Raw genomic sequence first — 56,642 nt, forward strand, 5'->3', positions numbered from 1 at the left:
ATTCTATAGGATTGAGGTCAGGGCATTGTGATGGCCACTCCACTACCTTGACTTTGTTGTCCTTAAGCCATTTTGCCGCAACTTTGGAAGTATGCTTGGGATCATTGTCCATTTGGAAGACCCATTTGCGACCAAGCTTTAACTTCCTGACTGATGTCTTGAGATGTTGCTTCAAAATATCCACATAATTTTCTTTCCTCATGATGGCATCTATTTTGTGAAGCGCACCAGTCCCTCCTGCAGCAAAGCACCCCCACAACATGATGCTGCCACCCCCGTGCTTCACGGTTGGGATGGTGTTCTTCGGCTTGCCAGCCTCCTCCTTTTTCCTCCAAACATAACGATYGTCATTATGGTCAAACAGTTCGATTTTTGTTTCATCAGACCAGAGGACATTTCTCCAAAAAGTACAATCTTTGTCCCCATGTGCAGTTGCAAACAGTAGTCTGACTTTTTTATGGCGGTTTTGGAGCAGTGGCTTCTTCCATGCTGAGCGGCCTTTCAGGTTATGGTGATAGAGGACTCGTTTTACTGTGGATATAGATACTTTTGTACCTGTTTCCTCCAGGATCTTCACAAGGTCCTTTGCTGTTGTTCTGGGATTTAATTGCACTTTTCGCACCAAAGTACGTTAATCTCTAGGAGACAGAATGCGTCTCCTTCCTGAGCGGTATGACGGCTGCGTGGTCCCATGGTGTTTATACTTGCGTACTATTGTTTGTACAGATGAACGTGGTACTTTCAAGCGTTTGGAAATTGCGCCCAAGGATGAACCAGACTTGTGGAGGTCTACATTTTTTTTCTGAGGTCTTGGCTGATATCTTTTGATTTTCCCATGATGTCAAGCAAAGAGGCACTGAGTTTGAAGGTAGGTCTTGAAATACATCCACAGGTACACCTCCAATTGACTCAAATTATGTCAATTAGCCTATCAGAAGCTTCTAAAGCCGTGACATCATTTTCTGGAATTTACCAAGCTGTTAAAAGGCACAGTCAATTTAGTGTATTTAAACTTCTGACCCACTGGAATTGTGAATAAGTTAATTATAAGTGAAATAATCTGTCTGTAAACAATTGTTGGAAAAATTACTTGTGTCATGCAGAAAGTAGATGTCCTAACCGACTTGCCAAAAGTATAGTTTTGTTGAAAATAAATTTGTGGAGTGGTTGAAAAACAAGTTTTAATGACTCCAACATAAGTGTATGTAAACTTCCTTCTTCAACTGTATGTATGTATGTATGTATGTATGTATGTATGTACGTATGTGCGTGCGGCGACTCCGGGATGCTGGCCTTCTAAAACAAGGACATTTCTAAGTGACCCCAAACTTTTGAACGGTGTGTGTGTGTGTGTGGAAATGCAGAAAATTACATTAATTGTCACCCTTTAATATTAAAGCTGATCTACCCCCACCCCACCTGCTGTGTGTGTGTGTGTGTGTGTGTGCAATATTGCACACGCACACACACAGCGTGGGGGGCGGGGGGGGATAGATCAGCTTTAATATTGCAGGTTGACAATTAATGTAATTTTCTGCATAATTTCCACACACACATACACACACACCTTTCAAAAGTTTGGGGTCACTTAGAAATGTCGTCGGCCGGGCCGTCAATGTAAATAAGAATATGTTCTTAAACTGGCTTGCCTAGTTAAATAAACGTTACACACACACCAAAAAGTTATTTTGTTGGCATTTACGTATGTGCCCATTACCAGTAAAACATAATCAAAACCTATTTCTTTCACTTACTTCCTGTGCTGTTTCATTGTTCAGTCATTTCATTCTCAACCAGGATTTCTATGGAACGCAGTTTGGGTCTTCGCGTGTCAAAATAAGCTTGTTGACCAATCAGGACCTGAATATGACTGCACATCACATAATAATTTAACGCCTTCATTATTTTTTAAAGTAGTTATTAGACAATCACTTGTATTTCATATGTCACAACGATTCATCGATACGTATACTATGATGCCGGTAAAGTTGTCTCGCACACCTACAGTGCTGGTCATTAAAAAAGCTAGCTAGCTCATGGATGCAAACAATGTTCTTCCCCAAAAACATAGCAAAACAACAATCTAGATGTCATCATCTAAAATAACCCTATTTTATAAGACAGTTCATATTTGATTAATGGTGGTCGGACCCATCTATGTGAAGCTAACCACAATAAGAATTAGCCACAATAGTAGACTTTGCAGTTAACCTTCAAAATAAAAGTATGGCATGATTCTAATATTTGTATTCATTTGCATCACTGTCAATGACATACTACATTTTGAAGGCAAACRGCAAATTKCACTATTGTGCCTACTCCTTATTGTGGCTAGCTTCACTAGCCAGGTGAAGCTAGCTGGCTGCTTATAACGTTAGCTTTGGGCAACAGGGTTAAGTAGCTGGCTAGCCATTTATTTTCATGAACTGAAGTTCAATTTCAATAGGCAAACAAGTGGCAACCTAACTAATACTTACAAGGATTCCTAAATCATTGCTTAGAATAATGAAAATGACTGCAGTTTCTACTGGTCATTGTTTTCAGGCTGGTTATATTGGTGCTAGCTTGGTACCAAGCTAAAGCTAGCTACCACAGAAGTTGTGGTCGAACAAATTATGCTTTATTACCAACGCGGTATTGTAAACACATCGTTCGTGGCCGATGTTTGCAGACTTTTTTGTACAGTTTTGACAGTGCTACTATATATTTTTTGACACACAAAGACCCAAATTGCATTCCATAGTATGCATGTTGTGATGCTATTACTGTGCAACTCCGGTAAAGAAGCATCTGAAAAATAGCTAACTTGGTAGTGTGTACCGGTGCTCGAACAGTCAGTGAAAGCCAACATCACCCAGGACAGAGAAAGGTTGATTGTCAAGGGCAATGAATTCCGTTATCTTGGCTTTAATGGATTTCGCCTTTGAGTTGTCTCGCTGAAATGTTCTTACTCTTTCAAATGACTGCTCGACTTGACTGCTCGATCCACACAGCAGACATTGTGGGCTAGGTTAGGAATGCTGTGTTGCACATGTAGCGCAAAATTTTACGTTGGGTCATTACGCTATGTACCTAGGTTATCTTTTTAGGGATAGGGGGAAGCATTTTCATGAATGAATGCTTGGATGAATAGCGTGCCCAGAGTAAACTGCCTCCTACTCTGTCCCAGATGCTAATATATGCATATTATTATTACTATTGGATGGTAAACACTCTGAAGTTTCRAAAACTGTTTGAATGATGTCTGTGAGTATAATAGAACTCATATGGCAGGCGAAAACCTGAGAAAAATCCAACCAGGAAGTGGGATATCTGAGGTTGGTCGATTTTCAACTCATCGCTTATTGAATTCCCAGTGGGATATGGATCTGTATGCACTTCCTACGGCTTCCACTAGATGTCAACAGTCTGTATAACCTTGAATGAAGCCTCTACGGTGATGCGGAGCTGAATAAGAGGGGAATGAGTCAGTGGTCTGGCAGAGAGCCAGGTCCTGGTCACGTGCATTCCACATGATATCGACTTGCGTTCCATTACTTCTATAGACACAAAGGAATTCTCTGGTTGGAACGTTATTGAATATTTATGATAACAACATCCTAAAGATTGATTCTATACTTAGTTTGACAAGTTTATTCGACCTGTAATATATATTTTTGAAGTTTTCGTCCGACGTTCGCCTGGACCTGCACGAGCGTTTGGATATGTGTACTAAACGTGCTAACAAAAGTAGCTACTTGGACATAAAMAATGGACATTATCGAACAAAACAACAATTTATTGTGGAACTAGGATTCCTGGGAGTGCATTCTGATGAAGATCATCAAAGGTAAGAGAATATTTATAATGTAATTTCGTATTTCTTTTGACTCCAACATGGCGAAGAAATGTTGTTTCTATCTGAGCGCCGTCTCAGATTATTGCATGGTTTGCTTTTTCCGTAAAGTTTAAAAGAAAATCTGACACAACTTGTACTTGATGACAAGCCCTGCTGTATCTTTAATTATCTAGTAAACATGTATCTTCTTCAAAGTTATGATGAGTATTTCTGTATTTGAGGTGACTCTCTGCAATTTCTCCGGATATTTGGAGGCATTCTGAACAGTGGCCCAATGTAAACTGAGATTTTTGGATATAAATATGCACATTATTGAACAAAACATACATGTATTGTGTAACATGATGTCTATGAGTGTCATCTGAGAAGAATATCAAGGTTAGTGATTAATTTTATCTCCATTTCTGCTTTTTGTGACTCCTATCTTTGGCTGGGAAAATGGCTGTGTGTTTTTTGGACTTGGCGGTGATCTAACATAATCATATGTTGTGTTTTCGCTGTAAAGCATWAAAAAAAAAATGTTTTTATCGGACACGGTGGGTAGATTAACAAGATGTTTATCTTTCATTTGCTGTATTGGACTTGTTAATGTGTGAAAGTTACATATTTCCCCAAAATATTTTTGAATTTCCCGCGCTGCCTTTTTCAGCGGAATGTTGTCGAGGGGTTCCGCTAGCGGAACGTGTGTCCTAGAAAGGTTATATAGGTATGCACGGTAGCTTTGACATCGGTTTTTAACATCGGTGTTAAACTAGACATCTGGCCGATACCGATGTTGGCATTTTTAYCTAATATCGGCCGATTCCGATATGCTCACCGATATATCGTGCATCCCTAGTCTGAATACTTTCCGAAAATACTGTATGTGTGTGAAACATTGATGCATTTAAAGTGGAACTGACAGCATTTTAGCAACATGAAATCTTATTAAAATCTGTTCATATACACCCCCAGGAAGAATTACACTTTTTCTTTTAAATGTTCTGACAAGCAACCACTTAGATATGGACATTTTCATAAATTCTTACAATGTTTAGGAATTACATATACTAAGGAATTTGTGAAAACCCTATAGCAATATAGAGTGGGAAAGTGGCCATGCGTTTGGACCATTAATAGACACTGCAGCAAATAAAACCGAATAAAAACATCAGTCTTGAACAACCATGAAACAACCATGAAAAAGGTAGGCTCTCTCTTCTTCAGTTATGCACATCAACAACAACAAGATCAACAACTAATGCTAGCCAGAGCAAGAAGAGCTAAAATCTAACGAAGGAACATTAGATAAACACTCTCAAACTTTTGAATCTAGTTGGCCGTCAAAATTGCACTGATAAACGATGGGGAATTGTAGCCTCCTCATCCTTCTGCATCTTGCCTGCCAATGCATGCTTGTCCCAGCCAAGCACCCAAGCTAACTAGCTAAAGTTGGCTAGCTTGCTACTTCCAGACACAAATGAGAGAACATCTCAGTCCGACCATTTTACTCACTGTAGCAYAGCTGGTTAGGCTGTTTACATGTTATCTAGAGCGTTTTTGACTAATTATGATTTTTTTTTGCCTACGTTTACTGACACCGGTCATATTCAGTTGGTGTTGRGCGTTCGTAAATTCATCAGTTGTTCTGCGCTCTGGTACACTCAAACGAGAGTGCTCTTAAATCGGAGTACACAGCCAGAGTGTATTTGCGAACGCAATAGATATGCTAACTGGATAACAGCCTATCAAGTTCTTGCTAGCTAACCAAATGACACCCAAATCTCTACCTGTGTATAGCCACCGAAAAACGATATGAGGGGGAAAAGTCAGTCATTCACCCACTCCTCCAATGGCATAACATGACATCTTCCTAGCTAGCTAACGTTAGGCTCCGTGTTTTTAGCTTACTATATAAATAGATACGCTAGTCTATTAGCCAGGTTATGACTGACTTTTGATCATACATTTGTCTGTTTTTGTCCAGAATATTAAAACGCTGTCAGTTCCACTTTAAACTTTAGGTTACCGGTTACTGTGTGCTAAAAATGAAATGTTTTTTTGCAATGGGAAGTAATACTTCTACATTTTGACTGGGAAATGCTTAATGGTTGCGTTTTTGTATTRTTATGATTGGGACCTACTGGCTTATTATGTCAGAGTTTATGGACTGCTTATCCTTTAACATCATACTGTGTGTGACTGCTGTCTTTCCATCAGCCCTATGCAGTGGTGCCTGGAGAAGTGGGTATACTCTAATTTTGCCAAAAAGTTCCCAAACGTCCCATCTAGCGAAGGAAAGGCACCCTGTGAAAAACCCTATGTTTTTATGAGTTTTCCAATAGATTTTTGGGATTTTCACTCTCAAAAATCAACACTTTTTATAAAAAATATAAAAAATGTTAAGGTCTAAATCCACGACAATGCTTATACCACATCAATCTGATTGGGTGGGCCTGTCAGGGCCTGGCTCCACAGTGGGTGGGCCTCTGTCCACCCAGGCCCATCCATGTCTACGCCCCTGATGCAAACAGTTTATGATGACAATTGCGCATCACAAATAGCCTACTAACACTTCGGGTTACTTTTTAAATACCTGGTTTGCATACCGATTGTTGCGTTTMTCAGCATTTACTGGTAGATATCTTAAATTTAAACGTCTTTCCTACCCTACCGGCTACCAATGTCATTCTTCTGTGAGCTGCTCCATGCCAAAACCAGTTGAGAGCTGCACACTTGCTGCCTGCAGATAATATTCTGTTGAAACTAGGGTGTGTGCGGCACGCATGTGAATTTATTTCACGTGCTTTGCGGTTGTGTTGGCTACTTTGTGCAGGATTCCTCCATTACACTACTTTGATACGCATCAGTAGGGGTTAAAACGTGATTATAAGCAATGCKCACTGAAAAAAAAGTAAGCAATACCTGCGTATACCCCTCCACTACATCATGGCCCTTTGTGTTTTCCAAAAAAATGCACTACTACATGAGTGCGCTGGTATTACGGTTGTTGTCCTTTCAGAATCATGAACCTGTCACACACACGGAAGGTTTATATGTTTGCCACTGCGCAAACATGTCGATATTAGATATTAAGGCTGTAAAGATATTCATGTTTCAAGAAAGAAGTGAATATCTTTGGCCTGGCGAAGCGGTTTTAAGTGATGACTGAATGGAAGCTGATCATTTGTTTTTTAATCCGCTGGTTTCACTGTCCAAAACAAGACCGAGTACAGATGTATCCAACACCGCGACAAATCGTGTACTACAACATTGATCTCTACCATCTCAATTTACATTTGTTGTTTGTTTTGCTTTTTATGCGCTTTGAGATGATTTTCTGTAATGAAAAGCGCTATCAGTGAAATAAATTATTATTATTATTGCCACAAAGGAAGATTCCACAGTCTTCATTTAAATTTAGCGGTAAGCATAAGGTTAGCAGTATGGTTAAGGTTAGGTTCAAAATCTAATTTGTAGAAATGGGCAGGGTTTATGACTTCAGGTTATAGATGTGATAACCTGTCACTACATTAACTTTACCGCCCTTGTTTGTTGTTAATGAATGGCAAAGAAACACCCACAAAACATCCACATCGAACCACACCCCCAACACAACTCTTGTTTCGCTTCTGTCATGGCCGCTAGCATTTCTAATGAGCAAAGCCCCAAAATAAGGCCAAATCAGGAAGTTCAGCCCCCCTTTAACTTACAATGCCAAGCACAAATAATGTTTTGCAGGTTTTTATTGATATGTCAAAATAATAATAATTCTGGAAGAGGGTTATAAAGTAGGCAACCGACAAACAAAGATGCACAGCAGAACACTGTTGCATGTAGGTAAAAGAGTGAAATGGCTTGAATAATTTAGAAAAGGAACAAATTGTAGCCATTATTAAGCCAGACTTAGTTCATAAGACATCTTTGAGAAGTCTGATGTAGTTTCATGACGAGGAATGGATTGGTAAAGAAAGAAAATGCTACAAAACAATCCTGATGATTTATTAAAATGTAACAGTGCAGTTTCTCAAAAACATTCAACACAAAAAAATGAACAAAATATCAAGGCCCAGAGTATACAATTGCATAATTTGGTCTCACAGCGTAGACAGTAACGTTCAGGCTGTCAAGCCACTGCTTGGATCATTATAGCCACTACCTTGTTACAAACAACGAGCCGCCATGGGATTCCAACACCATCTGAAACACAGGCACAAGAGCTGGTTAATGAAGAATCATTATACTACCAGTTAGATACAGTCCCAGAGACCAGATCCATGTCATCTAACCTGATTTCTAAACGTAAGCATTCAAGATTCTGAAAGTCACAGATCAAGCTAAAAAATGCAAACCATGAAAATATGACAAATTTACAGGCAGGGACTTATCCGTAGGTATTACTGTTCTCAGAGAAACCGAGACTTTAGGGTTTAAACAGAGCTGAGGAAAAGTTCTCTCCAAAATACACTGAGTGTACAAAACAAGAACATTTCCATGACATACAGTGCATTCGGAAAGTATTCAGACCCCTGTAGATTGACCAGGTGAATCCAGGTGAAAGCTATGATCTCTTATTGATGTCACTTGCTAAATCCACTTCAATCATTGTAGATGAAGGGGAGGATACAGGTTAAAGAATGATTTTAAAGCCTTGGATTGTGTATGTGTGCCATTCAGAGGGTGAATTTGCAAGACAAAATATTTAAGTGCCTTTGAACGGGGTATGGTAGTAGCTGACAGGCCCACCGGTTTGTGTCAGGAACTGCAACACTGCTGGGTTTTTCACATTCAACAGTTTCCTGTGTGTATCAAGAATGGTCCACCACCCAAAAGGGCATTCAGCCAACTTGACACAACTGTGGGAAGCATTGGCGTTAACATGGGCCAGCATCCATGTGGAACGCTTTGATAATACAAATAAAACCCTTGGTAGAGTGGGGGGGGGGGGGGGCACTCAATATTAGGAAGGTGTTCTTAAAATGTTTTGTATACTCAGTGTATATGACTTTAAAGCTTGGGGAACTGGTATTAATTCTGTTCTCATTGAGCCCATGTAAACCTCCACCTATGAAGCTAAAATCCTTGCTCGGTTCTAGTCAGACTGTTAAAACAAAACAGACATTGAGTTGAATGAATTGAATACAGCGCTCCAGACAACCAGTTTCCCCTGGTGGCACTAACTTTTTCAGTTGGTGGCACTAGACCATGATTTGGTCGCAACCCAACAAAAATATTTTGATATGCAACCTAATCCAGTGATTGTGATGATTATTAGGTTAACAAATAGGCTATAATTCTTTAGATTTGAAAGTCAAAATTAGGGCACCAGAAGATTCAGAAGATGTTTTTTATTTTCAATTTGCCTTCATCTTTATGTGCACTATTTGGGCTGCAATTTCTGAGGCTGGTAACTCTAATGAACTTATCATCTGCAGCAGAGGTAACTCTGGGTCTTTTCCTGTAGCGGTCCTCATGAGAGCAAGTTTCATCAAATCAAATCACATTTTATTGGTCACATATACATGGTTAGCAGATGTTATTGCGAGTGTAGCGAAATGCTTAGGCTTCTAAATCCGACAGTGCAACAGTATCTAACAGGTAATATCTAACAATTCCACAACAAAACCTAATACACACAATCTAGTAAAGAAATAAGAATATATAAAATATATGGATGAGCAGTGACAGAGCGGGTAAGATTCAATAGATAGTGTGGGATACAGTATATACATATGAGAAGTAATGCAAGATATGTAAACATTCTTAAAGTAGCATTATTAAAGTGACTATTGATCCATTTATTAAAGTGGCCAATTATATCAAGTCTGTATGTAGGCAGCTGCCTCTCTGTGCTAGTGATGGCTGTTTATCAATCTGGCCTTGAGATTGTCCCAGCTTTGATGCACCTGTACTGACCTCACCTTCTGGATGGTGGTGAGGTGAACAGGCAGTGGCTCGTGTGGTTTTTGTCCTTGATGATCTTTTTTGCCTTCCTGTAACATCGGGTGTTCTAGGTGTCCTGGAGGGCAGGTAGTTTGCCCCCAGTGATGCGTTGTGCAGACTGCACCACCCTCTGGAGAACCCTGCGGTTGTGGGCGGTGCAGTTGCCGTACCAGGCAGGGATACAGCCCGACAGGATGCGTTCGATTGTGCACCTGTAAAAGTTAGTGAGGGATTTTGGTGACAAGCCACATTTTTTCAGCCTCCTGAGGTTGAAGAGGTGCGGTTGTGCCTTCTTCACCACACTGTCTTCGGGCTTGGACCATTTCAGTTTGTCGGTGTACACCGAGGAACTTCAAACTGTCAGCCTTCTCCACTGCTGTCCCGTCGATGTGGATGGGGGGGGAGGGGGGTGCTCCCTCTGCTGTTTTGTGAAGTCCACGATCATCTCTTTTGTTTTGGTGACATTGAGTGAGAGGTTATTTTCCTGACACCACACTCCGAGTGTCCTCACCTCCTCCCTGTGGTCTGTCTCGTTGTTGTTGGTAATCAAGCCTACCACTGTTGTGTCATCTGCAAACTTGATGATTGAGTTGGAGGCATGCATGGCCATGCAGTCGTGGGTGAACAGGGAGTACAGGAGGGGGCTGAGAACACACCCTTGTGGGACCCCAGTGTTGAGGATCAGCGGAGTGGAGATGTTGTTTCCTACCTTCACCACCTGGGGGTGGCCGGTCAGAAAGTACAGGAGACAGTTGCACAGGGAGGGGGTCAAGACCCAGGGACTCAAGCTTAATGATGAGTTTGGAGGGTATTATGGTGTTGAATGCTGAGCTGTAGTCAATGAACAGCATTCTTACATAGGTATTGCTCTTGTCCAGATGAGATTGTGCAGTGTGATGGCGATTGCATTGTCTGTGGACCTATTGGGGCGGTAAGCAAATTGAAGTGGGTCTAGGGTGTCAGGTAGGGTGGAGGTGATATGGTCCTTGACTAGTCTATCAAAGAACTTCATGATGACGGAAGTGAGTTCTACAGGGCGATAGTCATTTAGTTCAGTTACCTTGGCTTTCTTGGGAACAGGAACAATGGTGGCCATCTTGAAGCATGTGGGGACAGCAGACTGGGATAGGGATTGATTGAATATGTCCGTAAACACACCAGCCAGCTGGTCTGGGCATGCTCTGAGGATGCGGCTAGGGATGCCCTCTGGGCCGGCAGCCTTGCAAGGGTTACCACGTCCAAATGTTTTACTCATGTCGGCCACGGAGGAGGAGAGCCCACAGTCTTTGGTAGCGGGCCGTATCGGTGTCACTGTATTGTCCTCAAAGAAGTGGTTTAATTTGTCTGGAAGAAAGACGTCGATGTCCGTGACGAGGCTGGTTTTCTTTTTGTAATTCGTGATTGTCTGTAGACCCTGCCACACAGGTCTCGTGTTTGAGCCATTGAATTGCGACTCCACCTTGTCTCTATACTGACACTTTGCTTGTTTGATTGCCTTACGGAGGGAATAACTACACTGTTTGTATTCGGCCATATTGCCAGTTGCCTTGCCATGATTAAATGTGGTGGTACATGCTTTCAGTTTTGTGCGAATGCTGCCATTAATCCATGGCTTCTGGTTAGGGAAGGTTTTAATAGTCACAGTGGGTACAACATCTCCTATACACTTCCTTATAAATTCGTTCACCGAGTCAGCATATACGTCAATGTTGTTCTCTGAGGCTAACCGGAACATACCCCAGTCCATGTGATCGAAGCAATCTTGAAGCGTGGAATCCAATTGGTCAGACCAGTGTTGGATAGACCTAAACTCGGGCGCTTCCTGTTTTAGTTTCTGCCTATGGGAGGGGAGTAATAAGATGGAGTCATGGTCAGATATGCCAAAAGGACGGCGGGGGAGTGCCTTGTATGCATTGCGGAAGTTAGAGTAGCAATGGCTGAGCGTGTTGCTCGCTCGTGTATGGCAATCAATATGCTGATAGAAATTAGGAAGCCTTGTTCTCAAATTAGCTTTGTTAAAATCCCCAATCTACAACAAATGCAGCCTCAGGATATATGGTTTCCAGTTTGCATAAAGTCCAGTGAAGTTCCTTGATGGCCGTCTTGGTATCAGCTTGTGGGGCGATACACACCGATGTGACAATAACGGAGGAGAGTTCTCTTTGGAGATAATATGGTCGGCATTTGATTGTGAGGAATTCTAGGTCAGGTGAACAAAAGGACTTGAGTTCCTGTATATTGTTACAATTACACCATGAGTCGTTAATCATGAAATATACACCCCCGCCCTTCTTCTTACCGGAGAGATGTTTATTCCTGTCGGCGCAATGCACTGAAAATCCCGTTGGCTGTACTCACTCTGACAGCATGTCCCAAGCTAGCCATGTTTCCGTGAAACAGAGTATGTTACAATCCCGGATATCTCTTTGGAAAGCAACTCTTGCCCTGATTTCGTCGGCTTTGTTAACTAAGGACTGGACATTAGCTGGTAAGTTGACATCTCTCTGATATCCAATATTTCTTCCTGGCTGTATGTAATAACACTTCAGGTTTTCTGGGCTAACAATGTAAGAAATAATACATTAAAAAACGAAATACTGCACAGTTTCCTAAGAACTAGAAGTGAAGCTGCCATCTCTATCGGTGCCATCTTCCCATCCTAGTGCTTGATGGCTTTTGTGACTGCACTTAAAGAAACTTTCAAAGTTCTTAACATTTTTCAGATTGACTAACCTTCATGCTTTGAGCTGTTCTTGCCATAATATGGACTTGGTCTTTTACCAAATAGGGCTATGTTCTGTATACCACCCCTACTTTGTCACAACACAACTGATTGGCTCAAAAGGAAATACATTCCACAAATTAACTTTTAATAAGGCACACCTGTTAATTTAAATGCTGGTTGAGAGAATGCCAAAAGTGTGCAAAGCTGTCATCAAGAATCTCAAATATAAAATATATTTTGATTTGTTTAACACTTTTTTGGTTACTACATGTATATACTGTATGTGTTATTTCATTGTTTTGATGTCTTCACTATTATTCTACAATGTAGAAAATAGTAAAAATAAAGAAAAACCCTGGAATTAGTATGCGTGTCCAAACTTTTGACAGGTACTGTAGGCCTAATTAAATTGGCACTAATTCACCACCTCATGAAGTGGGCACTCTAGGGCCCCATAAAAATGGTTCAATTTTTATTCCAAACTAAACTTACTTGGTTTTGTTCCAGGATTTTTATCTCCCTTTTTTGTAGAAAAACAACACAACGTGATGTTTTAAGTTCACAACAATGTTTAAAAACCATATCTGGAGACCCTTTATTAGGTCTGGGGGAAAAATATAAGACATTTTGATTTTGGAGTGTCATTACCCTTTAATTCAAGTGGCAACTAGCAATGGGCTGTTGTTAACCAGTGTTTTGTAGTGCACATGTGATGGTAGAGCTTGCTAAACAAATATCCAATGGATTGATGCAAATAATCAGGCATAAACTACTTTCTAGTAAATTAGAAGGTTTTTGGGAAAGCCTTTCTCCATCTACCAGAAGACGGTTATCAACTGCAACAGTGGTAGACATTTTTTATTTTTTTTTATTTCACCTTTATTTAACCAGGTAGGCTAGTTGAGAACAAGTTCTCATTTGCAACTGCGACCTGGCCAAGATAAAGCATAGCAGTGTGAACAGACAACACAGAGTTACACATGGAGTAAACAATAAACAAGTCAATAACATGGTAGAAAAAAAAGAGAATCTATATACAATGTGTGCAAAAGGCATGAGGTAGCAATAAATCGAATAATTACAATTTAGCAGATTAACACTGAGTGATAAATCATCAGATGATCATGTGCAAGAAGAGATACTGTGTGCAAAAGAGCAGAAATGTAAATAAATTAAAGCAGATTGGGGGGTGAGGTAGGTAAATTGGGTGGGTAGTTTACAGATGGACTATGTACAGCTGCAGCGATCCGTTAGCTGCTCGGATAGCAGATTTTTAAAGTTGTTGAGGGAGATAAAAGTCTCCAACTTCAGAGATTTTTGCAATTCGTTCCAGTCGCAGGCAGCAGAGAACTGGAAGGAAAGGCGTCCAAATGAGTTTTGGCTTTAGGGATGATCAGTGAGATACACCTGCTGGAGCGCGTGCTGCGGGTGGGTGTAGCCATCGGACCAGTGAACTGAGATAAGGCGGCACTTTACCTAGCATAGCCTTGTAGATGACCTGGAGCCAGTGGGTCTGACGACGAACATGTAGCGAGGGCCAGCCGACTAGGGCATACAGGTCGCAGTGGGGTCGTATAAGGTGCTTTAGTAACAAAACGAATGGCACTGTGATAAACTGCATCCAGTTTGCTGAGTAGAGTATTGGAAGCTATTTTGTAGATGACATCGCCGAAGTCGAGGATCGGTAGGATAGTCAGTTTTACTAGGGTAAGTTTGGCGGCGTGAGTGAAGGAGGCTTTGTTGCGGAATAGAAAGCCGATTCTTGATTTGATTTTGGATTGGAGATGTTTGATATGAGTCTGGAAGGAGAGTTTGCAGTCTAGCCAGACACCTAGTATTATAGATGTCCACATATTCTAGTCGGAACCGTCCCAGGTGTGGTGATGCTAGTCGGGCGTGCGGGTGCAGCAGCGACCGGTTGAAAAGCATGCATTTGTTTTACTAGCGTTTAAGAGCAGTTGGAGGCCACGGAAGGAGTGTTGTATGGCATTGAAGCTCGTCTGGAGGAGTAGCACAGTGTCCAAGAAGGGCCGGAAGTATATAGAATGGTGTCGTCTGCGTAGAGGTGGATCAGGAGAATCGCCCGCAGCAAGAGCAACATCATTGATGTATACAGAGAAAAGAGTCGCCCAAGAATTGAACCCTGTGGCTACCCCCATAGAGGACTGCCAGAGGACCGGACAACATGCCCTCCGATTTGACACACTGAACTCTTCTGAAAGTAGTTGGTGAACCAGGCAAGCAGTCATTAGAAAAACCGAGGCTACTGAGTCTGCCGATAAGAATATGGTATTGACAGAGTCGAAAGCCTTGGCCAGGTCGATGAAGACGTGCTGCACAGTAATGTATTTTATCGATGGCGGTTATGATATCGTTTAGTACCTTGAGCGTGGCTGAGGTGCAACCGTGACCGTCGGAACCGATTGCACAGCGGAACGGTACGGTGGGATTCGAATGGGTCATGATCTGTTTGTTACTTGGCTTTCGAAGACCTGAAAGGCAGGGCAGGATGATATAGTCTGTAACAGTTTGGGTCCAGGGGTGTCTCCCTTTGAAGAGGGGATGACCGCGGCAGCTTTCCAATCCTTGGGGATCTCAGATGACGAAGAGAGGTTGAACAGGCTGGTAATAGGGGGTGCACAATGGCGGCGGACATTTAGAAATAAGGGTCCAGATTGTCAGCCCTAGCTGATTTGTAGGGTCAGTGTTTTCCAGCTCTTTCAGAAATCTGCTATCTGGATTGTGTAAGGAGAAGCTGGGGAGGCTTGGCGAGTGCGCGGGGGGCGGCTGTTGGCATAGTGGGTCGCCAGGAGGAAGGCATGGCCAGCCATTAGAAATGTTTTGAAGTTTTCGATTATACGGACTTATCAGTGGTGACCGTGTTACCTAGCCTCAGTGCAGTGGGCAGCTGGAGGAGGTGCTCTTTTTTCCATGACTTACAGATCCCAAAAACTTTTTGGATTGAGCTACAGGATGCAAATTTCTGCTTGAAAAGCTGGCCTTTGCTTTCCTGACTGACTGCGTTGTATTGGTTCCTGAACTTCCCTGAACAGTGCATATCGCGGGGCTTTCATGCTATTGCAGTTCGCCACAGGATGTTTTTGTGCTGGTCGAGGCAGTCAGTCTGGAGTGAACCAAGGGCTATATTGTTCTTGTTCTCAATTTTTGAAGGGCATGCTTTTAAATGGTGAGGAAAGCACTTTTTAAAGAATGACCAGGCATCCTCTGACGGGATGAGGTCAATATCCTTCCAGATACCCGGGCCAGGGATTAGAAAGGCTGCTCGCGAAGTGTTTTAGGGAGCGTTTACAGTGTGAGGGGTGGTCGTTGACCGCGGACCCGTGGCGGATACAGGCAATGAGGCAGTGATCGCTGAGATCTTGTTGAAGACAGCAAGGTGTATTTGAGGGCAGTGGTCAGGATATGTCATATAGGTGCCCTGTTTACGGATGTAGGTTGTAGCCTGGTGGGTTCCTTGATGAATTTGTGTGAGATTGAGGGATCAAGCTTGGATTGTAGGACTGCCGGATGTTAACCTTTCACGAGCCCTCTGACCCGGTTCCGGGAGCACCACCACCCACCGCCCCCACACATCTAATTAGCATGAGCTTAGCTAAGCTTCAAAAGTTAAGATAGTACATCTAAAATATCGATTAAATACAAGTCCAAGGACACCAGATGAAAGATACAGATCTTGTGATTATAAAGGCCACCAATTTCAGATTTTGTTTAAATGTTTTACGGAAGACAAAAATGTAATCTATTAGCTAAACACGTTTAGCAAATACAACACTATTCTAACTCCGATCAGTTTCTACTCCCTTCAGGTGCATCACCAATTCGGCTCACTAAGATATTGATATCCACTAACCAATGAAAAACCTCTTCAGATTGACAGTCTGATAACATAGTCATGTATAGGATAGTTTTTGTTAGAAAAAAGTGGCATATTTCAGGTAGAAATCAACAGTTTACAATTGCCACCCACCATCACAAATCGACTAGAATACTAATAGAGCAACGTGTATGACCAATTTACTCATCATAAAACAGTTTCATAAAATAGACAAGCATAGCAATGGAAAGACCCAGTTCTTGTGATTTCAGACCATATTTCAGATTTTCTAAGCGTTTTTCAGCGAAAACACAATAAATCGATAAGTTAGCATACCACATGTGCAAACGTTACCAGAGCATCGATTCCAGCCAAAGAGCGCTATAACGTAATCACCGCCAAAATTATATTAATTTTTTCACTAACCTTCTCAGAATTCTTCCGATGACACTCCTGTAACATCATTTTACAATATACATATACAGTTTGTTCGAAAAGGTGCATATTTAGCCATACAAAACCGTGGTTACACAATAAAAATACTAGGAAATCAAGCCTCAATATGTCTGACGTCATCTATCAGAGTGATCTAGTTTAATTGAAAGCTAATCATATACTTGACTAAAAAATACAGGGTTGACAGCAATCGAAAGACAAATTAGTTCTTAATGCAACCGCTGATTTACATTTTTAAAATTATCCTTACTTTTCAATACAGGGTTGCCAAGTGAAGCTATACCAAACAAAATGGCGAAATATGCGTTTAAAATATTTCGACAGAAACACGATTTATCATATTAAATATTGCTTACTTTGAGCTGTTCTTCCATCAGATTCTTGGGCAATGTATCCTTTCTATGTTATAAACGTCTTTTGGGTCGATAGATGTCCTCTGTCCTTCGAAATGTCCACCACCAACGACCGACACCCTAAAACGTGTCCAAACTTTCAGAGTGCACAACAAAGAAATTCCTCAAAATCGCACTAAACGGATATAAATTGATATAAAACGTTCAAATTAACTACATTATGATGTTTTTAACAACTATAACGACTGAAAACATGACCGGAGAAATATTGCTGGTTAGAAAACGATTTGGAACGAGGCAGGTCCGATGGCCTTGACGCTTCAGGCGCACGTTGAGAAAGGGGGTCTCTGTACATTTTGGTCTTTTGTAATGGCTGTGAACGTCCCATCGATTTCATGAAAACGTGATGACGTACAGACACCCAGAGGAAGACGTAGGCAGGTTGCGGTTTCTTCATAGCATTCACTGTCGCCTTATAAACAGACCCCAGATCAGAGGTAAAAATTTCTGAAATCTGAACCCTGTCATGAAAATGCTGTAGAAATTGTTCGTTACCACTCAGAGACAAAATTCCAACTTCTATAGAAACTAGAAGGTGTTTTCTATCCAATATAACAATAATATGCATATTGTACGATCAAGAATTTAGCACGAGGCAGTTAATTTGGAGACACAAATATGCTAATGCGGAACAGCACCCCCTATAGTTGCAAGAAGTTAAGCATATCCCAGTTTAGGTCACCTAACAGAACAAACTCTGAAGCTAGATGGGGAGCGATCAATTCACAGATGGTGTCCAGGGCACAGCTGGGAGCTGAGGGGGTCGGTAGCAGGCGGCAACAGTGAGAGACTTATTTCTGGAGAGATTAATTTTTAAAATTAGAAGTTCGAACTGTTTGCATAGACCTGGAAGATATGACAGAAAATTGCAGGCTATCTCTGCAGTAGATTGCAACTCCTCCCCTTTGGCAGTTCTATCTTGACGGAAAGTTGTATAGTTGGGTATGGAAATCCCAGAATTTTTGGTGGCCTTCCTAAGCCAGGATTCGGACACGGCAAGGACATCAGGGTTGGCAGAGTGTGCTAAAGCGGTGAGGAAGGCAAACTTAGGGAGGAGGCTTCTGATGTTGACATGCATGAGGCCAAGGCTTTTTCGATCACAGAAGTCAACAAATGAGGTGACTGGACATGCAGGGCCTGGTTTACCTCCACATCACCGAGGAACAGAGGAGTAGTAGGATGAGGTGCGGCTAAAGGCTATCAAAACTGGGCGCCTAGAGCGTTGGACAAAGATAAAAAGGAGCAGATTTATGGGCGTGTAGAATAGATTCTGGGCATAATGTGCAGACAGGGGTATGGTGGGGCACGGTACAGCGGAGGCAAGCCCAGGCACTGGGTGATGATAAGAGAGTTGTATCTCTGGACATGCTGGTCTCAATGGGTGAGGTCACCGCATGTGTGGGGTGGGACAAAGGAGGTATCAGAGGTACGAGAGTGGAACTACGGGGTCCATTGCAAACCAAAACAATGATAATGAAACTAGCCTGAACAACAGTATGCAAGGCATATTGATATTTGAGAGAGACATACAATAAGGCATAAAGTGATTGCAGGTCTTGATTGGGAAGCTAGCTAAAACAACAGGTAAGATAACAGCAGCTAGTCCATAACACAGCAACAACAGGTAAAAATGGCGACACTAGGCAGAGAGGGTCGGATTAACTACACACAGATCCTGAGTTAAAGCACAGAGCCGACAGATAAAACACAAATAAACAGAATGGAGTACCGTGAATTAATGGACAGTCAAGCAGGCATCAGCTATGTAGCCAAGTATCATAGTGTCCAGGGGGCACCGTAGATGGAGCAGGGAGGCCTCCACTAAGCTAGCACCGGCGTTTAAAGTTAGTAGCCCGGGGGTGGTCTGCTCAGACGGAGGGTCTGCTCAGACGGAGGCCGGTTGAGGCACAGCGGATGGGGTATTCGTCTGCAGACCAGACGTGGTCGTGTCGACAGAGAATCCAAGCCGGATGGCGATGGCGAAAGAGAGGTTGTGAATTGTAGAATTGTGTTTGCTAACTGGTGCTAGCTTCGTGGCAGTGGCGCTAGCTGCGCTAGCTGCAAGCTAGCTGTGAGGATCAGAAGTAGTGGCTCAGGGATTACGGCAGAATCCGGCGTTGTTGTCGGAGACAGTCCGATGCTGGTAAATTGGTGAGTAATATCCAGGCTAATAACAGGGCTGGTGTCTGTGCAGAAGGTAAAAGCTGCTAGCAGCGGCAAAAAATGGCTAAATTAGCTTGTAGCTGATTAGCTGGTTAGCTACTGGGGGTTCTTGAAAGTGTTCCAAAGTAAAAAATAATAGCGATTCCGTATCACATTGGGTGAGGTAGGTTACCGGAAGGTATAATCGAATTAAAAATCGAAAAGAGATAGAAAAAAAATGTTAAAATATATACAAGAAATACGAAAAAATACGAACGTACACGAGAGGACTAAAGAAACACGTCTACACTGCTACGCCATCTTGGAATCATCATATGCGCAGAACACACAGACACACACGAGACAGGGGCATTCCTGTGTTGCATATTTAGAAAGTTGCAGGAAATACGAATCACTGATGCATTCTGTTAATGTCATGTCTCCCGCTCGCCTAGCGTAGTAGTGACTACCGAACGGCTCCCGTTAAATGCTCATTGGACCCTTTGATCACTCGGCTACACAGCTGATGCCCCCCCCCCCGGCCTGTTTCAATAACACGGTACCTAATTTTGTTTATCTGTCGGCCCCAGCCTCGAACTCAGGTCCTGTATGTACCTAACTGACCCGTTCTGCCCATTTATCGCCATTTACCCGCCATTTCCACTGAAGAGCCCTCAATCCCGCTCCACATGCCTTAGATAGCTCTTTTGTCCCACCTCCCACACATACGGAGACCTCACCTGGCTTAACTGGTGCCCCCAGATACGAATCCTCTCTCATCGTCACTCAATGCATAGGTTTACCTCAACTGTACTCACATCCTACCATACCCTGGTCTGTACATTATGCCCTGAATCTATTCTATCACGCTCAGAAATCTGCTCCTTTTATTCTCTACTTCCAACGCACTAGACGACCAGTTTTTATAGCCTTTAGCCGTACCCTTATCCTACTCCTCCTCTGTCTCTGGTGATGTAGAGGTTAACCAAGGCTCTTTAGCCCCCAGTACCATTCCTATTCCCCAGGCGCTATCATTTGTTGACTTCTGTAACCATAAACCATTACCATTTATTCACTGCTTTAGCACACTCCGCCAACCCTGATGTCCTAGCCGTGTCTCAATCCTGGCTTAGGAAGTCACCAAAAGAAATTTCCATCCCCAACTACAACATTTTCCGCCAAGATAGAACTGCCAAAGGGAGCAGAGTTGCAATCTACTGCAGAGATGTTCTGTAGAGTTCTGTCATCCTATCCAGGTCTGTGCCCAAACAGATCAAGCTCCTACTTTTAAAAATCCACCTTTCCAGAAATAAGTCTCTCACTGTTGCCGCTTGTTATAGACCCTCCTCAGCCCTCCGCTGTGCCCTAGACACCATATGTGAATTGATTGCCCCCATCTATCTTCAGAGATCGAACTGTTAGGTGACCTAAACTGGGATATGCTTAACATCCCGGCCGTCCTACAATCTAAGTTAGATGCCCTCAATCTCACACAAATTATCAAGGAACCTACCAGGTACAACTCTACATCCGTAAACACGGGCACCCTCATAGATATCATCCTGACCACCCTGCCCTCTAAATACACCTCTGCTGTCTTCAACCAGGATCTCAGCGATCACTGCCTCATTGCCTGCGTCCGTAATTGGTCCGCGTCAAACGACCACCCCTCAACACTGTAAAACGCTCCCTAAAACACTTCAGCGAGCAGCCCTTTCTAATCAACCTGGCCCGGGTATCCTGGAAGGATATTGACCTCATCCCGTCACAAGAGGATGCCTAGTTATTCTTTAAAAAGTGCTTTCCTCACCATCTTAAATAAGCATGCCCCATTCAAAAAATGTAGAACTAAGAACAAATATAGCCCTTGGTTCACTCCAGACTTGACTGCCCTTGACCAGCACAAAAACATCCTGTAGCGTACAGCATTAGCATTGAATAGCCCCCGCGATATGCTTCCCCTTTTCGGGGAAGTTAGGAACCAATATACACACAGTTAGTTAGGAAAGAAAAGGCTAGCTCTTTCAAACATAAATTTGCTTCCTGTAGCACAAATTCCAAAAAGGTTTGGGACACTAAAGTACATGGAGAATAAGAGCACCCTCTCCCAGCTGCCCACTGCACTGAGGCTAGGAAACACTGTCACTACCGATAAATCTACAATAATCGAAAATGTCAATAAGCATTTCTCTACGGCCGACCATGCTTTCCACCTGGCTACCCCTACCAACAGCACTGCACCCCCCGCAGCAACTTGCCCAAGCACCCCCCCCTCTACGCTTCTCCTTCACACAAATCCAGATAGCTGATGTTCTGAAAGAGCTGCAAAATCTGTACCCCTACAAATCAGCTAGGCTAGACAATCTGTACCCTTTCTTTCTAAAATTATCCGCCGAAATTGTTGCAACCCATATTACTAGCCTGTTCAAACTCTCTATCATCTCGTCTGAGATCCCTAAAGATTGGAAAGCTGCCGCTGTCATCCCCTCTTCAAAAAGGGAGACACTCTAGACCCAAACTGTTACAGACCTATATCTATCCTGCCCTGCCTTTCTTCGAAAGCCAAGTTAACAAACAGATTATCAACCATTTCAAATCCCACCGTACCTTCTCCGCTATGCAATCTGGTTTCCAATTGATCATGGTTGCACCTCAGCCACGCCCAAGGTCCTAAAAGATATCATAACCGCCATCAATAAAAGACAGTACTGCGCAGCAGTCTTCATCGACATGGCTAAGGATTTCGACTCTGTCAATCACCGCATTCTTATCGGCAGACTCAACAGCCTTGGTTTCTCAAATGACTGCCTTGCCTGGTTCACCAACTACTTCTCAGATAGAGTTCAGTGTGTCAAATCGGAGGGCCTGTTGTCCGGACCTCGGACCTATGGGGGTGCGACAGGGTTCAATTCTCGAGCCGACTCTTTTCTCTGTATATATCAATGATGTTGCTCTTGCTGCTGGTGATTCTCTGATCCACCTCTATGCATACGACACCATTCTGTATACCTCTTTGGACACTGTGTTAACAAACCTCCAGCCGAGCTTCAATGCCATACAACACTCCTTCCGTGGCCTCCAACTGCTCTTAAATGCTAGTAAAACTAAATGCATGCTTTTCAACCGTTCGCTGCCCGCACCCACCCGCCCGACTAGCATCACTACTCTGGATGGTTCTGACTTAGAATATGTGGACAACTACAAATACCTAGGTGTCTGGTTAGACTGTAAACTCTCCTTCCAGACTCACATTAAGCATCTCCAATCCAAAATTAAATCTAGAATCGGCTTCCTATTTCGCAACAAAGCCTCCTTCACTCATGCTGCCAAACATACTCTCGTAAAACTGACTATCCTACCGATCCTTGACTTCGGCGTTTACAAAATAGCCTCCAACACTCTACTCAGCAAATTGGATGTAGTCTATCACAGTGCCATCCGTTTTGTCACCAAAGCCCCATATAAAAAAAGCAGCATTCCCCAAGTTAGGATGGCTTTCACTTCAGCAGTAATAAATTCATGAACTTCTTTGAGGAAAAGATCATGATCATTAGAAAGCAAATTAGACTCCTCTTTAAATCTGCGTATTCCTCCAAAGCTCAGCTTTCCTGAGTCTGCACAACTCTGCCAGGACCTAGTATCAAGAGACAATTAAGTGTTTTAGTACTATATCTCTTGACACAATGATGAAAATAATCATGGCCTCTAAACCTTCAAGCTGCATACTGGACCCTATTCCAACTAAACTACTGAAAGAGCTGCTTCCTGTGCTCGGCCCTCCTATGTTGAACATAATAAACGGCTCTCTATCCACCGGATGTGTACCAAACTCACTAAAAGTGTCAGTAATAAAGCCTTTTCTTCCAGTTCTCTGCTGCCAATGACTGGAACAAATTGCAAAAATCACTGAAGCTGGAGACTTATATCTCCCTCACTAACTTTAAGCATCAGCTGTCAGAGCAGCTTACCGATCACTGCACCTGTACACAGCCCATCTAAATAGCCCACCCAACTACCTCATCCCCTTTTTTGCTCTTTTGCACTTCAGTAGTTCTACTTGCACATCATCATCTGCACACCTACCACTCCAGTGTTCATGCTAAATTGTAATGATTTCGCCACTATGGCCAATTTATTTCCTTACCTCCCTAATCTTACTACATTTGCACACACTGTAAATAGATTTTTCTATTGTGTTATTGACTGTACTTTGTTTATGTGTAACTCTGTGTTGTTGTTTTTGTCGCACTGCTTTGCTTTGTCTTGGCCAGGTCACAGTTGTAAATGAGAACTTGTTCTCAACTGGCCTACCTGGTTAAATAAAGGTGACATAAAAAAATCTAAAAATGTCTTATTATACACTTGGGAAAATGTATAAATGTTTTAATGAGTTCAATGGATTGAACACAATTTCCTACCAAGTTCAACCCTACTACCCAATGAGGCCTAGTGCACTCGTAATGGCCGACGCACAGCTCCGTATTTCAAAGCCATATCATATATCTCGATTGTAAAAGTGTGAACCAGGCACAGCAGCAGGGCAGACACTTTCATTACAGGAATCATGCACTTCACTGTTAGACCAAATAATGGTTTTATGTGCAAAAAAAATAAGACGTTTTGAGTGAGGTGACCAGGTAGAATGTACAGCTCGCACCAGTGTGACCAACAAAAAATTTAACTTGCAAAGCCAAGTCAAAGGGTAACAAAATACAACTATATGGTCGCAGTCTGGAGCCCTGGAAGAGCATTAATACAATAGCGCACTACATAGGGAGCCATTGAAGACGCAACCCCGCCTGGTGTTAAGAGCCCCTCTCAGGGCAGGCACTGTAATCTGGCTTACCTGCTACTCCAGATGGGAAGGCCACCATTCGCTCTAGAGGAGAAAAGCCACTTACTGGGCAGAACCGTCACTGGGTCAGCATAGTACTTCCAGATCAGAGACATCATCAGCACGCCTGGGAGAGACAGAGGGAGGACGTCACTCTCTGCCACTTGCTCCCATTGGACTGTGCATCTGTCCGTCATCATCCATAGTCCCACATCTATTAAATATTTGTAGTTTCCTATTGCAAGATTGTGAAATAAGCCTAGCTACTATGAAAATATACCAATTAATTTTTATTATATATATTTTAGGAGTTTATACTCCATATATCTCAGGTTTACATCGCTTACCTTACTTGACTGTGGCCTGCTGACCATTTCTGGAATTAACTGGGGGAAGAGAGAAAAATACAAACTTCAGGCAACAAACTGATAACAGAGTGTGGTTTCTGACACAGAGACACAGTATCACAGTGGAACTCTAAGGCCAACAGGTGAGACTGTACGACAGCTGGTTAGAAGGGGTGGAGACGTCAGCAGAAGTGTTGCCCCTCAAAGAAGCTTTGATCAAGCCACAGGAAGTGTCTCACGTCAAGGTCACCTTTACCTTCCTTCATCCACCTCAAGCTCTATCCTGAGGATTATGGGAGATTTCTAATTTAAAACCCTCCATGTATTCATACTGATCGCTGCATTTACTGCATCACAATTAATTTAAGGGCGCTAACACCCTAAAGATATGAAAACTTCTCCATCAAATTATTTCACTGTGCCATTGTGCTTGGGTTTCACATTTGAAATGATAGAGTGGTAGAATTATGTTTGACTCCAGTGAAAACAGAAATATTCAGCACATTCTTCCCTTAAAATAAATCTGCATGGGGTATAGTATCTACAAGTATATATTAGTTCCATTCGGACAAAATAATGGTCCTGTATTTGGTCACCACTGGTCCGTGGAAGTGGTGTGCTGCTAAATGGCATGTTCTTGAAAGGGAGCCCCTTTCCTTCCTCTGTTACTATCAGGGACTCAAGAGATCGAGCGGGAAAATTAGAAAACGGAGAGGGCAAGAGAAGGCCGATGGCAACAGGCTGCAGCTGTGACAGAGGCCTCCTAAGTGAACACTCAGAGCGGTTATCTGAAACCCTCCTGGCAACCACTCCCTCCCAACCCTGTTTTTTTCTTTTTTTTCTTCTCCACATCCTTTTTAACATACATGTACCAAGTCCCTTATAGAAAGATGGAGCAAATTGTGCAGTAGAGTTTTCCCGCCTACTAAACCAGCTTAGAGCAAGGAAGGAAAAATTGGTGATATTAACAAGGCCATACCTCCACCATGTTTCGTTATACTAATAGTGTTTTTAATGGTAAATATTCTATAGGCTACATTTAATTTGACAAAAATCTCTAGAAGGGAACAATGCATACTTGTATGTGTGGACTTGAGATAAAAACAAATATTGGTTATGGGGCTTTTTGTTGTGACATCTTTAGAACATAGATGGGCAACTGGTGGCCCGCAGATCAATTAACCAAAACGAAAAAATAACATTACAATTAGGAGAGGGAAGCAAGCAAGACTTTTACACATCAGCAGTTTTTCCTCGTTATGTCATTCACTGAGTCACTCAATTAGCCCATGTCAGCAAAACATTTTTTTGATTGGTAAGTTAGTCTAGCGGCCAGCTATCTAAAATAAAATCCTGGTCTTGCTTTGTCATTATTGGGTATTGTGTGTAGACTGATGACGTGAAAAAAACTATTTAATCAATTTTAGAATGAGGCTGTAATGTAACAAAATCAAGGGGTCTAAATACTTTTGAATGCACTACTGAGCGCTCTGGAGCAGGTTTTCATCAAGGATCTCTCTATACTTTGCTCCGTTTATCTTTCCTTCAATCCTGACTAGTCTCCCAGCCCCATGCCACTGAAAAACATCCCCACAGCACGATGCTGCCACCACCATGCTTCACCGTAGGGATGGTGCCAGGTTTCCTCCGGAACGTGACACTTGGATTTCAGGCTAGAGTTCAATCTTGGTTTCATCAGACCAGAGAATCTTGTTTCTCATGGTCTGAGTCCTTTAGGTGCCTTTTGGCAAACTCCAAGCAGGCTGTCATGTGCCTTTTACTGAGGAGTGGCTTCCATCTGGCCTGATTGATGGAACGATGCAGAGATGGTTGTCCTTCTGGAAGGTTCTCCCATCTCCACAGAGGAACTCTGGAGCTCTGTCAGTGACCATCGGGTTCTTGGTCAACCCCCTGATCAAGGCCCTCCGATTGCTCAGTTTGGCCAGGCAGCCAGCTCTAAGAAGTGTCTTGGTGGCTCCAAACTTCTTCCATTGAAGAATGATGGAGGCCACTGTGTTCTTGTGGATCTTTAAAGCTGCAGAAATGTTTTGGTACCCTTCCCCAGATCTGTGCATCAACACAATCCTGTCTGGGAGCTCTACGGACAATTCCTTCAACCTCATGGCTTGGTTTTTGGTCTGACATGCACTCTCAACTGTGGGACCTTATATAGACAGGTTTGTGCCTTTCCAAATCATGTCCAATCAATTGAATTTACCACAAGTGGACTCCAATCCAGTTGTAGAAACATCTCAAGGATGATCAATGGAAACATGATGTGCCTGAGCTCAATTGAGTCTCARAACAAAGGGTCTGAATACCTATGTAAATAAGGTATCCGTTTTTAATTTTCAATACATTTGCAAAATTTCTCATTATGGGCTAGTGTGTAGATTGATGAGGGAAAAAAATATTTKATTCATTTTAGAATAAGGCTGTAACGTAACAAAATGTGGAAAAGGGAAGGGATCTGAATAATTTCCGAATGTACTGTAGGTAGGAAGTAGGAGCAACCAAATATCATTTTTGGTGAGTTTGGACATTTAAAAGTGAATGAGACATTGTGCACATGAAAAGTACTGGCTCTGGAGCAGCATGTGTACACGCTGTGTCTGTGTGGAGTCTGGAGTCGCTAGGGCAACGGGCCTGCCTGCTCTGAGAAGATGGGGGAGAAGTAGACAGCCAAGAACGGAGAGGAGAAAAAAAAACAGAAGAATATAAAAAAAGATAGCAGTGGCACCTGTACAGATAACGCATTTAAAGGGCTTTGACTTCTCAAACATGGCATAAAGTCAACAAAATATGATGTCCAGCCACCTTATTAATTCAGCCACTTAGATAAGTCGCAAGTTAAACGTAGGGTACACGTTAACGCAGAACAATTAGTTTTCACACAGGAAAAAAAGAAAATGCATAAGAAATATCTTCCTGTGTTTTGTAAACACAGATCTGAAATGCTTCTTATTTAAATTTCTACTCAGCAGACGACTCATTTGGTTGCACCTCTCCAGAATTCACAAACATCATTCTATCAGCAGACAGCACTCTGTCTTATGTGTAGCTAATTTTCTATGGTACTTTTCTGTGTAGCCAGCRTACTTTTCTCTGGTAAAATGCAAGATTAACTTTGAGAAAAAAGTTAGGAAATGTAGCTGGCTACATTATTTCTATTATAAACAGAAGTATGGTCATGTATAGTTTTTGCAAAAAATATATTGCTTTTTCATTGTAAGCTAATTTAGCCTACTTGTGTGGATGCCAGCCAAATAGAGTTGCACTTCTGTTGTCATCTGATGAAAATTAATGTATTTTTTGTGAAGGAAAACTATAGTTCAGGTCCCTGATCACTCTATTGAAGTAAAAATAACACAGTTGACTTTCAGTATAAAACAGGACCCCTGTCAATACACAGTTGGACCTGCTCCCGCTTTGTGCTATTTACAAACAAACATGACTGGCTCAACTGTTCTAGGGAACTATGGTAAACTCAAAATGAAAAACACAATCTGCTTTATATTCTAACCTATTGCTCAAGTTGAATGCAGMTATTGAATTAATAAGTAGCTGAACTTAAAATAAATAGTTAACGGTTTTGAAAAAAACATCCAGTGGCTATTTCCAAATACCCTGGTATATGGTATACTGTCCTAGCTGTATAAAATTCTCTCTTTTCTAAACGGATGATTGCGTATCCATCGGCCCCTCAAAAGTTCAACACATCTGAACTTTCTGTCCGTAGAAATTGTATGGATATGAAAGCGTCATCTCTGCCGACTGTCAATGTATGACTCCCATTGAGAAAGCATTGGAAATCAGGGATACTGATGAAATCAACATGCCATTCTGGCCTTGCCCTAACAGTGAACTGTGCAATAAGGTATCATCACAGGGCATTATGTTATCAAGCTGCAGGTTGCTAGCACAATAAAGGAATTAGCACCAATCCATGGCAGATTGGGGTCACGAATGGCACAGCGGTCTAAGGCACTGCATCTCAGTCCTAGAGGCGTCACTACAGACCCTTGTTCGATTCCAGGCTGTATCATAATCGACCGTGATTGGTTGTCCCATAGGGCGGCACACAATTGGCCCAGCGTCGTCTCCTGTTAATGATTTGATGGCAACATACATGGACAGTATTCTATTGGCTACTGTGGTCAAAACAGGATTTGGTGTTTGTGGATCTGAGAAGATTTAAATTATACTTATGGGGAAAACTCCCTTGGATCAACATCACTTTGTCATAGCACTTAACTGCTTGCCCATCCATTCCACATGTGATGTCGTTTAACAGATTTCTGTGTACAACACTGAACAAAAATATAAACAACATGTAAAGTGTTGGTCCCATGTTCATGAGCTGAAATAAAAGATCCCAGACATTTTCCATATGCACAAAAAGCTTATTTCTTTAAAATGCACACATTTCTTTACATCCCTGTTAGTGAGCATTTCTCCTTTGCCAAGACAATACAGCAAGATCATTACACAGGTGCACCTTGGGCTGGGGACAATAAAAGGCCACTCTAAAATGTGCAGTTTGGTCACACAACACCACAGATGTCTCAAGATTTGATGGAGTGTGCAATTGGCATGCTGACTGCAGGAATGTCCACCAGTGCTGTTGCCAGAAAATGTAATGTTAATTTCTCTACCATAAGCCACCTCCAACATCGTTTTAGAGAATGTGGCATTTCGTCCAACCGGCCTCACAACCGCAGACCATATGTACGGTGCCGTGTGGGCGAGCAGTTTGCTGATGTCAACATTTTGAACAGAGTGCCCCATGGTGGCGGTGGGGTTATGGTATGGGCAGGCATAAATTACAGACAATGAACACAATTGCATTTTATCAATGGCAATTTGAATGCACAAAAATACCTCTAACAAAATCCTGAGGCCCATTGTTTTTTTGGGAGGGGGTATCTGTGACCAACAGATGCCAAATCTGTATTCCCAGTCATGTGAAATCCATAGATTTGCGCCTAATGAATTTAATTGACAGATTTTCTCATATGAACTGTAACTCGGTAAAATCAATGACATTTTTGTTTTTATATATTCCCAAATGTGGCATTTACCCTTATATCAGGGAGACGTCTTACTCTTTAGTCTGCAACGCTTATGGTGCTAAAAAGAGCCAGGAAGGATAGTCATAAGGTTGAAGAGCAGATGACAGTTTTGGAAAGGGAGATAAACTATGAGTCAATCTCTTCCAGTAGGAGAACGAACATCATGTGCCCTGTGCTAGACTATTACAGAGAAACATGTCGACACAACTTCAGAGTTTGAACACAGCTTTACCGGTAAAACTGGGCTACAATTTGTAAACGTTACCGATGGAATTATATACTCACATAGGAGGAAATTGACGGTAACAACCTTTTGACAAGGTTGCAATAGCAACCAGACCTACCCGGTCGCCATTTTCCTTTGATTATTTACAATAGCTGTCGCTAGGGAAGCACACACCCCTCTCTTTCTACCCGGTGCTGGGTATTTGTACTGAATATTTTGTATTTTTGCCTAGTGAAGTAGGACTGTTGTCTATATTTGTCTAAAATACATGTATCAAGATAATGCATTGTTGGTAGCCTAATGTTCTGATAATAATGGGTATTGTGTGTAAATTTAGGGAATATCCATATGTGGAGCTTGCAGTTCTAACCTTTTGCAAAAAAAAAGGTATATGGGCAAAACGATATGGAGATAAAWATAAAAATGTGTCATGGTTACCCCCTGATGACTGCTCATCTAAAGACAAATACATATAGATCTGATTGCCATGTAAAATTATCCACACAGGTATCTCGCTATGATTTGAAAATGTGTTGACGGCTCCTAAAGCCAATCAATGGCTACCAGGGGCGGAGAGTAGCTTGTCCGTCAGATTGATGCTATAATGAATTCAATAGGGAGGGAGGGGGAGAATCCAATCCGGTTTGAGCTAGTTTTTGTTCCAATGGAACATTAAGGTTTGCTACGCTGTAATAGAACGTAGTGTTTGAATCTTATACCAACATACAGTATTTTTCTTGCTCCGTTTTGGAACAGTTCCCTCTTTATTTGAACAAATACGCAAAACAGCCATGCCTAAAAGGAGCAAAGTAAGTGGAATATGTTTTATTGGTTGTATATATCCTTTGATAGATAAAACAAATGCATTTATTTTTGCATGTAAAATGTAGCCGCATATCCATGTTTTGTTCCGCTCCGCTGCAACATCGCTGCACTGCTGTGTTCAGTCAGGAGTTTAAAATGTATCGGTCTGTTTTGATTTGGGGAAGTGGCGGGTTTTCTACTTTTTCAAGCTGTGATTTTAGTCTTCGAAAATTGGGACTGGTTACATGTTTGGTGCCTAATATTTACTCTATCAGATCAATTTCAAATTGGGGTTTTGTCACGTCTTCATTGTGGTTGTTTACAAATACATTAACCTATAAAAGGACAAAGAGGTGTAGATCGCTAACTACGTCGTAAGATGGCGATTCTGCAGAAATAAAGTTGGTGACCGATTTTTTTTTACTAGGCAAAGTCTATTGCACATAACATTTCGATTACATTGCATTTACACTTATTGAAATACTGCATCATTAAAATATAACTTAATTGTTGGTAGCATATAATGCTCAACGCACGGTGGGCGGTATGCACATGCAGAAGACTGCTTCTAGGGCGCTTTGAAAAGGGCACGAAGACTTGTGTCATGGCTGCCCTTGTGAGCAAGGCGAGAACTGACGACGTTTTTCTTATTTTGCAATATAAAAGTTCATAGTTACACAACGTAAAATGCGTTAAAGTGCGCTAATGTAACATGCTGCATCGTTAAAATATTTGGTTTAATTACATTTCCGTGTGCCCTTTTGTTGGCTCGAGCCAATTCTGTGTTATGCAATGGCGATTCGTCGACATCACAGAGGCGCTCTTGTTGCTGGGGATTCTAGTAGATTCTGTAACCATTTGGAGAATCGCTGAGGATCTCGGAGTTTGAAATTCGAATGAATGGCGGGAACGCATAGTAGACTGTCTGGTCTGAGTAGCGAGCACAGTCATGTTGCCTGGCAAATCCCATTCATCACGAGTGAATGAATGCGTCGGGAGTAGGCGGAGTCGGTATTCCCCTCTCGGTAGAGATTACAGGCAACATGGTATAGTCATAGGCAATGGYAACATGATCTGAGCAAGTTCACACTATTATCCGTTTATTAGGTAGTTTGTGGGTGATGTAAGTGGAAAAAATAAGCAGTTATAACGAGACTGTGACCATAACACGCTGCAATGCTTTTCCTTACCTCCCTACGCCTTTTTTGGATTACATAATTCCCCTAATACTCTTGGCATTTAAACTGCCCCTCCCCCAGTAAAACCCACCTAACACGGTTGCCCTGCTGAGCTGTCACTAACATTTTATTATTATTATAGGCAAACGCTGATGTTGAGGCAGCAGAGGTGAGTGATAAACATCTTACTCAAATATAATGTGTGTTGTATTTAATCACGGTGATCACTGGTTGTAAGAATTTAAATGTTCAAAATACAATTCCATTGTTCTGCCACCAGGGGTCAGCAGCAACCCATGTCAAACGTTGCTCCCGTTTTATGAGTAAATAATTGGTATTTTCTTTTGAAATATTTCAGCCTAAGAGGAGATCTGAGAGATTGGTAAATGTGAGTAGTACACACCATTATTGACACTTTAATTAAAGATGCACACAAAAACAGAATTTCAGCTAAGAATCACAAATCTTTCATTGCAGAAACCTGCAATTGCAAAGGCAGAACCCAAGCCAAAGGTGAGGAAATGCAGACATTTCAAATGTACATTTAATAGTAAATTAATTGCAATTAAGGACTTACGGTGTCTTATCCCATTAAACATATTTATTTACAGAAGGAGAAGGCAGCACCTAAGCCCAAGAAGGCTAAAGAGGTGAAGAAGACCGAGCCTGAAGAGAAGGAGGTGCCCGCAGAGAATGGAGAAGCCAAAGCTGAGGAAGAGGTAAGGTGCTGCTGGAATATGTAGGCATTTTGTCTTATAAGGACAAGAAAAACACATCAAATTGATAGTTTATGACCTTATACTGTTTTAAACATAAGATATTGAATGTAAATTATAAATAAGTTCTCTCAACTATTGCAACTGTTTTATTCCGTTATGTTTTAATTTTAGGCACCAGAAGAACCTGAACAGAAAGAAGAGGAAGAGGCGGCCGAATAACATCTCTCAAACCACATCTTTTATCAGTGCTCCCTGTACCTCTTTTTCTTGTACAATTCAGGGGTATATTTTTATCGACTATTTTCTAAATGCAGGTTTTTTAGTAGTTTGATTGTAGAAACACATTTTTTTATGAAATAAAAAATACAATTGGAGATGGGGATTTCATTGCATCCCATGTTTTTACATCTCTGGAACAATTACGGTCATTGTAAATGTCAACGGTTTTTATTTTCGATATGGGAGAGGGGTGGGAATGGGACAGGTTACTACACCAAGAACATGCAAGCACGTCGTTTACAGGATCCGGTCAAAACAACAGAGCTTGTCTGAGAGACTAACATTCCATAGGCTATATGAGGGACGGTATATGTAACCTGCATTGTGTGGTGGGGATGAATTAACTCAAGGGGGAACACATTGTTTTATTGTTTATAATGAGGAAAACATTTTAGAATGTTTAAGCTGTGTTCCATATGTTAACTCTTGTACTCATTATGTTTTTCTTTACCATTCTGCTTAATAAACCTATTCCCTAGTACTGGGGTTCCTCCCTATCAGGCCTGTGCATTGGGTGTAATTGGTTGTCTCTGTTCTGTGATAGCATTGCAATAAATTTGTATAGCTGCTATTAAAAGGGGTTTTCAACTTTCTATATGCAGTGTGTAATGGTACATTGTGAGTATGGTAAAAAATGGGATTGTGTTCTTAGCCAAGCTAAAGACGTACATAAGTGTGAAATATACTGGCGATTATGGTTCCTTGGATGCTGAGAAACTGTACATCCATTTGAGCTGTCAAATACACAAACCAGCAGTAGCAATATTCATGTGGGGTTTAGGTATCAAGTACAAGTGTACAGTTCTTTTATCCTTTGTTTATAGATGTATCTGTGTAATGATTGGTATAAACAAACCAATAAAAATTTGGTTGTAATTGTTTTTTTCTCTGTGTGATGGAAATAGACAATGTGTGAGTCCAAATAATCATGTAAAAACGAAATTATTTTAGATGCTACATATTACATATGTAATGCAGTAGCTAAATAATACCAGTTCTGAGATTGACATGGCAGCAGCTAGTATCTGTCCTTGACATGAAAAGAACGTTTTTGGTTATTAGACTCCTGTCAGACTCATTCCATGGGCACATTGTTTTCACTCCACCCTTTTACTTGATTGATCAATTGAGGTGGCTGATTAGTAATAACTCCCCTCACCTTGTTTAGGTTTCAATTGGACACAAATTGAAAGAATAAAACCAGAAACACTCACTGTGAGGGAGCTCAGACACAGAACAAATACATTAAAGGAGCTGTATGTAATATTTTTGCATCGTAATGTCAGAAAATGTCATATCTACAGAAATGGTGGAACATTAGTGTTTCACAACATTTCATCCCCAAAAACGTTATTGGGCTCAACCAAAAGTGCATTCTAATGGTGCAGCCTTCTTTTTTGGTAAAAAAATATTGTAAAATTAACGGGGGCTAGCAAATTTCTTGTCAAATGGACTGGGGCTGAGAGATGTTAGAAGTTTGCCCATTGCTGGCCCCAGTCAATTTGACAACAAGAGATGGTCCATCTTTTGTTGACCAATAAGAAGGCTGCACCATTAGAATGCAATTTTGTGTGGCTCCAAAACATTTGTGGAAAAATATTGTGAAACTATCATTCCACTATTACTGTAGATACTGTATATTAAGGACATTTTCTGAAATTACAATGGAAACATATGACATATAGCTCATTTAAGTACCGTAGGGCTGCAAGAAAGAAACTCACCATATATTCAGTACATTAAGAAGTGTGTATCACACCTAGAACAAAGGTTAGCACAGATACTAAACAAAAATATGAATGCACCATGTAAAGTGTTGGTCCCATGTCTCATGAGCTGAAATTAAAGATCCCAGAAATGTTCCATATGCAGAAAAATATTATTTCTCTCAAATTTTGTGCACAAATTAGTTTACATCCCCTCCTCAGCTGATGAAACTGAGGAGTATTTCTGTCTGTAATAAAGCCATTTTGTGGTGAAAAACTCATTATGATTGGCTGMGCCTGGCTCCCCAGTGGATAAATTGACTGATTTCCTTATATGAACTGTAACTCAGTAAAATCGTTGAAATTGTTGCATGTTGCATTTATATTTTTGTATAAAATCATGTTGATCTAGTTCAGGYTTTCCCAAACTCGGTCCTGGGGCCTTCCCTAGGTGCATGTTTTCGTTTTTGCCCCAGCACAACACAGCTGATTCAAATAATCAAAGTTTGATGATGAGTTGGTTATTTGAATCAGCTGTGTAGTGCTAGGGCAAAAACCAAAACGTGCACCCAGGGGGGCCACAGGACCAAGTTTGTGGAACCCTGATCTAGCTAGATACTCCCAGCGGTTGCAAATAGGAGTTGATATGGATTTGACTTTTCACCTTTCCTGACCTAAACAGCAAGATAAAAAACGAAACTTATCTTTGATTAACATTTAGGCAAGATTTCCCTCTATACCATGCCGTTATGTGTATAGAACCCCAGTAAACATAGGGGTATAGTTTTACAGAGGGACCCACTGCATTTAGCACCTATGCTGAAGCATGAGTCTCCGACTCATAGTAGAGGAGCCCATCCTGCTCTGATCACTGTGCATTGCTTAATAAATCAGACGGTGATACCAATTCTTGGTAATCAGTCTGAAACAAAGCACTGCAAAAAATTTGACTGTTTCCTCTTAAGCCAGAAGGTTGAATAAAATTACATTTGAACTCGTTCTACTGGTTGTCTGTGCGGTTGGTCCTTATTTTGACAAAATATCCACAGGAATGTATTACTAAACCGACTTCAWAACACGAGTCTCTGTATGTGGCTCATAATTTTTTTGTTAATAACCAACGGCACGTGCACAAGGTATGCACATGCACGCGATTCACACTTTGAAACCTTAAATCTTGTAGGAGTTTACATGGTTTTGCGCATGTGCCAGGTGATAGAAAACTCAATCTGGCAGTACCAGAGTTCTGAAAAGTCAGTTTAATGATACTTTACTGTTGATATTTTAACCAGAATAAGGACCAACAGACCAACGACATACCAAACTCACAACTCCAGTTTTCTACTCATATGTATATCATTCCTGTAAGACAAAAAAATGAAGGCATGGCACATTGCACAAGCCCTGCGCATTTCAAATGGCTGTGTTCCTATGGGAATTTGCAAATGTTTAGAGCGCCACCACTACGAAATCTGGTTTGGGTTGTACTACAATATGCTAAAATTACTGAATGGATTTTCAAGCCTTACATCTTAAAATGACCCTAATTACATCTTAAAATGACCCTTGCTGTGGCGGGGGCATTCTTATGACATCGCCAAACACATTCGTGGCCGCCTGATAGGTTCAGAAACCGATGGGTTGGGCCAGAGCCAGAAGACACGTAGGTAACACGGCAGTTTGAAAATTCATCATTGGCTTTTATACTCTGATTGGTGAGAGACGATCCAATCGAGAGGCGGCCAAAGYAAGAATTGGCTTTGGGGGTGACCAGTGAGATATACCTGCTGGAGCGCGTGCTACGGGTGGGTGCTGCTATGGTGACCAGTGAGCTGAGATAAAGCGGGGCTTTACCTAGCAAACACTTGTAGATGACCTGGAGCCAGTGGATTTGGCAACAAGTATGAAGCGAGGGCCAGCCAACGAGAGCGTACAAGTCGCAGTGGTGGGTAGTATATGGGGCTTTGGTGACAAAACGGATGGCACTGTGATAGACTGCATCCAATTTGCTGAGTAGAGTGTTGGAGGCTATTTTGTAAATGACATTGCCGAAGTCGAGGATCGGTAAGATGGTCAGTTTTACGAGGGTATGTTTGGCAGCATGAGTGAAGGAGGCTTGGTATGCGAAATAGGAAGCCGATTATAGATTTKATTTTGGATAGGAGATGTTTAATGTGAGTCTGGAAGGAGAGTTTACAGTTTAACCAGACACCTAGGTATTTGTAGTTGTCCACATATTCTAAGTCAGAACTGTCTAGAGTAGTGATGCTGGACAGGCGGGCGGGTGCAGGCAGCGATCGGTTGAAAAGCATGCATTTAGTTTTACTAGCATTTAAGAGCAGTTGGAGGCCACGGAAGGAGAGTTGTATGGCATTGAAGCTCGTCTGGAGGTTAGTTAACACAGTGTCCAAAGAAAGGCCAGAGGTATAGAGAATGGTGTCGTCTGCGTAGAGGTGGATCAAAGAATCACCAGCAGCAAGAGCGACATCAATTGACGTACACAGAGAAGAGAGTCGGCCCGAGAACTGAACCCTGTGGCACCCCCATAGAGACTGCCAGAGGTCCGGAKAACAGGCCCTCCGATTTGACACACTGAACTCTATCAGAGAAGTAGTTGGTGAACCAGACGAGGCAGTCATTTGAGAAACTAAGGCTGTTGAGTCTGCCAATAAGAATGTTGTGATTTAAAGAGTCGAAAGCCTTAGCCAGGTCGATGAATACGGCTGCAGAGTAATGTTTCTTATTGATGACGTTTATGATATKATTTAGGACCTTGAGCGTGGCTGAGGTGCACCCATGACCAGCTCTGAAACCAGATTGCATAGCGGAGAAGGTACGGTGGGATTCGAAATGGTCGGTAATCTGTTTGTTAACTTGGCTTTCAAAGATCTTAGAAAGGCAGGGTAGGATAGATTTAGGTCTGTAGCAGTTTGGGTCTAGAGTGTCTCCCCCTTTGAAGAGGGCCTTTCCCTCTTCAGTTTTCCAATCTCTGGGAATCTCAGACGATACAAAAGAGAGGTTGATCAGGCTAGTGATAGGGGTTGCAACAATTTCGGCAGATCATTTTAGATAGAGAGGGTCCAGATTGTCTTGCCCGGCTGATTTGTAGGGGTCCAGATTTTGCAGCTCTTTCAAAACATCAGCTATCTGGATTTGGGTGAAGGAGAAATGGGGGAAGCTTTGGCGAGTTGCTGTGGGGGTTGCAGTGCTGTTGGGGTAGCCAGGTGGAAAGCATGGCCAGCCGTAGAAAAATGTTTATTGAAATTCTCAATCATAGTGGGTTTATCGGTGGTGACAGTGTTTCCTAGCCTCAGTGCAGTTGGCATCTGGGAGGAGGTGCTCTTATTCTCCTTGGACTTTACAGTGTCCCAGAACTTTTTGGAGTTTGTGCTGCAGGATGCAKATTTCTGTTTGAAAAAGCTAGCCTTAGCTTTCCTAACTGCCTGTGTATATTTGTTCCTGACTTCCCTGAAAAGTTGCATATCACGGGGGCAATTCGATGCTAATGCTGTACACCACAGGATGTTTGTGTGCTGGTCAAGGGCAGTCAGGTCTGGAGAGAACCAAGGGCTATATCTGTTCCTGGTTCTACATTTTTTGAATGGGGCATGCTTATTTAAGATGGTGAGGAAGGCACTTTTAAAGAATAACCAGGCATCCTCTACTGACGGGATGAGGTCAATATCCTTCCAGGATACCCGGACCAGGTCGATTAGAAAGGCCTGCTCGCTGAATTGTTTTATGGAGCGTTTGACAGTGATGAGGGGTGGTCGTTTGACCGCAGACCCATTACGGATGCAGGCAATGAGGCAGTGATCGCTGAGACCTTGGTTGAAGACAGCAGAGGTGTATTTGGAGGGCAAGTTGGTTAGGATGATATCTATGAGGGTGCCCGTGTTTACGGATTTGGGGTTGTACCTGGTGGGTCCATTGATCATTTGTGTGAGATTGAGGGCATCAAGCTTAGATTTTAGGATGGCTGGATTGTTAAGCATGTCACAGTTTAGGTCACCTAGCAGCACGAGCTCTGAAGATAGATGGGGGGCAATCAATTCACATATGGTGTCCAGGGCACAACTGGGGGCAGAGGGTGGTCTATAGCAAGTGGCAACGGTGAGAGACTTGTTTCTGGAAAGGTGGATTTTTAAAAGTAGAAGCTCGAATTGTTTGGGTACAGACCTGGATAGTAAGACAGAACTCTGCAGGCTATCTCTGCAGTGGATTGCAACCCCGCCCCCAACAAAAATTGTATCTGTTCAACAGGGGTGGATTTTTATTTTGTCAAACTTTATTTATTGCAACAAATTATGAAACGGTGTTTTTCGAATAAATGATGATCGGCAAATAATTTTTAAGGTATGCAGGGCAGGTGATGTCATTTCGTACCTATACAACTCCACTCTACATTTCATTCTAAATGCCTACTGCTTGCCAAAGAAAAACAGTTAACTGTTTAATTTTTGACAATATTTGTATAATGTTTCTTTGCAGGACAAGGATTATCCTTACTTTCAAGAAGGCCTGAAATGCTTTTTCTGGTTGGCTGGATGCAAGTCTTACCATCCAATTATATCAGATCTACAGGTGAAGTGGAGGACCTGTTGGACTGTATATTCTTAGGGTTTTCTTAGCACTTAATGTGTTCTTTCCCAGGTGCTTGTAACGGCACAGATGACAGACAAGTACGATTCCAGTTGAGGTGGTTTAATGATGCTGATTCGCATAGAGCAGGAACAGCACAGCACAGTGTATGGGCTAATGCATTTTAAGTGTGTGTGTGTGGTTCAGAAAGTAAAAGGAGAAAATAAATACTATAGTAAATGGCAGGTATAATATTAATACAACCTTAATACATAGGCTATTACCAGTGCTTAAATCCCTTTTCTGGAATGCTATTAATATTTTTCATAAATAAAACAACATCATTTTTATTTATTTTAAACAGCCAAAAAGCCAGTGTTTCTATGTCAAACGATTTTGTTATATTTCAATCATCTGTGATTTATATAAGTGTAATATTGGGATGCAAACTCAAAATTGAATACATTTCAAGTCTATATCTGACAGGGTACAGGTGTCCTATTTTTTTAAGACCATAACCATGTGTGTGAGGTGTACTTTTGTTACTAAGAAACACTGTGTGACCCTGATTTAGCTGATTCAGCCTACTGCTGAAAAAAGGTTAATWTGTAAATTGTAAGAGGCCAGAACAAAAAGTGAGGTGAGAGGGGATGACCTTGGGAGCTCTGAGGTACCGGAACGCATATATATATATGCATATACAGTTGAAGTCGGAAGTTTACATAAACTTAGGTTGGAMTCATTAAAACTAGTTTTTCAACCACTCCACAAATTTCTTGTTAACAAACTATAACAAGTCGGTTAGGACATCAACTTTGTGCATGACACAAGTAATTTTTCCAACAATTGTTTACAGTCAGATTATTTCACTTATAATTTACTCTATCACAATTCCAGTGGGTCAGAAGTTTACATACACTAAGTTGACTGTGCCTTTAAACAGCTTGGAAAATTCCAGAAAATTATGTCATGGCTTTAGAAGCTTCTGATAGGCTAATTGACATAATTTGAGTCAATTGGAGGTGTACCTGTGGATGTAGTTCAAGACCTACCTTCAAACTCAGTGCCTCTTTGCTTGACATCATGGGAAAATCAAAAGATATCAGCCAAGACCCCAGAATTGTTTTTGTAGACCTCCACAAGTCTGGTTCATCCTTGGGAGCAATTTCCAAATGCCTGACGGTACCACGTTCATCTGTACAAACAATAGTACGCAAGTATAAACACCATGGGACCACACAGCCGTCATACCGCTCAGGAAGGAGACGCGTTCTGTCTCCTAGACATGAACATACTTTGGTGCGAAAAGTGCAAATCAATCCCAGAACAACAGCAAATGTCCTTGTGAAGATGCTGGAGGAAACAGGTACAAAAGTATCTATATCCATAGTAAAACGAGTCCAATATCGACATAATCTGAAGGCCGCTCAGCAAGGAAGAAGCCACTGCTCCAAAAACGCCATAAAAAATCCAGACTACGGTTTGCAACTGCACATGGGGACAAATATCTTACTTTTTGGAGAAATGCCCTCTGGTCAGATGAAACAAAAATAGAATTGTTTGGCCATAATGACCATCGTTATGTTTGGAAGGAAAGGGGGGAGGCTTGCAAGCTGAAGAACACCATTCCAACCATGAAACACGGGGGTGGCAGCATCATGTTGTGGGGGTGCTTTACTGCAGGAGGGACTGGTGCACTTCACAAACTAGATGGCATCATGAGGCAGGAAAAATATGTGGATATTTTGAAGCAACATCTCAAGACATCAGTCAGGAAGTCAAAGCTTGGTCGCAAATGGGTCTTCCAAATGGACAATGACCCCAAGCATACTTCCAAAGTTGTGGCAAAATGGCTTAAYMACAACAAAGTCAAGGTATTGGAGTGGCAATCACAAAGCCCTGACCTCAATCCCATAGAAAATTTGTTGGCAGAACTGAAAAAGTGTGTGCGAGCAAGGAAGCCTAGAAACCTGACTCAGTTACACCAGCTCTGTCAGGAGGAATGGGCCAAAATTCACCCAACTTATTGTGGGAAGCTTGTGGAAGGCTACCKTAAAAGTTTGACCAAAGTTAAACAATTTAAAGACAATGCTACCAAATACTAATTGAGTGTATGTCAACTTCTGACCCASTGGGAATGTGATGAAAGAAACAAAAGCTGAAATAAATCATTCTCTCTACTATTATTCTAACATTTCACATTCTTAAAATAAAGTGGTGATCCTAACTGACCTAAGACAGGGAATTTTTACTCTGATTAAATGTCAGGAATTGTGATAAACGGAGTTTAAATGTTTTTAGCTAAGGTGTATGTAAACTTCCGACTTCAACTGTATATATTTTTTCTAATAATACAATCTAAAAAAACGTTAGCGTAAATTATTGCATGCATATCATCCCATTTGCGTAGTGGCACAGAGCAGTAGAGTAGAGGCACTTAGTAGGGAACATAGAGTAGTTGCACACATAGGGAACATTTTTAGTAGCCTGGGGCCTGGGATAGAATTGACCTTTTTATAAATGCATTTCAAGCAATTCCACTTCATTTTAAATAACTGGAGACTTTGGCAGAATATTATTTTATACCACACAAATTATCGAAATGACAGGCTACTTTGACACAGACAAACTGAGAAGCTCAGATCAATAAAACGACCTTGTCTTGAACCAATCAATAGCCTAGGCCTAGGTGGGTGGAGACACATATTGTAGGCTACAATATGAGGAGGAAACTATAGTCCTAAAAATGCTTTCCAGTTTCACTGACTCACCCAATGATGTGCAGCTCACTCACTGGTAATGGCAGATGGCTCGTGCCAAAAGCCTCTCTCTCTTGTTTTACTTTGTAAAACAATATTTGGAAGTTGATTTTGATAGTCTACAACAGACAGATTAGTCTTCTCTTTTCAGCAGGAGCCATTTGCTTTCCAACCTGTGTTTTACCATGATTGTATTTGAAATATTGCCAAAGGCCTGTTTTGTCTACATGCTGTTTGTTCACTGACAGATTTGACAGAGTTCTGGGCTTTAGGCCATGCCTTGTTATTGGGCTACAACCATAGCTATGCAATTTGTTTTTTAAAGAAGCTATTGATCCTTTGTGGCTAAATTATAGGCATTCTCATGGTGTAGTAGGCTATTCTGAATAATTGAATTTCTTTCTGAACAGACAGCAGTAATTCTATAACTTTGGTAAATTTATTTTTAATTTAACAGCTATTCCAGAACCCTTTGCACGGCTATGATTATATAGGGAAATAAAGGAGGAAGCACAACGCCAGAAAGATGAGAGTTGCAGGCTCATGTATATCAGAGCGGAGAGAGATTATAGAAAGTGAATCTCACTCTAGTTCTTTTTGAGATTCTGGAGCGCTTCTCACACAGCCACGTGTTAGTCTCAAACATTGTAACCTATGTTGCGCAAACCATAAACCCGGGCCAGCACAACCCAAATCAACATAAAAAAAAAATAATGTAGCATTGCAAAAAGTGAAAATAATTTTGTCATGAGAGGTACCAGATCCAGCCAAATAGGTTCTGGAACGAAACAGTCCAAAATGGAGAGGTGCCAGATCCTGTTCCAGCAGAATCCGGGTCAAATTAAGCACTGGCTATAAACATTAATATGGCTACCATAGGTTATGTGCTGCACAGGACAATACAGCCTAACATGGCTGTGACTTCAATAATGAAAGATCAGAGGGATGCAGCCACACAGCACTACAATGCAGCACCATCATCCTCACACAACTGCATGAACTTGAATGCATCTACACAATCAAATACCCACATAAACTATACACACATATCTATAGTTTCAGGGCATATAACAAAGGCACTGGGGGACATTATACTAAAGATTTTTTAAACTAACCCAAGATAGACCAGAGCCTGTCATTTTCAATGGGAGCAAATTAATCATAGTGGGCAGAACAACTAAGGAGGTGGGCAGAGCCAAGCACGAGCTAGTGAGATCCTATTGGCCATTCTAGCATTTATTTGCATATTTCCGTTGGGGAAGGCTTACCAGCTTTCAGGAGATGCAGCTCATTTGGGAAACTCTCTCCCTGGGCTCTTTTGAAGATGACTGTCTCAGCTTCTTGGTAGTCTTCTGTGGAAGGGTCACCACCCTGACCTGCCACCCCATGTAGCACTTCCATAGTAACTTCTAGAAACTCCTTCCAGGTAGTACACTGGCTCACATCTGGGTCTTGGGAACCAGCAACTGCATTGACATCGATGTAGGATTGCTTCCCGAGTTCTGATGCGTCCTCCGCAGGATGAACATTTGGCTTAGCTGACCACTCATCTGGACTTTGAAGGAGGAATGGTGGTCCTTGGCTGCATCTGTTGGGCAAGACTCTGCAAGGTATTTCAAAGTCTTGCCTCTCATGATGTCGTATACAGGATTCCTCGCCGAATCCACATAACACCATGCACAGAGATCTGTTAGCTCTTGAATCTTGGCCACTTTGGTGCCTACAAAAACTTTAAAGTGTCAGGACTCCGACTGCAGCCACAACAGCATGATTGTGGAATCTGTCCACAAGATGATGGCCCTGCCAGAATACATCCGGCACTGCTTCTCCATAGACGGCAGCTCCATCCAGATAGGCCTCAATTCAGACTCTCCTGATGAACTGGTGTGTTTTTGTGTTTGCAGGTGTGCGTGCAACCCACAGGTTTATCTCTGTACATAATTAGTGGTCTTCCATCTACCATCCCATAGTAGGAAATGGTATTGGGCATGATGGTTTGCTGTGCAGTAGCCTATAGTTATTATATGCTTGTCCTTTTCTCTGAGGTGCGAGAGGCTGCTTATAAAATCTTCCTCTTCCCGAATTCAAGTCTGCTGCTTTGTGTGGATGACCTGCTGGCTTGTAGGAATAACCTAGCCAACTTAGTGGGCTATGAATCTTTTGCACACAGGGCTTTAAAGGGAACCATGGCCAGGACCCCAGGTAAAGCACTCTGGCCATTAGCCTAATTTCTTAGTGCTCCGCTGCTTGTATAAACTATTTCATTGACTTTGATTCTACAAACAGAGAAGTGTGTACTGTGTTGACCAGTGTGTTGTGTATGTTTTGTTTGGCAGAGACTGTCATGAAATTCCTTGAATTGCGGACAGACAAACTCTCCGGAGTCAGATACCCAGACACTGGCATGACCACTCTGTACAACAAATAAATGTTTTGTACATGTGGCACATGCTCACACAATAATGTCCCTATTTTGCATTTCAGAACTGCCAAAGATTTTAACCTGATGAGGGACATGAAGATGAAAATGAACTCAAGAAGTATTGTGAGTCATCTTATAAATGCATTTAATCAGCTCTGTTCTGACATTCATGTTTAGGAGATTAAGACAATCCTTTCAATAGTTTTTTATCTCAGGAACTCATGCCAAGGGACCACCCCTACTTCAGCGGTGCTGTGTTGGCAGAGAGGTAAGATACCTATACAAAGGTCTATATAGTTCTGTAATAACCCTATGTGTATGTTCTCAGTGGACAGAATATAAGGACAAGGAATCGTAGGGAATATCCTAAATAAACAATTGAATGATTGACAGGAGTACCTGAGCTTTATTTTCTACTAAAATGCCTCTAGGGGGGGCTTGTGTATTGCTTAATGTGATTCAGAAAACAGTCTGTGATAAGGCTATGTTATGAGTGTATGTGTGTGTGCAAGTATAAGATAGATCCCTGCCTGTACAYTCCTTACTTCTCCCTGGGGGCCTGCATGGAGGGCCTCAACATGCTGTTTAGTCAGCTGCTGGGGGTCTCCTTCCAGAATGAACAGCCCATGGCAGGGGAGGCGTGGAGCGAAGACCTCCGCAAGATGGTGAGAGAACAGTCTGTCTGTCTGTATGACACTCAACACCAATGTCTGGGGGCCCCTTTGAGTGAATCAGCAGAAAATGTAATAGTTGCTGCTTGGCTTTTTGTCATTTTAAAGTCTCGTTACTGTGCTGTTTACCTAGCTGGGGATGGATTTTATTTCAAGCAGTGCTGCATGTCCGTTGGTTCACAGGCTGTTGTCCCTGAGGCAGAAGGTCTTCAGGGATACATCTACTGTGACTTCTTCCGAAGGCCTGACAAACCACACCAGGTAAGACAAGCGGCTGTAGAAATACTGTCTAAAGCCTCTGCTACAGTAAGACACCAGTGCTGATCATACCAAGGCCTTTTCTGTGCCCCCAGGACTGCCACTTCACCATCCGAGGGAGTGTCTGAAGGAGGATGGGGAGTACCAACACCCTGTGGTTGTCCTGATGCTGACAGGATTTCCCTTCTGTCATTTTTGCATGGTATATTTCGAGTTCTATTTTTGGCTAGCGCTAAGGTGGCGCAAATGTCATACACACATTAGTTTGCAATTTTGTCGTGTAAAAACTAGCGCAGTGGCATTTTCCAGCCCTAGTGGCAAGTTCGGCAATTTACCTGTCTAACAATCACTCGCTTGTGCTGAGGTGGGAAGGGTGGCAATATTATGAAGTGTGTCCTTAAAGACAAGCTAAAAGTTACAATTTCATGCAGCACTTAAGGGAGGTTTTCAGACCCAACAAAAGCAGGTCTTAAAGGTAACACAGTMGATAATGGCATGGATTTTGAGAGCAGCGGCGCAGCCTATACTGCCGTGACGCACAGTGCCCATGGAAGGAGAGATGTGCCTTTTGTGCTGGTGAATCTTGTATTTAGAAATAATACAAATATATGGTTTCCCCCATTTTGTTTAATTTGATTAAAATCCAAGCATAGCCTACCCTCACCTTAATCAAGACTGGTTTAGCAGCATGGCATAAGTGCATATTGTTTATCCTGGCCATTAGCCAAAAGTAGCCTGTGAATAAAAGGGTTTTAAATGGTCTACTGAGAGTGCTTTGAAATATTTGAGTTTATTTCCCTCATACTTTTTCATTATTCACAATTCGCATACCTGCATTTCGCTTGTTCAAATAGGCTATCCATCTCCCTTTTCAAAGAGCTCCCCTCGTCCGACAAAGACACGCTCCTCCAAACTATTCAGTCCTCCTATAATGACATATTAACTGTAGTTTTTTTTGAGAATCTGCCTCGCACATAGGTAACGATATAATTGACAGGAGCCCAGTATTTTGTATAGATGTGCAAATGCTATGCGAAAAAACATTTAAGCCTACGTTTGCACACAGTGCCATGGAACGAGAGAAGTGGTTTATGATATCATGCTTCTGATCTGATCCTATTTAGAAAGATTGTTGTTGGTTTAAAAAACAGATTGATTGGTTTTCGTTTAATTTGATTAAAAACCAAACTTATTAGAAAGAATCACTGTCCATAGTCTTAAATTGCCTTGTCTGTGTTATATGCCCACGGGGAGCAATTATGGTGCCTGTAACTGTATTTAGACATAGCCTATTTAAAACAAGTTGTTTTGTTTTTATTAGATATTTGATTAGAATTATACATAGTCTTTTTAGGCCTTATCAATAGCCTAGTGAATACAATTTAGCTTTTTGACTAAGTTTGGCATGTCGATGTCCAGACTGCAATTTACAGTAGGCCTAGCCCCTATATACAAATGAATGCTATAGCCTAAGTTTAACAATGTATTTCCATATCAAAGCAATTAGAACAATATGGACTGCAAACGTTCAACATATTTCGCATATATGGGGCAGGCTATTTAACAAACTAGGCTGTCATTATAATGGACCAACATTCTAATTGGAGTTGATGACAACGCAATACATAAAAGACTGTAAATACACAACTTGAACCAACCACATATTTAGGCATGGAGCACATTTTGATTGGCCAGTGAGGGGCCAAGCCTCAACACCCTATGCTCGACACACCCACAATTTAATTATTCATAAAAATGTCGATCCACCACCAGCTACTGCGCCCGTAATTCCAGTTGTGAAAATAGCACAAATATTTGTGACACCCCCCCGAACCTATAACACTACCACCAGAGCAAAAATTTACCGTTGCGTTATCTTTGCTAAAATAGAGCTCTTCGTGTATATTTGCTTAATAGACACATTTATCCAGTGAACTACCGTAAATGACTAATAGGCTTAGTCTTCTTGTATTTGTATGACCTCCTGCGATACAGGGCTAGCATTGCATGCTACCGTGAAAAATGTACTACATAGTAAAGTTGGTAAACAAGCTCTTTTGTGAGAGTTTTAGTAAACAAGCTCTTTAGTGAGAGACTCATCTTCTCCTGACAATGGTCTTTTCCAGGAACTAGATGCTCGACTGACTTTGCTAATGGAGTTCTTTGCCACAGACTATCGGGTGGTGAATCAGTTTGCACGGCACTATCAGACCGGACAGGTGGGCAACACAAGTTCATACCCGTCTTCTGTAACTTTCCCTCTCACACAGTCCTTCTTAACATTATGGAATCTATGTAGATGGAGTAGCATTAGTTCTTTAGCTGTTTGTCTACTGCTGTGGTTCACAGATAAGGTATCTGTCCTAAGCTGTCCTATCAGACTGTCTATTATAATACTGTAGACTTTGTCAGTCCTTTATTTAATAGTTACGTGACGTATCACTAGATCTCCATAAGCTATGAACCAAATGCACTTGGCTGCACTTGAACACGTTGGGTTGTGTCATGGTTCTGAATCAGACTGAAAGTCTGTTGATTACACAGACCACAAACATGAGCACTTACTTTTTTTTGTAAGATTATATTTGATATTTTATCAACAATACCAAACATACACATACAAACYACAACATCATACAAATGTACTGTTGTATCCTCATACCAAAGTCAAGCTAATAGCAAACGTTTCACTTAGCCAAATCTTGAAGGCACGCAGAGGTTCACCACAGAGAAGAAGTCGATAGATGGGTGTTTTTTGTTTGTCTCAGAATGATTTGTTTCTATGCCCAAGAGCCAAGAGCATGGTCAAGAGCATGGTCTCCTTTGTGAATCCAAGAGAATCTGTGGGGCTGCAGACACTCAGCTTCAAGCCACAGTGGCAGTGTCTGTGTCTAGCAGTTTTGTTGGTTGTACCACAACCAATGGGAAAACTATAATTTTACTCATTAAATAATTGGCATGTTTATTTTTTCACAGGTTTTTTTTATGCTGTTTTGGATCAAGTGTATCATGGCAAGCCAAAAAATCGGTCAACGACAGACATTCTAAAAGAGTTGCAAGACAAATTCTATGGACTACCTTACATTCCAAATACTGTACGTGCATAGATATCTGAGAGTGAGTCTCATTATGGAAACTGTGGATGATATAGTGATCTGTGAATGTCAGATCAACTATTCTCTCCCTGATATAAACCACCCACTCTGTACCCCTGCCCTCCTAGTGTGTGTGAGAGAGTTATTATCCAGAGAGGAACATAAAACATAGAATAGAATAACCCAGAGACCTCTAGAGGCTATTTCACAGTTGTAATCACAGTTGTGGGGGGAAATGCCCATAAGAATGATTGTGCTCCCTGAAATGGCTGAAAAACACAGCTAACCAATCTCTACTCCAAGAGACAATTTTCTTGTCCATTCCATATGTTTTGTTATTAAATAGCAGAGCTCAAATCTTCCTTGGGGTATATTTAAGATAAAAGTAGTTTCCCAAATGCGAAAAGACATATAATAGCGAAACTCAAAAATAATTTAGGTTGGACTACAAAATGATGCTGCTCTTCTGACAATGTACAGTAACAGTCAAATGTTTGGACACATCTACTCATTCAAGGGTTTTTATTTACAGTTCAAGTCGGAAGTTTGCATACACCTTAGCCAAATACATTCAAATTCAGTTTTTCACAATTCCTGACATTTAATCCTAGTAAACATTCCTTGTTTTAGGTCAGTTGGGATCACCACTTTATTTTAAGAATGTGAAATGTCAGAATAATAGTAGAGAGAATGATTTATTTCAGCTTTTATTTCTTTCATCACATTCCCAGTGGGTCAGAAGTTTACATACACTCAATTAGTATTTGGTAGCATTGCCTTTAAATTGTTTAACTTGGGTCAAACTTTTAGGGTAGCCTTCCACAAGCTTCCCACAATAAGTTGGGTGAATTTWGGCCCATTCCTCCTGACAGAGCTGGTGTAACTGAGTCAGGTTTCTAGGCTTCCTTGCTCGCACACACTTTTTCAGTTCTGCCCACACATTTTCTATAGGATTCAGGTCAGGGCTTTGTGATGGCCTCTCCAATACCTTGACTTTGTTGTCCTTAAGCCATTTTGCCACAACTTTGGAAGTATGCTTGGGGTCATTGTCCATTTGGAAGACCCATTTGCAACCAAGCTTCCACTTCCTGAATGATGTCTTGAGATGTTGCTTCAAAATACCCACATCATTTTCCTGCCTCATGATGCCATCTATTTTGTGAAGTGCACCAGTCGTTCCAGCAGCAAAGCACCCTCACAACATGATGCTGCCACCCCCGTGCTTCACGGTTGGGATGGTGTTCTTCCTGTTCTTGCAAGCCTCCCCCTTTTCCCTCTAAACATAACGATGGTCATTATGGCCAAACAGTTCTATTTTTGTTTCATCAGACCAGAGGACATTTCTCCAAAAAGTACGATCTTTGTCCCCATGTGCAGATGCAATCCGTAGTCTGGCTTTTTTCATGGCGGTTTTGGAGCAGTGGCTTCTTCCTTGCTGAGCGGCCTTCAGGTTATGTCGATATAGGACTCGTTTTACTGTGGATATAGATACTTTGTACCTGTTTCCTCCAGCATCTTCACAAGGTCACAAGGTCCTTTGCTGTTGTTCTGGGATTGATTTGCACTTTTCACACCAAAGTATGTTAATTCCTGAGCGGTATGACGGCTGTGTGGTCCCATGGCYTTTATACTTGTGTACTATTGTTTGTACAGACTATTGTTAGTACCTTCAGGTATTTGGAAATTGCTCCCAAGGATGAACCAGACTACAATTTTTCTGAGGTCTTGGCTGATATGATTTTCCCGTGATGTCAAGCAAAGAGGCACTGAGTTTAAAGGTAGGCCTTGAAATAGATCCACAGGTACACCTTCAATTGACTCAAATGATGTCAATTAGCCTAAACTTCTGACCCACTGGAATTGTGATACACTGAAGTATAAGTGAAATAATCTGTCTGTAAACAATTGTTGGAAAAATTACTTGTGTCATGCAGAAGTTGATGTCATTACCGACTTGCTTCCGACTTCAACTGTATTTGTACTATTTTCTGCATTGTAGAATAATAGGGACGACATCAAAACTATGATTGGCTCATTCATCCCCCTCCTCTCCCCTGTAACTATTCCCCAGGTCGTTGCTGCAAATGAGAACGTGTTCTCAGTCAACTTACCTGGTAAAATAACGGTAAAATAAATAAATAAATAAAAATGAAATAACACTATGATGAAACTGGCTCTCATGAGGACCACCACAGTAAAGGAAGACCCAGAGGTACCTCTGCTGCAGAGGATAAGTTCATCAGAGTTACCAGTCTCAGATTGCAGCCCAAATAAATGCTTCACAGAGTTCAAGTAACAGACACATCTTAACATAAACTGTTCAGAGGAGTCTGCGTGAATCAGGCCTTCATGGTCGAAATGCTACGAAGAAACCACTACTAAAGGACACCAATAAGAAGAGACTTGCTTGGGCCAAGAAACACGAGCAATGGACATTAGAACGGTGGAAATCTGTCCTTTGGTCTGATTTTTGGTTCCAACCGCCATGTCTTTGTGAGATGCACAGTAGGTGAACAGATGATCTCTGCATGTGTGGTTCCCACCGTGACACATGGAGGAGGAGGTGTGATGGTGTTGGGGTGCTTTGCTTGCAACACTGTCGGTGATTCATTTAGAATTCAAGGCACACTTAACCAACATGGCTACTACAGCTTTCTGCAGCGATACGCCATCCCATCTGGTTTGAGCTTAGTCATTTGTTTTTCAACAGGACAATGACCCAACACACCTCCAGGCTGTGTAAGGGCTATTTGACCAAGAAGGAGAGTGATGGAGTGTTGCATCAGATGACCTGGCCTCCACAATCACCCGACCTCAACCCAATGGAGATGGTTTGGGATGAGTTGGACCAAAGAGTGAAGGAAAAGCAGCCAACAGGTGCTCAACATATTTGGTAACTCCTTCAAGACTGTTGGAATAGCATTCCATGAAGCTGATTGAGAGAATGCCAAGAGTGTGTGCAAAGCTGTCATCAAGGCAAAGAGTGGCTACTTTGAAGAATCTCAAATATAAAATATATTTTGATTTGTTTAAGACTTTTTTGGTTACTACATGATTGTGTTATTTTAATAGTTTTGATGTCTTCACTATTATTTTACAATGTAGTAAATGGGAAAAATAAAGAAAAGCCCTTTTGACTGGTACTGTTTAAACTTTTTATTTACAGTTGGAAAATGTAGTGTTTAATTTCAGGTTTATTTAAGTTTATAGAGTTTTCATATCTGTGCCTGGTCCACACAGGCAAAATCACAGATCGTTGCAGTGACCATATGGAATCACTTTCACCCCGGTCTTTGTTTGGAACCGTGACATTCAGCCAGCCTTTTGGTAGGTCCTTACCTGTCATTGACTGTGAGAAGCAAAAGGGAGGGTTCCCACTGGGTTTGGCTTATAACAAGCCCCCACACAGACAGCCGAGCTATCATCATCAAAACGAGATTGTGTAGGAGTTAGAAATAACTGGCCAGAGAAAGAATACACAAAATCATTCCCCAAGAGATGATAAGCACTGCATGTCTTATTTACACTGCATCCGGAAAGTATTCACGCCCCTTTTTCCACATTTCGTTACGTTACAGCCTTATCCTAAAATTGATGAAATCGTTTTTTCCCCCTCATCAATATACACACGATACCTCATAATGACAAAGAAAAAACAGGTTTTTAGATTTTTTTTGCACATTTATAAACAAACAACAACTGAAATATCACATTTACATAAGTATTGTTGGGTTCTGAGAATATGAAAATATACTTATTCATGTCACTGATGGAGTGCCAAGGTTGAGGGTCAACACCAGAAGTTAAGGGTTATAGGAGGACGGTATATAGTGGGTGCAACTAAGCTTGGAATGTGTTGAGTGCAGGGAAGCGAGTACATGTGGCAGGCATTGATAAGGGGAGACGGGTGGAGATCTTAGAACCTAACATTGTCACTGAGGGAGAGAGTGTAATGTATAATGTTTACATTATGTCAGGATATGTTATTGTTAGCCATCAGGTATACTCTGGGAGGAGAAGAGACACAGTCTGCTATCAATAACCATGACAGCCTTGACTTGGGGAGGAGTGAGCACTTTGGGGTAGAGGTCAGGTTAGATGAAGTGAGGAAGAACAGATATCACTAAGATTCTGTCTAGCAACAGAGATGCATTGTGGAGGAGGAGACTCAGCCTAGGAGAAAGGGTTAAATATTAGTGCTTGTGTGAAAGGTTTTTTGTCTGAATTACAGCTGTATCGACCCTTTGGGAAGAATTAAACTTGGTTATGCTTCTCTAGTGTCCGTGAGTTATTTACTCAAAATTAGAACCGAACAGTATTCAGACCCTTTTTAAAAATGTAACTAGGCAAGTCAGTTAAAAACAAATTCTTATTTACAATGACGGCCTACCCCGGCCAAACCCTCCCCTAACCTGGACGACGCTGAACCAATCGCGTGCCGCCCTGTGGGACTCCCTATCACGGCAGGTTGTGATACAGCCCAGGATCAAACCAGGGACTAGTGATGCCTCTAGCACTAAGATGCAGTGCCTTAGACCAGGCACCCTCATAGATATCATCCTAACCAACTTGCCCTCTAAATACACCTCTGCTGTTTTCAACCAAGATCTCAGCGATCACTGCCTCATTGCCTGCATCCGTAATGGGGCAGCGGTCAATCGACCTCCACTCATCACTATCAAACGCTCCCTGAAACACTTCAGCGAGCAGGCCTTTCTAATCGTCCTGGCCCGGGTATCCTGGAAGGATATTGACCTCATCCCGTCAGTAGAGGATGCCTGGTTATTTTTTTAAATGCCTTCCTCACCATCTTAAATAAACATGCCCCATTCAAGAAATGTAGAACCAGGAACCGATATAGCCCTTGGTTCTCTCCAGACCTGACTGCCCTTAACCAACACAAAAACATCCTGTGGCGTTCTGCATTAGCATCGAACAGCCCCCGTGATATGCAACATTTCAGGGAAGTTAGAAACCAATATACACAGGCAGTTAGAAAAGCTAAGGCTAGCTTTTTCAAGCAGAAACTTGCTTCCTGCAACACAAACTCAAAAATGTTCTGGGACACTGTAAAGTCCATGGAGAATAAGAGCACCTCCTCCCAGCTGCCCACTGTACTGAGGATAGGAAACTCTGTCACCACCGATAAATCCACTATAATTGAGAATTTCAATAAGCATTTTTCTCTGGCTGGCCATAATTTCCACCTGGCTACCCCTAACCCGGTCAACAGCACTGCACCCCCCACAGCAACTCGCCCAAGCCTTCCCCATTTCTCCTTCTGCCAAATGTTCTGAAAGAGCTGCAAACCCTTTTTACTAGCCTGTTCAACCTCTCTTTCGTGTCGTCTGGGATTCCCAAAGATTGGAAAGCAGCTGCGGTCATCCCCTCTTCAAAGCGGGGGACACTCTTGACCCAAACTGCTACAGACCTATATCTATCCTACCCTGCCTTCAGAGCTGGTCATGGTCCTAAACGATATCATAACTGCCATCGATAAGAAACAATACTGTGCAGGCGTATTCATTGACCTGGCCAAGGCTTTCGACTCTGTCAATCACCACATCCTCATCGGCAGACTCAAAATAGCCCTTGGTTTCTCAAATGATTGCCTCGCCTGGTTCACAAACTACTTCTCTGATAGAGTTCAGTGTGTCAAATCGGAGGGCCTGTTGTCCGGACATCTGGCAGCCTCTATGGGGTGCCACAGGGTTCAATTTTCTTGGCCGACTCTCTTCTCTTGTATACGTCAAGGATGACGCTCTCGCTGCTGGTGATCTCTTGATCCACCTCTACGCAGACGAAATCATTCTGTATATTTCTGGCCCTTCTTTGGACACTGGACAACCCTCCAGACAAGCTTCAATGCCATACAACTCTCCTTCCGTGGCTTCCAACTGCTCTTAAATATAAGTAAAACTAAATGCATGCTCTTCAACCGATCGCTGCCTGCCCTGCCCGCCCGTCCAGCATCACTACTCTGGACGGTTCTGACTTAGAATATGTGGACAACTACAAATACCTAGGTGTCTGGTTAGACTGTAAACTCTCCTTCCAGACTCACATCAAACATCTCCAATCCAAAGTTAAATCTAGAATTGGCTTCCTATTTCGCAAACAAAGCCTCCTTCACTCATGCTGCCAAACATACCCTCGTAAAGCTGACCATCCTACCGATCCTCGACTTCGCGATGTCATTTACAAAATAGCCTCCAAACCCTACTCAAATGAATTGAATGTAGTCTATCACAGTGCCATCCGTTTTGTCACCAAAGCCCCATATAAAAAAAGCAGCATTCCCCAAGTTAGGATGGCTTTCACTCACGCAGTAATAAATTCATGAACTTCTTTGAGGAAAAGATCATGATCATTAGAAAGCAAATTAGACTCCTCTTTTAAATCTGCGTATTCCTCCAAAGCTCAGCTGTCCTGAGTCTGCACAACTCTGCCAGGACCTAGGATCAAGAGAGACAATTAAGTGTTTTAGTACTATATCTCTTGACACAATGATGAAAATAATCATGGCCTCTAAACCTTCAAGCTGCATACTGGACCCTATTCCAACTAAACTACTGAAAGWGCTGCTTCCTGTGCTCGGCCCTCCTATGTTGAACATAATAAACAGCTCTCTATCCACCGGATGTGTACCAAACTCACTAAAAGTGTCAGTAATAAAGCCTCTCTTGAAAAAGCCAAACCTTGACCCAGAAAATATAAAAAACTATCGGCCAATATCGAATCTTCCATTCCTCTCAAAAAATGTTGCAAAAAAGCTGTTGCGCAGCAACTCACTGCCTTCCTGAAGACAAACAATGTATATGAAATGCTTCAGTCTGGTTTTAGACCCCATCATAGCACAGAGACTGCACTTGTGAAGGTGGTAAATAACCTTTTAATTGTGTCAGACCGAGGCTCTCCATCTGTCCTCGTGCTCCTTGACCTTAGTGCTGCCTTTGATACCATCGATCACCACATTCTGTTGGAGAGATTGGAAACCCAAATTGGTCTACACGGACAAGTTCTGGCCTGGTTTAGATCTTATCTGTCGGAAAGATATCAGTTTGTCTCTGTGAATGGTTTGTCCTCTGACAAATCAACTGTACATTTCGGTGTTCCTCAAGGTTCCGTTTTGGGACCACTATTGTTTTCACTATATATTTTACCTCTTGGGGATGTCATTTGAAAACATAATGTTAACTTTCACTGCTATGCAGATGACACACAGCTGTACATTTCAATGAAACATGGTGAAGCCCCAAAATTGCCCTCGCTAGAAGCCTGTGTTTCAGACATAAGGAAGTGGATGGCTGCAAACTTTCTACTTTTAAACTCGGACAAAGCAGAGATGCTTTTTCTAGGTCCCAAGAAACAAAGAGATCTTCTGTTGAATCTGACAATTAATCTTGATGGTTGTAAAGTCGTCTCAAATAAAACTGTGAAGGACCTCGGCACTACTCTGGACCCTGATCTCTCTTTTGACGAACATATCAAGACTGTTTCAAGGACAGCTTTTTTCCATCTACGTAACATTGCAAAAATCAGAAACTTTCTGTCCAAAAATGATGCAGAAAAATGTATCCATGCTTTTGTTACTTCTAGGTTAGACTACTGCAATGCTCTACTTTCCGGCTACCCGGATAAAGCACTAAATAAACTTCAGTTAGTGCTAAATACGGCTGCTAGAATCCTGACTAGAASCAAAAAAAGATATCATATTACTCCAGTGCTAGCCTCCCTACACTGGCTTCCTGTTAAGGCATGGGCTGATTTCAAGGTTTTACTGCTAACCTACAAAACATTACATGGGCTTGCTCCTACCTATCTTTCCGATTTGGTCCTGACGTACATACCTACACGTACACGTACGGTCACAAGACGCAGGCCTCCTAATTGTCCCTAGAATTTCTAAGCAAACAGCTGGAGGCAGGGCTTTCTCCTATAGAGCTCAATTTTTATGGAATGGTCTGCCTACCCATGTGAGAGACGCAGACTCGGTCTCAACCTTTAAGTCTTTACTGAAGACTCATCTCTTCAGTGGGTCATATGATTGAGTGTAGTCTGGCCCAGGAGAGTGTGAAGGTGAACGGAAAGGCTTCGGAGCAACGAACCGCCCTTGCTGTCTCTGCCTGGCCCGGTTCCCCTCTCCCACTGGATTGCTCTGTCCTCTAACCCTAATTAAAGGGGGCTGAGCCCACGGCTTACTGGTGCTCTTATCATGCCGTCCCTAGAGGGGTGGTCACTTGAGTAGATGGGGTTGAGTCACTGACGTGATCTTCTGTCCCTGGGTTGGCGCCCCCCTTGGGTTGTGCCGTGGCGGAGATCTTTGTGGGTATACTCGGCCTTGTTCAGGATGGTATTGG

At 41.9% G+C, this 56,642-nt stretch overlaps 1 protein-coding gene, 1 long non-coding RNA gene and 1 pseudogene across 2 annotated transcripts; 2 read left to right on the plus strand and 1 right to left on the minus strand.

Annotated features, from left to right (window-relative positions):
* Nucleotides 1-7,545: 7,545 nt before the first annotated feature.
* On the minus strand, nucleotides 7,546-29,974 carry LOC111950492 (uncharacterized). Its single transcript, XR_002875499.3, has 4 exons — nucleotides 29,870-29,974; nucleotides 24,513-24,551; nucleotides 24,178-24,292; nucleotides 7,546-8,017 (listed from the first exon to the last, which is right to left on the minus strand). It is a non-coding gene; the product is annotated as an uncharacterized lncRNA (long non-coding RNA).
* A 456-nt stretch (nucleotides 29,975-30,430) lies between these two features.
* LOC111950491 (non-histone chromosomal protein HMG-14) lies at nucleotides 30,431-33,666 on the plus strand. The gene is made up of 6 exons (XM_023968111.2): nucleotides 30,431-30,619; nucleotides 31,935-31,961; nucleotides 32,151-32,180; nucleotides 32,270-32,305; nucleotides 32,404-32,511; nucleotides 32,683-33,666. The coding sequence occupies exons 1-6, from the start codon at nucleotides 30,602-30,604 to the stop codon at nucleotides 32,728-32,730; spliced, it is 267 nt and encodes an 88-aa protein (XP_023823879.1). The 5' UTR covers nucleotides 30,431-30,601; the 3' UTR covers nucleotides 32,731-33,666.
* A 9,489-nt stretch (nucleotides 33,667-43,155) lies between these two features.
* Nucleotides 43,156-56,642, plus strand: part of LOC111950201 (mitochondrial intermediate peptidase-like) — a 26,462-nt pseudogene continuing 12,975 nt past the window's right edge.

Source organism: Salvelinus sp. IW2-2015, linkage group LG23 (assembly GCF_002910315.2).
Source record: "Salvelinus sp. IW2-2015 linkage group LG23, ASM291031v2, whole genome shotgun sequence".
NCBI classification, from domain to species: domain Eukaryota; kingdom Metazoa; phylum Chordata; class Actinopteri; order Salmoniformes; family Salmonidae; genus Salvelinus; species Salvelinus sp. IW2-2015.

Excerpts from the sequence above, each read along its gene's own strand:
- LOC111950491 (XM_023968111.2), top strand. Across the intron at positions 31,962-32,150 it reads CTGATGTTGAGGCAGCAGAG|CCTAAGAGGAGATCTGAGAG; the intron begins GTGAGTGATAAA and ends GAAATATTTCAG. Across the intron at positions 32,181-32,269 it reads GATCTGAGAGATTGGTAAAT|AAACCTGCAATTGCAAAGGC; the intron begins GTGAGTAGTACA and ends CTTTCATTGCAG.